We start from the raw sequence: 72,089 nt of genomic DNA on the forward strand, positions 1-72,089 counted from the left end.
CAACAAAGCCTCTTCCACCAAACCATAGAAAGCCTTGACTGTTCATTTCCATCTCATCCACATGTTCACTGAAAAGCTTAAAAATCATGCTTGCTTTGGTTATATCCACTTCTTGTTTTTTTCCTCCAAAAATAAAATACTGATGCATAAAGAATTTTCTAGAGAAAATGATATCCACTGGGTTTGGAGTGGGTTACCCTTTTCTGTTTGGAGGGGTTGTACTTTCTCCCTTGTGTTTCCCTCCTATTCAACGTCTCATTACATAAATTTTTCACCTCCTCTCTTACGTTCTCTAGCTTTTTAGAGAAGTAGGTACTCTGCTTGGAAAAAGAAATAGAAAAAGATAAATGCTCCTCAAGTTATGTTGTTTACAAGTGACTCAACAATTGTCAGTTAGTTGGATCTGATGGGCTACGGAGATTCAGGATCATAACTTCAAAACCACATGACTTCATATCTGAAGATGGGGCCCTGGGGTCTATAATCACATTAATATTTGGTAGTGGAATTACAGCCAGAATTTAATACTGAACTTTTGGGTTGCCAAATGAATTCGTTGGTAATATTATTCAATAAAATATGTAGAAGTCTCAACATAAAGAGAAGTGCTTATTCCTGGGAATTGGATAGTAATTGAAATTGAATTGCCTTTCTCAAAACATGGAAGGCAAGTTAAGACATGTCTTCTTTCTATCAAACAGAGAAAACCTGCCTGTTAGAGTTTCTCCTTTGTGCATATTTGGTACAAGTTGATGCAGTTGTTAAAATACCATAGCCCATTCTCTACCCGTGGAAACCAGGTTGGAAACCACCCAGCTCTTTTACTGAACTTATTAGGGAGAGGATCGTACTGATTTATCCAGGGAAACCGAACATGTCTCAGATCCAGGCTCTTTTGAAGTCTTAGGATGTGATTGCGACGCCGTTGGAGTTTCTGGAAACAAGTGAAACCATAGAACGTGTTTAGGGACTTAGTAGAGCATAGGTTCTTCTGTCTCGTTGCAGAAAGAATTCAGCAAGAGGCAGAGTAACAGGTAAGGAAAGAGTTTATTAGCATAGGACGCTTGTGAGATTTACAAGCAGGCAGGCAAGGGAGTGCCACCCCAAGAACTTAGTGGGTTACAGTTGTATAATCAAAGGAAGAATGGGGAGGGGGAGAAGACCCCCTTCTTCCTCATTCTTGGGTAGACGTCACACTTGCATCATCAGTCCCTCCTCCACATCAGGTGGGGGAGTTTCTTCTTGTCCCTACATGGTCAAGCTAGGACTACCATGGCACAATGGAAATGAGCAAAAAGTTACATATACTAAAATATTGTAAATCATCTCAGGTTTCAGTATAATGTCACCTTTTCCTTACATTTTTGTTTTTAGTGTGTGCAGAGGAGCATGTCCTAGGAATCATTAACTTACTGACCTCACTGGGCAAGATATGGGTCTCATTCCACCATTATTTTATTGTCTGGGGGCATGTCTCTTCCTTCTGTCACATGGTTTTGTTGCGAAGCAAGCCTGCTTGGCTTTGTGGTTAAGCAAACCTGTTTTCTTGAGTGATCATTAACTTACAGGGGTCTCCCATATTATTTTCTTTAAATAGTTCCCCAGTAGGGGATTATAAGTAATCTATTGATTAACTGTTCAGTCAACTGCTTTGTCCCTTTACTCTGTCCCTATCACAAGTGTCGCGTGGTTTTGCCATTCAGTCCACGTTCAGGGTTGTGGTGTCATTCTTATACCTCTGGCACCCCTGGAAACGTCTCAGGACAGTGGTGAAGCAATTAGACCCCTTGAAGGTGAACTGTGAGGGGGCATGAAAACTGCGGGGAGCAGCTTATTTGGGGGTGCTTTAGCTCAGTGGCTTCTTATGGCCTGAGCCACTAAAGAAGGCACAGCACCCTGGAAAGTGATGAGCTGTGTCTACAGAAGCTAACCATATTTGAAAGGGATGCTGAGCACAGAGTCTAGGAGTGGCCGCACATTCTTAGCATTTGCTAGAATTGCACTCCTCACGCTTGGTAGTGTTTCAGACAGCCTCATTGTTGGAACTTGATTGTTCGATATGCTTGTTTAATTCAGTGATGGTCCAAACAGGCTTTGGAGGGACTTTATAGACAGCCGCGAGTTCACCGCCTAGACTCACTGCATGAAAATGCAATTGAATTAGCCATTCAGAATTGGGTATTGGAGGAAACGAAGCAGTTGGGAGAAGTGGTGGAGCTGGTTACTGCTGCTGGGGGCTCTGACTTGGGTAAGACATAGCACTGCTGACTGTCTTCTGTGCTAGATGCTGGCTGCCTCCATTTTTTTTTTTTTTTTTTTTTTTTAGAAAACCATTTTTTTAAAATTATTTTTTTTATTTTGTTGGCTGCATTGGGTCTTCATTGCTGTGCACAGGCTTTCTCTAGTTGTGGCGAGCAGGGGCTACTCTTCATTGCAGTGCATGGGCTTCTCATTGCAGTGGCTTCTCTTGTTGCGGAGCACGGGCTCTAGGCGCGCGGGCTTCAGTAGTTGCAGCACGCAGGCTCAGTAGTTGCGGCGCGCAGGCCCTAGAGCACGCGGGCTTCAGTGGTTGCTGTGCGTGGGCTCAGTAGTTGTGGCTCGTGGGCTCTGGAGCGCAGGTTCAGTAGTTGTGGCCCACGGGCTTAGTTGCTCTACGGCATGTGGGATCTTCCCAGACCAGGGCTCAAACCTGTGTCTCCTGTGCTGGCAGGTGGATTCTTAACCACTGTGCCACCAGGGAAGTCCCCATTTTTTTTTTTCAAAACAAGAGTTCTCAGATGCTCACCAGGCTCCGTGTTGTCTAACTGCTGGTGTAGATGTGTTCCTTCCAGAAGGAACTTGGTGGTGCTCACGTAGTCTGTGTACCTGCAGAAACTCTGGGTTCCAGTCTGGCTCTACATCTAAACCACTAACTAACCTGGTGACCTTGGGAAAGTCACTTGGCTTCTCTGAGCATGGAGATTGGATGCATGAGTATTTTTCCACCCTTTTTCTTTTTATGAACCCATGAACCCTTTTAAAGTCATTAAAATTTCATGCCCTTGCTGTTCTTTAAAATCACAGAACGCCCGTGGTGCCTACAATCAAAACAGTATCGTACTGAATATGTTATTTTTGAAAGACGTTTCACAGACTTGATTCTGCTATGCCATTTCTTTCACTTCCCAAGTTTAAATTTGGGAGGTTTCTGAGGGCTCTGAAACCCTACATTCTACATCATGAGACCTACTGACACAAAAGTGCTTCTAAAAGAACCACCACGTGGTTTTTCTTATCTCTCTGGTTCATCGACAAAATCAGGAAAGCTCACTTCATTGTTCACTTTATTCTGGGTATGAACTTCCCATCAGAGGGTCAGAATGTGTCTGTCTCTCAATACATTTCGGGAGTTAATTTGTACCGGAAAGAAATGTTTACTGCCATCTTCTTTGATAATCTCTGATTGCTTACTTGATTTAGATGTAACGTTTTGCTGACTTGGTTACCTGCATTGGATTGCTGGGTGTCAGTATTGTCGTGAGTCCATGGGTTATTCTCAGAACTACCTTCATCAAATGTTCTGTTAGTTTTCCATATGGTAGCACATTCTTTATCACTTATTTTGCCGGCCTGGTTGCGTAGAACATCGGAGCTGAACGGGAACTCAGAGCATCAGACTCAACCCTCTAGCTTTCATAGAATAGAAAACTGAGTCTCCAGGTTCTCTACAATTGAGCCTCTTTGAGTGTCAGTCATTTTGATTTTGCTCAAGCCAAGGTCTCCCTCTTAATATGGTTATATGATACCTACAGTTTTTCATAGGATCTGTTGCCATCAGCTGTTCTTTACATACGGGCTTCTATACTTCATAAATGTAGAACTTGGGTGACCTAATTAAGCATGCTGATTTCTGCTTTGCTAAAAGCTTCTAAAGCTATAAATCAGTAATTGTGGGAAGATGCTTGATGGCCTTTCAGCTGAAATAATAATCTCTTGGATAGATAGTTTCTTTCTTAAAAGAGCCGAAAGCACCTCTTACATTTTAACACACTTACATTCAGCATCCTTGGGGAGCTACAGAAACAATCTGTTGATCATCCAAGGGATTCAACAAAACTTTGATCAAGGCTTTGTTGAATGACGCACTATGTGTCCTGCCTGCAAACTAAAATCTAAGTTATTGGGATTTAAAAAATTATAAGGCAAAATCCTGGCTTTTGACTCATGGTTACAATACGATAGACCATTAAGAGACAAGAAAGAGACCATCAGGGGGCTTTGCAGAGGTCACTAAATTATGAAAAGTGGAAGATGGTAATTACAACTGGAGTTAGCGGCTGCAGGAGCAAATGGGGCGGAACATAGACTTCTGCTAAAGCAAGGAGATGGGAGGAGAGAGAACTAAGGTTATGATCGATACTGAGGCATCAGTGATACAGCCAGAGTTTTACGGGCCGCAGGAAGCAAGAATAGACCAAGGGAGAAGGTGAGAGAATGTGGTGGGCTGCAAAGGTAAAAATACAAATCAACTGAAGAGGAAGAAAATCAGTTTAAAATTGGTATACATTTGCATACCACCTCAAGCTTTTTCAAGTGTTTTTAGCTCCCCGTATAATCTCTAAGGTTGGTTTTTAGTCCAACGAGAGTCCACTATTTTTTCCTCTCCACAGACCTGAAAGATAGGGTGATTAGTACTCTACCCATTTTAGATGGGAAAACTAAGGCTCAGGAAAGATAAGGAGCTTTCTCATAGTCATAAACCTAATATCTCCTGATTTTCTGGAAACTCACATTCATTGTTCTACTTCCTCTTCTTCCTCTTTTGTTATCTCTGAGCCTATTTGAGGTGATGGCCAAGACCCGGTCCTTTCTGGGGCATTTGCTGACTTCCCTCAGTCCTTCCCTTGCATGCCGGAGGGGCCGCCCTTAACTGCATTAATCTTTCATGAGCTGCTTACTGTATATATTTTAACCGAGGCAACAGCCTGCTTCAGGAACAAAAACTTAAATTCAGTATGACTCTCTCATTGGGATTGGCTGTTTATTTCAGCAAGGGCTTTGGCCAAGATGAAAGGCATGTGATGAAGAACAGTGTTGAACAAGCGTGGCTTCCAGAGGTGAAATGAAAGGCAGAACCTTTCCTACTTGCTAATAGCCATAGCTGCTGCAAGGAATCTGTAATTTAAACCCACAGGACTTGAAAATAGATGTGGGAGGGGAAACAATCACTGCATATTCCAATATGACTTCCCAATGCTTACTTTACGGTGTCACCAATAGCCTCCAAACTCTTTTGCCTGCCTGTGTTACTGTCCTCTGAACTCAAATCTGTCTTTCCAACACTGCCAGAGATAGTGGGGTACAACCTGTCTGTGTCATTTACCTACAAAAACCCTTTAGTAGCTCCTCATTGGCCTAAAGGAGCAAGCCAGCGTCCTCAGCTTGATATACAAAGACCCCAGCATTTGGCCTCCATGCAGCCCCCCAGCATCCCTTTCTGTCACTCACCTACTTTGAAATGTATCACCACATTGCTGGTATTTCCACAAGCTCCCTATGAAACACCACCTTCTCATATCTTTACTTCTTTTGTTCTGTCTACCTGGATAGCTTTCATCTCTCTTATTAACATGACTGACTATTCCTCATCCTTCAAGGTTCAGCTCTGCCTCTCCTCAGAGCTCAGCCCTGAACGGTACGTCTTTCCCATCCCTAGCTGGCCTAAGAGCCCCTAGTTAGGAGTTATCTGTGAGTGTGTACTGTTCAGTAATTGAAATAATACACTGAATACCTGAAATACTAATAATGCCTTTAAACTTCATTGCTTACCATGCACCACCACTGTGCCGATGTCTCTTTCCTCCCTGTCACTGCCTCATACTTGGCAAGAAGGAGGCAGTCAGGAAAGGCTTGTGGAATAGAATCAATGAACCTGTGAGAGAGATTGTCTAACCTTTCCTTTGATAAAACTCATTTTCAGAGTGATTCAGTGACTTTCCCGGTGTTCACAACTAGGAAGTGGGAGAGCTAACCACTCTACAACACTGCACATCAAAATTCTGCTTGAATTTCTACCCTACTGCACCAAATTGTATGGACAGAATTTAAGGTTCCCAAGTACACGAATGATAGCTTTTTTTCTCATTCCCTGCAGCCCAGCATATTAATTTAGTAGATGCCCAATAATGGTTATTGAGATTGACCTGAATTCTCTTCCTATACCCCTTTTGATTATTTTTATTCTAGAGAGAGAGGCCATCTTTACCTTTGAATACATACTGTATGTTCCAAGAGTGAATAGTCACTATTCAAACTATGTATAGTTTCCCCTAATATTAGTTTTCTAGATCCTTTTTTTGGTGACATTGTCATCTATCTCCCAGTGACTCTGAATATAATGAGGATGACTACATAATTGATCAAACTTTGAAGGATGAAAGGGAGTGCTATTAATAATGACATCAAGAGAACAGATGGGAATGGAACTTTCCTGGGCAAACCAGGATGTGTGGTCCCCCTAAGTATAATGAAATCACCGACAGGAGAGACTTCATACAAAGCTTTTGACCAAATCCTTAAATCACACTGTATTGTCTTCTGAGTTTCTCATATTGTAGAAAAGCTCTGGTCGTCTAGCACATATTCTCAAAATGTAAAATTCCTAGGGGAAATCAGAAATGGCCAAAGAAGTAATATGTACTTGCTAGTGTTAATATGCTTGTATGAACTTCAAACTTTGTTTTTCTTGAAAACCACCGTTGGAGGTAAATTTTATGAAAGGGTAGTAGGAGAGTTTTTCGTAGCCGGTGCTTTAGAACTGTAGTATTCCATAAGCCTTTCCTGGGAATACTGCCGAATTTGGATCATCGTGTAAAATGTATATCGTGGGTCTTCATGTCTTTACTAGAATGCCTGCGGCATGGCATCCTCACTGACGTAATGGGTCATGAGACGCAGTGGAGAGGCAGGACCAACTTGCTCTAAGAGAGGAAATGTTTGGCAACATGAAGCCGCTGGCAAAGAGAAGGTGTTTTTCCTGGAAGATGGAAGAACTATGCTTTGATGGTACGTAAGAGATACAGTCAAAGCAACTGTCCTCCAATAGTCACTCAGCATGAAGGGTCTCCGTATGAAGATTGGGACAACCTCAGATGCTGTCATAGACACTGTGAGCCAGTGTGTCGCTATGGTTACTAAAAATTCTGGTGATAAAATACTAGAGTGTGCTGTGCAAACAGAAAGGTTGGGAAGTGCTATTGCAGAGTAGGAATTTCGTCTTGCTCTACCCCACATTGTATTAAGATTTTTTTTTTTTTGACTGAGAGGCAGCTGTGGACGTGTTTGTTTTTCTCTCTCTCTCTTGTAAACCGACTTGGTCAGTAATAAAGGAAAGGTCATGTGCAGATACTTGAGCTGGAAATAGACCACAAGTTTTTCAGACTCAAGTTTATCTTCTTCTGTTCTCCTCTTGCCCTACAGAGGTATTTAGGACATGTACCTTTGGAGAATTTCACAGATTGGTTTTCATCTGGACTAATACTACCTCCCTAGAGGACTTTAGGAATTATTTAGGGGTGTTTTGATTGTCACAGTGACCAGAGTGATACCATTGACATTAGTGCGTGGAGGTCACAGGTAGTGAGCATCCTTCACTACACACAATTGTCCTGCACAATAAAAATCACCCTTCCCCAATGTCAGTGGTGCCCCGTTGTGAAATGCCTTGGAAAGCGTATACTGTTCTGATTTGGAGAGTATATATTCTGTTTTTCCTTATGTATGAGAGGTGAAACAAAGTCTTCAGGTTTTAAAGTCACTGAAGATCACTCCAGGGTAAGCTTTTTATATTCTGTTAGCCAGTGTGATTAATTGAGATTTTTTTTTTTAACGTTTGGCAAAGCTCTCTCTATTAGCTTGTGCAATATACCTACTGCCTATTTGCATTTTAAAAACTTCCCTTATTGCGACAGCTGTACAAAAGCCATTACGGATGAGGAGGGGAAAAAAATTATATTTATGAAGCAAATTAAGGAAAGGCGAAAGGAAAATGTTTTGCTCAAGCTTTGTGACTTAGAAATAGTAAAATAATCTGTTACTAAATTCAAAAGGAAGTGAAATACAAAAGATAAGAATCTTATAAAAAGATGTTCTATCTCTTGCCCCTAATCTTGGATTTTAAGCAGATATCTATGATTACTTCTACTCACTTGGATAGCATATAGGGTCTGGATCTCTTGGCAAATCACCCAAAGTTTAGAGCAGTCTTTCTCAGTTAAAATTCATATTGCTAATCACAGGTGAAAACAGAATAATTCTGTAGGTAGTAGATGGTCAACAGATAAGAAAGAGAGCGAACAAGAAAGAGAAAGTTCCTTGTGGCTTTTTAGTAGCCAGGCTTCTATGGCTCTAAACCATAGTCAAAAGTTATCAAAGGGAGAATTGTTGGGTGTGGGGGGGCTTTGGTAGAAGTTACTCAAAACGAAAAGCAAGACAGAGTCAACATTTAAAAAATATTCCAAGCAGTGATCAGAGCCTGAAAGTGGATGTCTTCTTCATCACCAAAACCCAGCCCATTTCCAAAACCCTGCTCCGTAATATCCACAGTGAATTTTTGTCCAAGCCCTTCTATATTTTCCTACTCTCTAGTTCTAACAATCCACTTTGGGATCTGGGCCCTCTAAACAAAAGCCACATTTCAACAAACTCTCCTTTTGGCACACCGGCCCCCTAAATTAATTGATGCTTGTGGGTTTTAAATATAGAGCTGACTGATGCAACTTGATTACAACAACCAAGTTTTAATTTCGGCACAGGTGCTATGTTTACAATGTGAGAGTGAGATTGGATTTTAACAATAAATTTTTTAAAGTCTCTTGGGATGACTTGTGCCTGTTTAGCATACTCCTTGAGTGTCTGCTCAGCATAAGCGACAGGGTTTCACTTAACTATCTCCTTAGAGTGAGGGCTTGAGGGGTGCTACCCGAGAGAAAGGTGAGGTCACAGGACCATGCCACTGTTGCATCTGCAGAGATTCCCACCCCCCTGGTATAACTGCACTTCCTCTGTCAGGGCGCCTCCTTACTGAATTTTCCCTCGAGAAATCAAGACCTGATTTCTCTAATCCCAACGGCCAGTAGGTGGCGCAAATGCCCCTCTTCGCTCTCCACCTGTGTCACTAAATCGCATGGAGTGCTGAGGTTTTAACCACGCCCCAACCCGCTTTGCCAGGCCCATATTATTAAAGAAGAGCCCCCCCCCGTTTTAAAACTTGTGATAAAATACATAAAACATAAAATTTGCCATTGTAACCTTAAGTGTACAATTCGATGGCATTAATTATATTCACAATGTTGTAAAAGTAATCCCACTGTCTGTTTCTAATTACATTACTCCAAACATAAACTCTGTACCCATCAAGCAATAATTCCCTATTGCCCTCTCTCTCTAGCCCCTGGTAACCTCTAATCTACTTTCTATCTTCATGAATCTGCCTATGTTAGATATTTCATGTAAGTGAAATCGTACTATGCTTATCTTTTTGAATGTGGCTTATGTCACTGAGCATAATGTTTTCAAGGTTCATCCGTATTGTAGCACGAACCAGAATTTCATTCCTTTTTATAGCAGAATAATATTCCATTGCATGTCTGTACCCCATTTTGTTTATCCATTTATCAGTTGATGGGCACTTGGGTTGTTTCCCCCTTTTGGCTATTGTGGATAATGCTGCAAGGAACATTTCACATACAAGCATCTGTTTGAATCCATGTTTTCACTTCTTTAGGGGTGAAATCCTAGTGGTGGAATTGCTGGGTCATATGGTAACTCTGTGTTTAACTTTTTGAGGAACCATCAAACTATAACCTTTTACTCCCTTTTGGGAAAGAGATCTTCTCCTTCTCTCACCAAGTCTGGAGATGACCAGGTACATTATTAAAGTTTTCTATAGTTTTATTTATACCTCAGTATCTCTGCCTTATGTGTAAATAACTGCTCATTTAGCGGGGGGAAGGAATGTCAGATTCAGATAACAGTTCCTTTTGATCCAGACTAATACAGGACCCAGTATTGTCCTGCAAAAGTTTTCCTCCTGGGTTTCCCTGGTGGCGCAGTGGCTGGGAGTCCGCCTGCCGATGCAGGGGACGCGGGTTCGTGCCCCGGTCCGGGAAGATCCCACATGCTGCGGAGCGGCTGGGTCCGTGAGCCATGGCCGCTGGGCCTGCGCGTCCGGAGCCTGTGCTCTGCAACGGGAGAGGCCACAGCAGTGAGAGGCCCGCGTACCGCAAAAAAAAAAAAAAGTTTTCCTCCTACGTGCTTACTTCACAGAACACCTGTTTCCTCTGCTCTGGGTGTTCACTGTATCCCTACAGTAGGCTGACCAGTAATTGTACTGCTAGCTTGTAACATCCACACTCGAAGAGGAAAGACAGTAGTAATAAGGCTGGGGTCATTTCCTCTCTTTTGATGCTTGTTCATAAAGTTTCTTCTCCCTCCGATGCTTTTCATCTTGAGGACAGATGCTCTCTGTGTTCCGGGCTCCTCGAACATGGTGTTTTCACAGTAAAATGCTGGTGAATATACCAGTGATTTGTATAGCATTTTATTCCGCCTTCACATAGCCTCATGTGGACATTTAATACGTTGGGTGATAAAATATGCCTCTGTGGTGTTTAGAGAATCAACCCACTTTGGGCGCCTTTCCGAGTCTGCTCGCTAGGTCTTCCCTGCGGTGTCTGAACAGAGCTGCCCTGGTCTGACATTCTGCTCAATGGTGTCAAGGTGGACATGTTAGTCAGAAACGGTCCAGGTAAGATGCTCAGTTTTGGTGGCGAGACGCCATTGAGTGATTTCCTGCAGCTGAGGCTGAAATCCTAATGGCAAAGCAGGGATAATGGCTGTTAGAAGATACATGCTAAGATGTATAGAGAAAAGCAAGGCTCAGAGAGGGGAGATGTAACAGAATGACCTTCACAGAAGAACACTGGGGTTATGATGTTGTATTCTGACATTGCGATTTTCCTGAGGCCTACCTCATTGCGAAAGTAGGCAAAGTACCTTCCCAGAGGGTAGGGGTTCCTTCCAGAAGTCTGTCTCTAAAAGGGGCAGGTGGCTGAACCAAAAATCTGAAATCAGAAAGTAGGCCGTGTTAGGCAGAAGGGACTCTGTTTCCCCCTGCATGGAACACACCAAGAGGGCACCCGCCATCTTGATGCAGACTCTGCTTCCAGTGGTCCCTTGTTTTCGGTGATGTCGTATCTGAAAAGTGCGACAAGCCCAAGAGGGAATGGCAGCTCAGTGATGTAAGGACTAGGGTGCGTGGAGACTTCCTGCCAGTCCTGGAGGGCAGGTGTACTTGATATATGAAAGTTTCCCAGCAGACTCAGGAGTAGCCCAGGTCTGCGGACTCACAGCCTGTGCTCATTCCTTCCTACCAGGTCTCATGGCATTGGCTTCCTCCAGTTATAGACTGGTAGAATTGGAGAAGGGGGCTTTTGGAATCATTTACAAATCCCTCTTCATTTCATAGATGGAGAGAATGGGTTACGTGCCATGCCCAAGTTCACATTTCAAGCTAATGACCGAGGTGAGCCTGTACTGAGACTTCCAAACTCCTGGCCCAGTACTTTTTCTATTAAATTCATCTCTTTTCAAAGGATGTGTTTTAGAGCTTGTGGGACATTGATAAATGTTTCCAAAACTTTAAACTTAGTTTGAGAACACAGATGTTTGTATTCAGTAGAAGATTGAATTCACACATTAGCTCTTTGAAATAATCAAATTGAGAATTTTAATTTTAATTTAAAATTAAATTACATAATAAATGATGTACTTTATTTTTCAGATTAAAAACACTTAGGAGAGGATTCTTTTCCCCTGATAGAGATTATAAATACAGCTCTAACATTTTTGCCTTTGAAAGACTTAATAAAAATGTGGATTTAGAGCATGGGTTTTGATCGGTTTAAGAGGATGGAACGTCATGAAACTCAGGGTACTTCATACTTCTGAAAAGCTCACCCTAAATAAAGAGCACTGAAATAATTTTTTCAGTTCTCTGAAAATTTCTATTTAGAGTTGCCATGTAAAATACAGAACACCCAGTTATATTTGAATTTCAGTTAAAACATAATATTCTCCAGTATAAGCATGTCCATGCATTATTTGGGACATACTTATACAAAATATTTATTTGTTGTTTATCTAATACTCAAATTTAACTGGGAGGCCCGTAAGTTATTTGCTAAATTTGGCAGCCTTGTTTTTATTATAATTTTTGACAATATTACTGTACTTTTAGATTTTTAAATTATATCTAGATCATCAGTAGTTTAGGTGCTAAGTACAAAATATATAAAATACGGGGCTTCCCTGGTGGCACAGTGGTTAGGAATCCTCCTGCCAATGCAGCGGACACGGGTTTGAGCCCTAGTCCGGGAAGATCGCACATGCCGCGGAGCAACTAAGTCCGTGCGCCACGACTAGTGAGTCTGTGCTCTAGAGCCCGCAAGCCACAGCTACTGAAGCCAGAGAGCCACAGCTACTGAAGCCCACGTGCCTAGAGCCCGTGCTCCGCAGCAAGAGAAGCCACCACAATGCGAAGCCTGTGCGCAGCAACGAAGACCCGATGCAGCCAAAAATAAATAAATAAATTTATTTTTTTTAATGGATAAAATACATTTTTCCTTTAAGAAGTTTAGAGCAGACCTAAACAGATCACGCTAATATTGCATTAAGTGCAGCTATGGGAGCAAAGAAAAAGGGTACCTGGCCAGCCTAGTGGTTCAGGGAAGGCTTCCCCAGGAAATGATATCTGGGCTCAGGTTTAACAGATGAGGGAAAGTTAGCCACAGGAAGAGACGTAGAAAGAGTGGTCCAGGCAGAAGCAATGGGAAGAGTAAAAGCTAAGAGGTGTGAATCAGCGGTGTGTGTGTGTGTGTTGAGGACCTGGTGAGGGTCCAAGGGTGGACAGAGCTTTAAGTGTGGTCAGAATCATGCTTCAGACAGGCTGCTCTGGTGTGATCTGGAAGCTGCATGTCAGGAGGGTGGGATTGGACACAAGAAGGTCAGCTTGGAGGCTACTGTCCACCTTGCAAATGTCCACCTTGCAAATGATGAGTCAGAACTAAGGCTGTGGTCATTGAAGGAGAAGGAACAGACCACACAAACACTCCAGAGAGAAAATCACCAGTCCTCGCTTGTTCCTTAGCTGTGGGCCTCACAAGTAGCAGCTGATAACTAGACAGGTGTTTTCACTTCAGGGCAACAGGATTGCAATGTGCCGTCAAAGTATCTACAAGTTTTACAAGACCCTTTCCACTGTAGTTAATAAATGCATGAGTTTTCTTTTGAGTGATTATCTTGATATACATACATGAATGCCTGTTTACCAGGCAGGTGCAAATGGTCTAAGGGTATTCAAGAAAAAGACACTGGTGCTCATTTTCTCAAAATTCCTTCCCCCAAAATTCTCTATAGGGAGTAGGATCTGATTTATTTCTGTTAGTTTTTGTTGTGGCATCATCCACTCGCCATATTGTCTGCCCAATGCCCCCTCCACCCCCCACCCCCCATAGTACCAGCAAGCTTTCCATGAAAACCACCGAAGTTCACGTAGGTTTTCATCACTCTTTCTGCAGGATGCTAACCACGTCATAGGTGGCACATCACCTTTTCACTTCCGCCTTTTTTCTGGATCCATTGGAGCCACAACCTCCTCCAAACAATGCCTGCCTAGACATCTGCTTTTGAGTTCAAAACAATTATTCAAAACACCAACCCTATCCAGAATGCTTGCGCTCCCAGGAATCAGGCCTGTACTGTTAAACTAGCTTGACAAACAGATCAACTTCTACAGGTGTTTTTGTTCCATGTTTCAGACCCTGGCTGTGTCGATGACTTTTTCTGTAACCCTTGAGGCACTCGGTTTTCTCTGCTGGCCCCAGGGAGGTTGCTCTCAAACCACCCAGATCTCAGCCTAGTGATTCATTTTTTCTTCAAGACACTTTTCCAGAACCTTTATGTCCAGCAGCTCTCTTCCAGGACCTACTTTTCCCCTGAATATGCGTATTCTCCAAAGGCATCTTCTAGGTCTCAGACTCCTCCTTGCCCGCTCACCTCTGTTCGGGGAATGACGTCGTTTTCAGTCTGCTGTATCCTGCAAAATGTCCTACACAAATCTTCCTGCCTTCTCAAAAGACCTTCCCTACCTTGTCAAAGACAGACATCCTTTCTGTAACTGCATCTACTTCCCTTCATAGTTACTCTGTCAGGGTCATTTTCTCTCAAAAAGTATCTTTAAGTTAACTTTATTACGGTATCATTAACACACACACACACATATATGTTAAAATATCCCATTTTAAGCGTTGAGTTTGGTGAGCTGTGACATATGAGACCCACACAACTGCCAGTGGAATCAAGGTGTACAATGTTGCTGCCCAGTTACACTTTCGGCAATGATAAAGAAGTTCTATTCTGTGTTTTCCAATACAGTAGCCCCTAGCCATGAGTCACTGCTGAGCATTTGAAGGGGAGACAGTGTGGCTGAGGCATTGAACTTTTAGTTAATTAAAATTTAAATAAATTTAAATTTTAATGAATTTAATTTTTAAAAAAATTAATACATTTAAAATATGGCTGTCTGATATGCAGCCCAGATAGAGAACTTTTCCATCACATCCAAATGTTCCTAATGCCTCTTTCCAGTCAATCCCCCATGCCTGGTCACTAAGCACCCCCGAGACGGAATTTTCTTGCTTTAGAACTTAGACTCATATATTGTTTGTCCTCTTTTATGTCCAGCTTTTACAAACAGCTTTTTTGAAATATGACTCACATACCACACAATGTACCCATTGAAAATGTACAATGCAGTGGTTTTCAGTGTATTCACAGACCTGCGTGCATCTGGCTTCTTTCACTTAACATAATATTTTGTAAGATTTACCTGTGTAATGGCACGCAAGGGTAGGTGGTCATTTTTATGTATTTTCTATCTTAAAAGAAAACCAAAATATAAATTATGATGACTGTAGCCCAAGCTACATGTGTGTACAGTATGTTTTCCGAAATTTGTTTATTTCTTTTACTGAAGTATTGTCGATTTACAAAGTTGTGTTAGTTTCTGCTGTATAGCATGGTGATTGCGTTTTATATATATATATATTCTTTTTAAATCTTTTCCATCATGGTTTATCATAGGACATTGTATATAGTTCCCTGTGCTATACACTAGGACCTTGTTGTTTATCCATTCTCTATATAAAAGTTGACATCTGCTAACCTCAACCTCCCACTTCATCCCTCCCCCAACCCCTCCCCCTTGGCAGTCACCAGTCTGTCCTCTATGTCCGTGAGTCTGTTTCTGTTTCGTAGATAGCTTCATTTGTGTCATATTTTAGATTCTACATATAAGTGATACCGTGTGCTATTTGTCTTTCTGACTTCCCTTAGTATGATAATCTCAGTTGCATTCGTGTTGCTGCAAATGACATTATTTCATTCCTTTTTATAGCTGAGTAGTATTCCGTTGTATATATGTACCACATCTTCTTTATCCATTCATCTGTCGATGGAGTATGGCCAGTATCTGAATGAGCAGGAATCATGAATCGGAAACGACTCTATTCAATGCCCCTACTTGCCCAGTGAAATCTTTTCTGAGGTGCTATTTCCTTTGCTGCTTGGGTAAAATATTAGGACAAACTCCATGACTTTTTTTGGGTCACTCTCTACCACAGGGATACTCCCATTTAGGAAATTAATAGGTTCATTCAAATACAGTAATAATTTAAAACCTTGGAGCTTCACTGGAAGTGAAAGCCCTTCCCTCCTTCTGGCTCCAGCCTGAATGGAAGCCTGCAGCACGGATGGGAGTGCGGGTTTGGTTCCCAGTTTCTCTAGCCTCCCCTTCCCAGCTCGCACATGGAAGGAGAAGAGGCATCACCCCTGATGAAATCTGGCAGTGGTTCCCTCTGGCTGTTTACAAGGAGTTTAAAGGTTCTTCTCTTTGAAAAGCTTTGCAGATGATCAGGGCTGCCTCTGTTTGGAGTATTAGGTAGTTTTCAACCCTTTGAAAACGTTCAACTGCACTTCCCATGCCCCGGGCTGGGCTCTCATTTTGCCTTCCTTCTCCTCTGGGACTACCGGAGGCCTGCAGGTTCTTCCAGGAGCCCTCTTGCACTGGATTTTCAGTAGCTCTGGGCTGAGTCTTTTCATCCCCATGGCCCACAACTCATCAGCAGAAACACCTGGGCTCTGCTGCAGGTGGGACAGGGGATTGTGGGCAGCGGCCAATGCAGCTTGGTTCTTTCCCTGCCTGCGTCCTCCATCCACAGTCACAGCCGCGTGCATGGAGACTCACCCGGCCCCTGATGCTTCAGACTTGCAAGGCAGTTCTGCTCTCCCGGTCATTGGGGGTGGGTGGGTCGGGAAACTCAGAGCATAGTGACCTCTCCAAAGGATCCCCTCTGATCTTCAACTGTCTCCTCTCAGCCTTTCTAGTCTCTTATGGTCTAGAGGCGAGAAGTAAACCAGGACGTCAGAACTGGCTCTCAGACACTCCCTTTACAAACGCTGCTTAGGTCTCTAACACCTCACTTCCAAGGGTGGACATGGTTGCCAGTGACGTTTTCTCCTGGCTGGGGGCATATCGAAGCAGTCTCATTCACCATCCTGTTGAACATACACAATTGTGACGCGTATGATTTCTACCAGCATTATCACACCATCGGTCTTTCCGCAGTGGTCCATTGCGTGTGGGAGAGAAGGTATATTAACATAAGCCCTACCCACCCTCCAAAGCCCATTCCTTCACGGTGGCTTCCTTCTCTGATCTTCAAAGGTGATCTCCCTTGTTTGTACCACCTTTTCTTTCTGTAATTACTTATGAGGTCTTGTCTTTTACTGTAGTTATTTGTGGACATGGCTTGTGTTTGTTAAATTGCACTGAAACTCAATCTCTATTAAATAAATAACCTTGTACACTTCTGAGAGATACTTGAGGATTTGTGGGTTCCCGTTACATTCTGGAGTCTACTCCCCGTGAGGGTGGGAAATGCATTCAGTGGCTGAACACAAAGAGCCTACAGTTCAGTGTGTCCCTGCCCAGCAGGAGGTACGTTTGGGGACTTGCTGAGAATAGGATTGAATCTACTCAGCAGAACACATCTCTTGTTGGCATGTTTTACATGATGAATATAAATGTTGCTAAGTTAAAATGACATATTTTCTGTGTTGTGAGAAGAATAGAAACCATCTTTTCTTTCTCAAAATACAAAGATTTTAAAAATTTGGGACAAAATAATAGTGCCGACATAAAGCCAATTTTTCCTTGGGTGCTCAATTTTCATTATGAATTATTAGCACTTGAGTATATCTTATTCCATTTATCAAATATTTATTAAATAGTCTGTCATTCTGAATAAAACATTTCAACTCCTTTTTTGGAAATAAAATTGCTTTTCTTCCATACTTTTGCAGAATCACGTACTTTATTTTATTTTGCAAGATCCCCTAGATTTCCCCAAAGTTAGGGTGGTATTTGCTGGTGAACGATGTTTTGGAATTCAAGTGATGAGTCTTACAGATTTCTATACTGTCTCCAAAGAAAAGGAGAGTTACTTAATAATGACCCAGGGAGCTAGATGAGAAGCTTGTCCATATAATAAAGATATTATCTATCATCTGTTCACAACGTGTTCTTTAGCGCTTAAGCTTAGGAACTTGGCATGGAAGTACTACAGATACAGACCTAAAGCAACATGGTAGCCACTACTTTCACGTATCATGAATTCATTACTTGTGTACTGTGTGGCATAACTTCAGAAGAGGAAATAGACTTCTTTTTTGAACTAGTATGCCTTCTAGTAAATTGGCTAAAATTAAGTTTTCATTCAAGGTCATAAAACTCTAGGGAGAAAGAAGTGGCTAGAATTGCCACAATCCCCTTAATAAAAGGGCTCAAGCTTGGTGTCATAGAAAGCGGTGATTATTTTGTACTTCGCCGTTCAGTTTTATAAACTCAGATTTTACAATTTCACAGATGGCAGAGGAAGACTATTAATGAGTTGACAATGGATGATCCATCGCTTTATTGATGCATTAATTCTTTCACATTGTATTTTGAGTCTCTATTATGTACCAGACATTGTGCTAAGTGAGAATGAAAAGATAGATGAGGTATGAAGTCACTGCATTCAAGTGACTTGAGAGAGAGATAAGGTGGGCACGTTAAAATAATCATAGTCCTAAATAGAAAGTTTTGATGTCATTAGAGAGACAAAACCAATCAGTTAAATATTTGTTACAGATCTTCTCTGTGGAGGTGCAATAGTCAGCACTGGGGGTACCATGGGGAAAATAAGAGACAGTATCAGCTCTCAGGGAGCTGGTATGGCTCAGTCTTCCCAATAGCTGGGTAATACTTGACGGTGAGAGTTTTAAACATTTGCATAGTTTATCTGCCTGGTGGCTATCAGCATCTCCCCAAATGCTTCCTAACTAGCAGTCAGTGAGGAATCCCCCTCTCTTGGTTCTTTTGTGGTACTCAGAAGCCTTTGAGAGATTCAAAAGTATTAGTTTCTCTTCCAGAAAAACTCTAGGACCCATTATAAGTAGATGGTACATAGTTGAGATTCATTGCCCCGCCTCTCAGTCTTTTTTTTTTTTTTTTTTTTATCTCACACGTACATAGCACTTACTGGGATAAGTGCTTTACAAATACTAACTCATTTTATCTCCGTAAAGACACTATGAGTAGTTTCTTCTATATCCTCATTTCCACGTTTTAGAGATGTGGAAACAGGCACAGAGAGGTGAAGTCATGTGTCTGAGGCCATTCTTCTAGTTAGTGGTAGCTCTGGGTTTCAAGCCCAGCAGCCTGGTTCTGGAATCTGGGCTCATCTCTAGTATGCTGTGGCTTCTACCCCCAACCCAAGTTTTGTTGAGATGTAATTGGCATATAACTTTGTGCCAGTTTAAGGTGTACTGAGTGATGATTTGATGTCTGCATATATTGCAGGGTGACTGCCACAATAAGTTATCATCGATCATCTCATATACTGTTGACCCTTGAACAATGTGGGTGTTAGGGGCACTGACCCTCCCCAAAGTCAAAAATCAGCTTGTAACTTATAGTCAGCCTTCTGTGTCTGTGGTTTTGCATCTGCAGATTGAACCAACCATGGATTGTGTAGTACTGTAGTATGTAATACTGAAAAAAAAAAAAAAGATCCATGTATAAGTGGACCCATGCAAAAACCCATGTTCAGGGGTCAAATGTAGTTACAATTGTTTTTTCCTGTGATGAAAACTTTTATGATCTACTCTCTGAACAACTTCCGCGTCTTCATTCACATTCAGATGTCGCAAGGTTGGTAAGACTTGCACACAGGTGCCTCACCCCCCAGCTAGGGTCCAGCTCCGTTCCAGTGTTCCCCATACCCACCCCTCCTGAGTATTAGAAGCAGACCACCTCTAAACTGGTCCCTTCTCCCCAAGATGGTTCTGTTAGAAGTGCTACTTTTGGAGTTGTTGTTCTCATCTCGTACACACAAAAGAACCAGCAAGAAAACAGAATGTCTTTATCCTTAATACCCAACTTTATCTGGCAGAGAGGATTCTAACATTTCTCTGTTTAGCTTGCCCTGACCAGAAAGTACAGTTATTGCTAACCAGTTGTATATTTCACATTGAAACATATTTACCTTCTGAGCCGTAAACTTAGCATAACTTTTCTCCAAGTGAGAAAAGCAAAATAGTCTACATAAGGAAATTCACAGACAGAGGGTGAGAACGGCTTTATCTTGTCTCTTCTGAACTCTATGAATTGGCATAGCCTCACGGCTAAACAAACCACCTGAAATCTAATACAGTAAGGGTCTCTTTCTGGTCCACTTCACAGTCCAGTGGGGCTTGGTGCAGGGGCTGTGCAGTTACTTGCAGAACAGCTTGGGATCCCATCACCCAGGCCCTTGGAGTCCATCAGTGGATCCTTGGTAGCTGGCCAACAGCCACCAGAAGAGAGGGAGGTAGGAGGGCAAGGACTGTGTGGGAAGTTGTAAAGGGCCAGGCCTGGAGGTGCCACATGTCACATCAGTCTTCATCCTTTTCCATTCTCAGTCACATGGCTTCACCCAGCTGCAAGGAGACAGGAAAGGTAGTCAAGATATGCACTCAGCAGGAAAATGGAAATTGTATGGACACCATCTAGGTGGTATCTGCTATACCAAGCAAAGTTTGATAAGCACAAATATTCTCATTGGTTTTTTTCCGTCCTTCCTCCCTCCCTGCCTTCCTTCCAACAGATGTTTAATGAGACGTTCCTAGTAAGTGTCAAGCCCTCTAAGCTCTACAGAATTACAACTTGAACAAAAAGAGACATTGTCCCTTCCCGCCTTGTTTGTGAAGCTAACAACCTGGTGTAAAGAATTCAGACATTAATCAAATACGCACAAAAAGGAAACGTGCATCTCTGACTCGTGCTTTGAAGGGAGGTGATACTATAAAACCTACGAGGAAAGGAGTTGGCTTGGTCAGGATATCAAGGATGTAGTATTTGAGCTGATACCTGAAGGAGGGCTGAGGAGTGAAGAGCGCGTGTGTGAGGTGAAGCTGAAAGCTGGGCGAGGGTTAGACCACATGGCCCAAGACCTAAGGGAGGTGGCAGAAGCTTCTGTCTTATGGATGATGGCGCCATTGTCTGAGCAAAGGAACAGTGGTAGACTTAGGGGAGGCACATCATGTGTTTACTCTTGTATGTTATTAGTTTGAGACATCCAAGGGAAGGTGTCAAATAGGCAGTTGAGTTTTGGGGGTTGGGAGCTCAGAGGAGGGGTCTGGGCTGGGCGTCATCTAATGTAGGTGATAGTTGAAGCAGTGGGTGTGGATGAGATGATCTAGAGTGGGACGAGGAGAAGGCTCAGGATGGAAGGACTCTGATATTCCATGGGAAAGCAGGCTGGGTCTGCAAAGGGGACAGAGAGGGGGCCAAACTCCTTTACAAAAGCTACTTCCTAAACTTCAGTTTCAATAGCTAACCAATGGAAAGTAACTCAGGCCAAAGCCTTTATATACTTAATCAGAAAAGAACTCACTTTTGTTTTGTTTTGAACAAGTAGCACACAAATAGACTGATATTCTCGGCGATGTGATATATGCGAGGATACCAGCTGATGAGAAAGGGGAAAATAATACTGTCATTTTCTTTTAGTCGTTCTGGAACTGGAGAAAGTGCCATTTGGGTTGGTGAGAAGCTTCATGAACCAAACTTTCAAGCAATGCAAAATGAGACTGCGTGGCTAGGGCAGTAAAGGGAGACTTTTTTAAATTTTAATTTTCTTATTGAGGTGTAATTGACCTAACATTGTATTAGTCTCACGTGCACAGCACAGTGATTTGATATTTGTATACATTGCATAAACAATCACCATAACAAGTCTAGTTACCATCGGACACTTCAGAAAAAATCCAACTAAAAGGAGAAATCATCTGCAACCCTCACTGCAGCAGTAGCTATGTCTGTCCTCTTTCATTTCAGGAAAGAGGAGTTTGAACCCAGCTGGTAACTTGCAGCACAAATTTTACTTGGCCTTCTTTCCTAGATATATTGACATTGCTGCTCGCTTAACGAGGACTGGAGTGTCAGGCAGAAGCCACATAATAATAGCATTGCTCCATGCGCGTGTTTGTTTTCTGAACCCCTTACTGTTGTTAATTAGTTCACGTTCCCGGTGTTATTACCTGATCTCAGAAGCACATCTGAGAAGGTGGAGTCTATACCCAGAAGGCTCTGAGTTGGTATAAAAGCCTGGCTAGGGGAAGAAAGCAAAGAAAGAAAGGGAAGAAACCTCAGGTCCAGGAGGAATGCTTCAGCAAGAGGCCGCAGGGACCAGTGTGTTTGGTACATATCCACTGGGAGGAAGTATCTCTTGAAATTGCACACTCTTTAAAGTTTATAGACTGATGTGTTCATTCCTTTTCACTCACTCTTGCAGTCATTCTTTGTTACAATGAGAAAACTTGAGCCGTGTAGTTGACTGTTCAAGTATCATGGGCCACGTTCAATGTGTTTAAAGTGTTTCAGAGGAGAGGGAGTCCCTGACTCTATTGCCTTCCACAGTTTAATTCTAGAGAAGCTGGGAATAAAATGAGAAAATATCAGGTGGGGCCCATGCTGGAAAGTGAGCTGAACAGATGGTGGTGGCGGATGAGGGTTAGCCTCACAGACGTTATTGACCTTGGGCTGCACACACAGCAGTGTGGGAGATTCGGAGGATGGGCATGGGAAGGGAGCCTCCTGGCCCAGTCCTTCACCGAGCTAATAAAGTGGCAGATACAGGACAGATAGATGTACGAGAAAAGGGCAAAGCAATTACAGAAACACGGGAAACAAGCGATATTAAATGCACATTTGCAGTAGTTACTACAAGTCTCCAGAATGTTCCATCTGTGCTAGACAGTGGCTCTCTCATGCCCAGCCATGGGACATTGGGAAAGTAATTTAATTACTTTTAGCCTCAGTTTACACAATTTGTAAGAAAGGAATCATAATACCTACCTTATAGAATTTGGGTATGGATGCATTAGATAGTTTATGTAAATCCTGGCACATAGTAGGTATTTCCTACATGTTGATGAAGGAATGAATGAATGGCAGAATGAAATGGTTAACAATGTGCCTGGCACATAGTAAATGCTCACTGAATAGATCTGTTATTGTTTTGATGGTATTACAATATTTTGTAAGCCATTTTAAAGAAGGCAGAAGATGGCTCTTCGCTTGTAACCTAATGCTTGGCTATACTCTTGCAGCTTTACCCATTGATATGCTAAATAATTAAGACATGGTTGGATAATTTGCACCTGCACAGTTCTGTAGACCGGAATACATTACAAGTATCACTAGCGTTTTGCTGCCTCAGTTGATTCAAGGTGTTTGGAGAGAGGCCAAAGATCAAAGAATGTAGAGGCACCAGGCGCTTCAGGAAAAACTTGATTTTCAGTGGGATTTTGGGTACAAATAACATAGCTGGGCAACAAGAAGTAAGTGAAATCAAGCAGGTTGGAGAAATGGCCTGAGAGAAACTCAACCAACTTAACTCACTCAAATATGGAGTGAGGGGTGGTAAGTGGGACTTCCATGTGTTTAAACAGAGCAGAAAACCTGAGGGGCTCTCAGTGCATTTTTGTGTGAAGGTTATGCTAGAAAATGCAGGGAAAATGATGCATTTCCATTGACAGTGCAACTGGTATAGATTTCCTAAATAAAAGGTCTACTATGCTTGATCAGTTCCGTGGAGCAACATTAAGCAGCTTGTTTTCTTATTATAATTTATCCAGGCCCTGAGGGGTAGTGGCAAAAATAATGAATGAGAAAAAGACAAGGTCATGAAAAAACCAACATTTATTGAACATGCACTACAAGACTGGCACTATGCTAGTTACTTCATAAGCGTTTTCTAATTTAATTGTTATAATAATCCCATGTAATAGTAGAACACAGGTCAGTCTGGCTTTAAAATCAATCCTTTTATCTATACCCTCTGTAATGAGAAAACTTGAACTATCCTAGGGATCAGCAAACTATAACTTATGGGCCAAATCTGGCCTCTGCCTATTTTTGTAAATAAAGTTTTATTGGAACACAGCCATGTCTTTTTATTTCAAAATTGTCCATGGCTGCTTTCATGCTACAAAAGCAGAGTTCATTAGTTGTGACAGTGACTGTATGGCCTAAGATATTTCCTATCTGACCCTTTACAAAAATATTTGACATCCTCTAAACTACTACTTTTCTATTTACTGCCCTGAAACTTTAAACAGGTCCTTTATGAGACAGTTTTTTCAGCTGTAAAACAGAATTAATGATGCCAGCCTTGTGTATCTTACAGGATTGTAAGAAAGTAACCTCTTGCATGTGAAAATTGTATGGAAACAAAAGTTGTCTACTGTGTAGCATCAGTTACTTTTTCTCCAACATGCTATTAAGACAATTTTCAAATATATAAAAAAGTTGAAACATTGTACAGTGAACACCTATTTACCCACCATCTAGACTCAACAATTAACGTTTTGCTGTATTTGTCTTATTACCTATATATCCATCTACCACTTTCTCTATCCACCCATCAATCCATCTTATTTTTTATTTATGCATTTCAAAGTAAGGTGTTGACATCAGTATGACTAACTGGAGATCAGTGTTTACTTTTTTTAGGTAAGATGTACACGCAGTGGAGTGCGAAAATGCACATGTACCATTTGATGAATTTTTACAAGTGAGCCTTGTTGAGATGTCAACCATTACTGTCACCCCAGAAAATTCCCTTGTGCCCCTTCTCAGCCACTCCCAGAGGCAACTACTGTTCTGATCTTTTTCACTCAGCACTGTATGTCAGAGACTCAGTGTGGTGTTGTGATGTTGTGTATAACAGTAGTTTGTTGCTCTTTGTTGCTGAGGAATATTAACTTTATGAACGCACCGTAGTTTATCCAGTCACCTGTTGATGGACACCTGGGCTGTCTCCATTTTTAAGTTATTGTGAGTAAATCTACTTTGAACATTCTTACACAGGTCTTGGGTGAACACGTGCTTTTTTGTCTCTTGTGTAAACATCTGGGAGTAGAGTTGTTAGGTCATAAGGTCAGAACCTGGGAAATCTTTGTTTCCAAAGTGGTTGTACAATTTCACACCCCTACTAACAATGTATTAGAGGTCTGGTTGTTGCACGTTCTTGCCAACATTTGATGGTGTCAGTCTTTTTAATTTTAGCCTTTCTGGTAGATGATAGTGGTATCTCATGGTGGATTTAATGTATTTCCCTGATGACTAACAGTGATGAGCAACGTTCTGTCGGTTGGACCTTTGTAAGTGTCTGGTGAAGTTGAATTCCTTTTAGTGTATGGTGTGAAGCGGGGGTAGAAGTTATTATCCATATGAGTACGTGGTTGTTTTACTCAGTTTGTTTAAAAGACATTGTTTCCCTGTTGAATTGCTTTGTGCCTTTATTATAAATAAATCAGAGGTATCAGTGCAGGTCTATTTCTGTTCCAATGATCTATTTGTCTCTCTTAACACCAGTACCATAATCTCTTGATCACTGTGGGTTTACAGTAAGTCTTACATTCAGGTAGTGTAAGTCTTCCAACTTTGTTTTTATTTTTCGAGATGACTTTAGATATTCTAAAGGTCCTTTACATTCTGATACAAATTTTTGAAGAAGCCTGTCTATTTAAAAAAACCTGGTGGAGGTATGACTGGAATTTCATTGACTCTATAGATCTGAGGAAAATTGATATTTTACAATGTTGGGACTTCCAGTCCATGAATGGGGGGTATCTCTATGTTTATTTAGATCTTTAAGTTCTCTCAGCAATGATTTCAGTGTAGTTTCAATGTGGAGGTCTTGCCTGTCTTTCATTAGATTTATTCCTAAGTATTTTATGGATTCTGGTGCTTTCAAAAGTGGGTTTCTTGGGACTTCCCTGGTGGTGCAGTGGTTAAGAATCCACCTGTCAGTGAAGGGGACATGGGTTCGAGCCCTGGTCCGGGAAGATCCCACATGCCGCGGAGCAGCTAAGCCCGTGCACCACAACTACTGAGCCTGCGCTCTAGAGCCCACGAGACACAACTACTGAGCCCACGTGCCACAACTACTGAAGCCCGTGCGCCTAGAGCCCGTGCTCTGCAACAAGAGAAGCCACCACAGTAAGAAGTCTGCGCACCACAACAAAGAGTAGCCCCCGCTCACCGCAACTAGAGAAAGCCTGCGCGCAGCAACCAAGACCCAACACAGCCAAAAATAGATAAATAAATAAATTCATTTTTTTAAGTACATTTCTTTTTTTAAATTTCATTTTCCAATTGTTTACAGCCAGCGTATGTGATTTTTGTGTGTTGATCTTGTATTCTGAAACCAAACTAAATTCACTTATTGGTTTTAGAAATTGTTTTGTAAATTCCTTAGCATTTTTCTATGTAAATAATCATGTCATCTGTGAAGAGTCAGGTTTACTCTGCCTTTCCAATCTTTAAGACTTGATTTCTTTTCTTTGCCTCATTCTTACACTGCTAAGATCTCCTGTATAATATTGAATAGAAGTGGTGAGAGTGGACAGACTTACCTTGTTCTTACCCTTAGTAGGAAAGTATTCGATATATCACTATTATGTATAATAATAGCTTTTGTAGGTCTTTGACAGACTTTTATAAAAATCACACTGAGGAAATTTTCTTCTGTTTCTATCTTGGTGAGGTTTGTTTTAATATCGTAAGTGGTTGGAATTTTGTTAAAAGAATCATCTGTACCTGTTGAAATGATCATATAGATTTTTTTCCTTTATTAGTTATCGTGATACATTGTCTTCCTTGATGTTTTTTGACTTGTTAAATCAAGTTTGCATTCTTGGAATAAACCCCAATTCACGGCTAAATTCAATTTTGCTAATATTTTCTAAGGCATTTTTGCATTTATCTTCATGAGAGTGATAATTCTGTATTATTTTTTGTTGTTAATTTCTTTGTTAGGTTTTGGTATTAAGGTTATGCAAGCCTTGTAAAATGAGTTGAGTCTCTACCTCCACTATTTTCTCAAAGAGTTGGTATAATATTGATATTTCTTCCCTAAATGTTAGGTGGAACTCACTAGAGAAACCATATGTGTGTGGAGTTCCCCTTGTGGGATGATTTTATGTGATTTCAGTTTCTTTACAACAACAACAACAAAAAAAAAAGCCCATTAAGATTTTCCTCTTCATCTTGTGTAAGTTTTTAAAAAAATTTTATTGAAGTACAGTTGATTTACAATGTTGTATTAATTTCTGCTGTACAGCAAAGTGACTCAGTTATACATATATATTATTTTCCATTATGGTTTATCACAGGATATTGAATATAGTTATGTGTGCTATACAGTAGGACCTTGTTTTTTATCCATTCTATATATACTAGTTTGCATCTGCTAATCCCAAGCTCCTAATCCTTCCCTCCCCTACCCCCCTTCACCCCCTTGGAAACCACAAGTCTATTCTCTATGTCTGTGAGTCTGTTTCTGTTTCGTATATATATTCATTTGTGCCATGTTTTAGATTCCACATATAAGTGGTATCATAATGGCATTTCTCTTTCTGACTTATTTCACTTAGTGTGATAATCTCTAGGTCCATCCATGTTGCTGCAAATGGCATTATTTCATTCTCTTTATGGCTGAGTAGTATTCCATTGTGTATATATGTGCCACATCTTCTTTATCCATTCATCTGTCGATGGACATTTAGGTTATTTCCATATCTTGGTTATTGTAAATAGTGCTGTTATGAATACAGAGGTGCATGTATCTTTTCGAATTATAGTTTTGTCTGGTATATGCCCAGGAGTGGAATTGCTGGATCATATGGCAACTCTGCTTTTCGTTTTTAATCTTGTGTACATTTTGATGAGTTGTATTTTTTTGAGAAATTTTTCCATTTCATCTAAATTTTCAATTTATTGGCATAAAGTCATTTATAATATTCTTATCTTTTTAATGTCTGTAGGCTTTGTAGTGATAATCCCTCTTTGATTCTTAGTATTTGTATTCTCTGACTTTGAAGGCATCAGTTATGCTGTGTAGCAAACCACCTCAAACTTAATGAGTTAAAAGAGTAACCATTTATTTCACTGTGGGTAGGCCATTTGGGCTAGGATCAGCTAGTAAGTTCTTAGGGTCCAGCAGGTTCACGCAGGAGTCTTTGGACAGCTGCTTGTCAGTTAGGTGCCTCCGCTTCTGGGGCTTGGGTGGCTTTGGCGGGGGCAATGAGGGTGGCAGGCCCATGTGTCACCTCATCGTTTAGGCTGACCCATTCTTGCTGGCATGATGAGTCAGCAGTGTCCCTGGAGAGAATGGAGGTATGAAAGTCCTCTTAAGGTTTAGGTGTAGGACTGTAATTGCTCTTTTTGCACATTCTTTTGACCAAAGTAAGTCACAAGAACAACTCAGATTTATAAGGTGGAGAAACAGACCTACCACCAATTCCAAACAACTGTGAGTGTGGGGAGGGGAGAATTAACACCATTTTGGCAATCTTTCATGTATTCAGGTACATTGTTATAGAACAACTGTTATCAATTCAGCAATTTTGTGTAAATACTCTGGTCTTACCAATATTGTGATACAACAGTCTTCCTGCGTCTTTCTGGATTATACAGAACATTAAGTTCTTTGGTGTTACATCAAAAGAAACCCCATTTTTCCTATTAATACTTAGGAAGATTTTGATTGTTTACAGGTTTTTGTTTTATAAGTCAGTATATATTTTGGTTGTCTACACAGCCTCAAACCGTTAGAGATTCAAGCTGTTTTGTGGTCCATAATACTTTCGGAATTCAAAATCTGGCATTGGTAAAAATGATCATAGATGTGTTGACTTTGGGCTTAAGAAACAATCTGGGTCTTAAGTAATTCTCATCTGTGGGTAAATTATAAGTAAAAAGAAAGCATAGCTTTTTTAGGTGGCATAGGTAATATATTTCTCTAGGTTTCTCAGCGTGTCAATAGAGAAATTCTTGGACACAGAAAATAAAAGTCGAGCTGGGAATGGGATGATAGAATTAAACTGAATTTTTATCAGTCTCTAAAGTATACAGTTAAGCCTATCCATTAAGTCAAATTTGTTTTACCTTTCCAGAAATCTACCTCTAGAAATTTATCCTAAGTTACCTATGGTTGTGTGAACTCATCTGGTGATGAGTAAGGTCACTTACAGCATTGTTTCTCTCATGGAAAAATTAAAGGCAATCTAAATGTCTAATAAAAGGGGATTGATTTTTTTTAAAATATGGCATATTCATCACGTGGAATATACACAACCATTTAAAAGTTATAGAAGAGTATTTAGTGAGCTGCATGGATGTTCATTATATATATTTGACATATACACTTAAAAGCAGATTTTGTTTCTACTTGTATGATTACATTTTGGGTAGATAATTATATATAAATACATGTATGCTAAAAGAAAGGCTTGGAAGAATATACAAGAAAATTTTAATGGTGGTTATTTCTGAATGATAGCAATATGATTTTTTATAGTTTTATTGAGATATAATTGACATATAACATTGTATGAGTTTTAGGTGTACAACATGATGATTGGATATATGTGTATATAGCAAAATGATCACCACAGTAAGTTTAGTTAACATCATTACCTCACATAGTTGCAAATTCTTTTTCTTGTGATGAGCATTTTTAAGGTCTATTCTCTTAGCGACTTTCAAATATATGATACACTGTTATTAACATTAGCTACCATGCTGTATATTAGATTTCCAGAACTTATTTGTCTTATAAATGGAAGTTTGTACCTTTTGACCACCTTCATCCATTTCACCCACCCTCCACCCACTACCTGTGGCAACCACCAGTCTGCTTTCTGTATCTATAAGTTTGATTTCTTTTTCTTAGATTCCATATATAAGTGAGATCATACAGTATTTGTCTTTCTCTGACTTATTTTATTTAGCGTAATACCCTCAAGATCTACCCCTTGTTGTCACAAACGGCAGAATTTCCTTTTTTAATGGCTGAATAATATTCCATTTGTGTGTGTGTGTGGGTGTGTAAGTATAAAATTTTCTTTATCCATTCATCTGTTGATAGACACTTAGGTTGTTTCCATGTCTTCACTGTTGTAAATAATGCTGCAGTGAACGTGGGGGTGCAGATATCTTTCTGAGATAGTGATTTCGTTTCCTTCAGCTATATACCCAGAAATAGAAGTGCTGGATCATATGGTAGTTCTATTTTTAGTTTTTTGAAGAACTTCCATACTGTTCTCTAATTTACATTCCAATCAACAGTGCACGAGGTTCCCCCTTTTCCGCATCCTTGCCAACACTTATTATATATACACAGAAGTAGAATTGTGGTTTTGGTAGTAGCCATTCTAACAGGTGAAAAGCCATGATGGCAAAGTGGTTTTTATTTTCCTGTTTATAAATCCATGATATGAAATTTTTAGAATGAATATGTATGAAAGATATGGGAAAAGTAAATAAAAATTACTTTTTGTAAAGCCCTACAGAGCCACAATTTCAGGATTATTTGTATTTTTAGTTGCTACTCTCTATGTAATAAGAGCTTTTGAGCTTTTAAAATCTACAGAACTGGGACTTCCCCGGTGGCCTAGTGGTTAGGATTCGGTGCTTTCAGTGTCACGGCCCAGGTTCAATCCCTGGCCCGGAAACTGAGATCCTGCAAGCGACGTGATACGGCCAAAGACTGGTTTTATTGCCACCCTAATAGAACATGGCATCGTGAAATGCAGTAGTTCCTTTAGGATGTTTGTTTTGCTGTTAACATTTGCAATAACTCATAAAGACCAGGGAAATTTTTCTCTAGTAAGCGTCATGTTTTTATTTTAAAACATCACCATTGTAAAAAAGTCTTGTAAAAGTTTGGGTTGGAAGCAGAATCAGCATTCTTATTTCTTTCTTATAACTTGAATAATTGTAGGATCCAGAGTCTTTAAAAAAAAAATCTGTTGGCTAGAAAATTACTGTTAAAAGTAGACACAGGTATTGCTTCTGTGTTAAAATGCCAGGCATGATTCTGTGCTTCTCTTGCCAGTCTAATTGATAAGCTCCCTGACAGGGTGGCATACGTTACACATCTGTAGTACAGTGGTGTTTCTATTTAGTAAATTCCACCATTATCACTATTATCACTGGTGGAATATAGACTTTGGCCAAATTCTACTAGATTTTACCATGGCTACAAAACAAAACAAAACCCTGTATTAGAGGTTTTGATGTCTGTTTCATTGTCGCTGAATAGACTGTTTAGGCCAGTTTCCATCTAAGACATGGTTAATATAGTGTGTCATCTGTAATGAACAAGCACATCTTCAAGGGCGTGTTGAAACTTTCTGGGACCCAAATGAAATTGGATTGTGCTGGAGAGGATTTTTAGAAGTGGGGTAAAGTGTTGTGAAATCACCACATGTGCAGAATAGTCAACACTTTAAAACGTTTGATTGATTTATTTTATTGGGTTTGCTGCCAGAAGGAACAGAACGTGGCTTGGTGTGCAGAGTTGGGTGCACGGTTTCCTGGGGCGGGAGGAGGTCTTGGGGAGGATGGGGCGACACCCAGGTAACACCCAGGAACCCGCAGCGCTCCGTGCCTGCAGCGTCGATGTACAGGCAGCCTTTTCCGTGTCAACACCTGTTCATTAGGAACGGGACCAAGACTCCCAAAGAGCTCTCAGATGGCCCAAATTGTGTATCTCTGCCAATCCGCACTAGAATTTAATAACCTTGAGGTGAAATTTGGGCCTTTCCTCACTGCTAATCCCCAAAACCATCTCGCTTTCCCTTTCTCTGAATAACAGTTTAGTTTATGTGGGGAGGGAGGGAGGAAGCTGGGGGCAGAGGAAGAGGAGCAAACCGATCTTATATTTCTTAAAGGACGGTCCACTTTCCTTCAGAGCAGATAGAGTTTCTTGTAGGTCCGAGACTTAAGCTTGTTCTTTCCATAGCTTCCCCATCTTCAATTGTCAGATCGTTGTTGGAGATTCGCACCGTTCATTAACTATTGACAAACCTCCAAGTTTCGTTCTTGTAATGAAATAATGCAAAAATAAGCATGTAAGCCTGTAATCGTGATTCTGCTATATTTTTTAAAAGGTTATGTGTTTTCCCTTTAATTTTCCACTAGGTTTAGCGCACTGTTAGAAATATGGGAGATACTCCATAAATATTAGTTTATTCCCACGCCTTGCTCTGCAAAGGAACTGAAGTAATTTAGTAGGAAATACATAGACTATAATAGTAAGTGCCTAATAAAATAGAAGGCTTCAGAGCTCCTTCTGCCCTGCCCCCACCCCAGGGGAGGAAACAGAACATAGTGAACCGCGTGTCTGTCCCGTGCATTGCACAGAGAATAGCATGGCTGTGGACCTTTTGGAGGCTCACTCCAGGGCAGATGGCCATTGAATGGAATGGCAGATGGGATCAGCTGTACTACTGCAAGTTGCTCTCACTCATTCTCACTCTCCTGAGTGCTTGTTAACTTTTTGGGTGTCTTAAATACACGTGTAGGATTTTGCTACTTCAATAAAGGAGGTGCCCAATAAATATTCATAAATGAGGGAATTCATAAAGAAAGTTTGTGTGTATACAGTATAGAAAATGCCCATACTCTGTCTTTCCATCACTCCAATGACAGTTACTATGTTCAAATGAAAAGGATAGATTTCCATGGGTATTACGTAAATTCACACTCATTCACACCTGTGTGTACTTACATGTATGCACACATACATGTATATACACATAAACATTCTTCGCATCCGGTTTTGACCCTACTGTCTGTTCACCCTCTTTCTCAGAGCCCCTCACCATGGTACGTCCCCAGCATTGTGAGACCCTAGAAGAGGAGACAGCCTCATTTTATACAGCCGGCCAGCTGAGAATGGTATTTACTTTTTAAAATGGTTGAAAACAAATCAAAAGAATACTATTGGGTGACACACGAACATGACCTCAAGTTCCAATTTCAGCATGTGCAAATAAAGCTTTATTGGATCCCAACCATATTCGTTCATTTACCTACGGTCTCTGGCTGCTTTTTCACTATGGCAGGGAAGTCGAGCAGGTGTGAGAGAGGCTAGCTGGACTGCAGAAATGCAAATACTTGCTATCTGGCCCTCTACAAAATGGTTTGCTGATCCCTACCTTAGAAGATACAAAAAATGAGTAGGATGGGCTTCCCTGGTGGCGCAGTGGTTGAGAGTCCGCCTGCCGATGCAGGGGACACGGGTTTGTGCCCCGGTCCGGTAGGATCCCACATGCCACGGAGCGGCTGGGCCCGTGAGCCATGGCCGCTGAGCCTGCACGTCTGGAGCCTGTGCTCCGTAACGGGAGAGGCCGCAACAGTGAGAGGCCCCTAACGCAAAAAAAAAAAAAAAAAATGAGTAGGATGAAATCTACCTGGCTGAAGCCACACCTCACAATATTTGAGAAAATATTTCCCCAATTCGCCCTTTCTTTTAGGAGAAATTAGAAAAGAATAAGAGAATTGTTGTCAACTTTTATTGTTTTCAAAAGGGCCTCATAACTTTTTCTTTACCAAACATAACTTTATGTCCCAGTAGTTACTCTTGTGATTATATCCTGTCGTGATATAATGGAAGGGCAAGTCAAAAGGTGCCAAGTGGTGGAACATATAACAGAAAGTTTAGTCTGATTTACAATTTGCCTTAAGAATCAACATGGAAGAGAAAACCTACCAAGACTTACCAAGTTTGTAGGACAGGAAGGAAGAGGGGGAATCACAGATGCATTTCGGGACCCTGAGTATCTGTCTGTATTACAGTCTGCCCCGACCTGATAATGCCTTGTGTGTGTGTGCACTGTTTTTGACTTTTGTGACCATGTTGTTTCATAAACATTAGCTATTGGAACATACTGGTAAGAAGCACATACTGTTATTTCCATTCCAGAAGGAAGTGGCGGTAAACTCTGCATGTAGCTCTTTCTATGGCAGCAAATCAGTGCCAGATACAAGGAAATGCAGGGTTTTTTTTCCTTTTTTGCCACACACAAATCTCTGCATGGTGGATATGGTCCGCAGTATGATAAAGAATTATTACCTGAGTTTTCATGTGAATACTTGACTGTTTAGTGTGACTTCCTCTGTGGCATCTGGCATAGTGTTTAGTTGTTATCCTGCCCGTGGCCACTATAATGTGACCTCATGAATCAACTAATTAGATACTTCATTCTCTAAAACTAAGAGTCTTTGCTTTCTTTTGTGTACCACTCTCTCATATTTGGGGTCAGCAAATGGTCACTGAGTAGGCCAGAAGTTTCCTGCATCTTCAAATCCCACCTCCTTCTTCATACCTTTGCCTTTTTAGTTGTCTTTTAAAAGAAATGTGTTGAAAGTGAACTCACTCTCCTTGTATCTCAATCAGAATACACCAGCAGAGGAAGCATACATAAGTCGATCATTGCGTCCTACCGTAATGGTATTTCAGCATCACAGAACGTGTATGCCGGCAGAGAGACTGTAGAATTCCTTTCCGTCCCTACAGATATGGAACCAGGGACTCAGGAAGGATGAGGGACTTCTCTAAGGTCTTACAGTTACTTGTAGCAAACTTGGGAGAAGAGCTTTTTTGCCTTCCTTGTTTGTTTGCGTTATCTTCCTTTTGGGCCACCTTAAGTATGATTCTGATATAAACATTAAATTACAAGGGTTCAGTGAAATGTCACAAGAATATCTGTTCCTAGAATATGTTCTGTTTGGCTATGAAACAGTGAGACTTGATTCCATGGATGCATAGGAAAATTACTTGGTGGATATATTACGTCAACTTTTTTGGAATAGTTATTAAACTATAAGATAACAGAAGGTGACAGAAGCTATAATTATCCAGACAGTTTAGGAGAAAAGTAATACAAAAGCATATTTATTCTTTATCTTCAGTAATAAATATATTTGAACTGAGCCTATTACTTGAGAAACCATTCCCATTCATTATCAGTCAGTTTGTTGGTTGAGAGGGCTATTTGGGGGGGAATTACTACCCTAATAGAGTGGAAGACTCAACTCAACTGGCTCTTCACTATCTTGATTTATTTTTCCTAGAGAATCTAAAAATGGAAAGAAGTAGGGGTGAACAATTGTTCCTTATCTTGACATGTTCATTCCAGTCATATGCTTTATTTTCTTCCTGACACTTGTGACTATCTGAAATTTTCTTCTTCGTTGATTTGTTGACCGGTTTACTCCCCTGTCCCATAATGCCAAGAATGGAAGCTGCAGAAAGGTGGCCTCGTCTGTCTTATTCACCATTGTATCACCAGCACCTATGACAGTGCCTGGGCTCTGAAAGGAATTCCATATTACCTGCTCAAGCAGGAGCAGTTGGCCATGTTGACTAGAGTGTGAAGTGTTGAACTGTGAGGTTGTAAAGTCTATGGATGGGGAAGAGAGTCTTCATAACTGACCTCAAAAGCGTCATTCTGCATGCTGACCTCTTGGGTCTTTATCAAATGTCCCCACCCCTGCTTCCACAGTACCTGTACGTGTGTTGTAATTGTCGGTTTCCTTGTCTCTCTCTCTCTCTCCCATTGATGACTTGAGGGATAGGACCAAGTCCCATTCACCTATATGTCCCAGATGCTAAATGCAGTGACCAGCAGAGTGAGTGAGTGAGTCCGTGAGTACGCACATGCTGCTTTTAGCACAAGTGCCTGAGAACATACTGTATCTTTGTGCTTTACCTTTTCACGTAGAAAGCATAATGACTGACTGCTAAGTGTCTTTTAATACTTGTTTGGAGAAATACCTGCCTTCAGGAAAATACTTGCTTGCAAGTTGGGCTCCTTTTGTTAAGATAAGCTCTTTATATAGACTGTCACTGTCCAGTAGGAATGTAGTGTGAGCCACACCTGTAATTTTAAATTTCAAATCACCACATTTAAAAAGCTTCTTAGGGACTTCCCTGGTGGCACAGTGGTTAAGAATCTGCCTGCCAATGAAGGGGACATGGATTTGATCCCTGGTCCGGGAAGATCCCACATGCCGCGGAGCAACTAAGCCCATGTGCCACAACTACTGAGCCTGTGCCCTAGAGCCCGCATGCCGTAACTACTGAGCCTATGTGCTCCAACTACTGAAGCCCGCGCACCTAGAGCCTGTGCTCCGCAGCAAGAGAAGTCACCGCGATGGGAAGTCCGCGCACTGCATCGAAGAGTAACCCCTGCTCGCTGCAACTAGAGAAAGCCCGTGCGCAGCAACGAAGACCCAAGCAGCCAAAAATAAATAAATAATTTTTTAAAAAAAATAAACCTTTTTAAAAAGTGAAGTTAATTTTAATATATTTTATTTAACTGAACATATCCAAATATTCTCACTTCAGCACGAATCAATATATAAAATTATTACTGAGATATTTTACATGGCTTTTTTTCATACCGTCTTGAAATCCAGTGTGTATTTTATATCTCAATGTGGGTCCTAAATTATCATCAGGAATACTTGATCTGTATTTTATTTCATGAAATTGAAAGTTGAAATAGTAGATTCACATATCCAAATTGTTCCAACACTTAAATTTGTTCCAGTATCTGAATGGAGAATGTTTTTAAATTTAAATTTCTTAATTAAATAAAACTTAGAAACTCAGTTCTATAGTCACACTAGTACTATTTTATTGCCAGTCACTAAATGTGGCTGGTGGCTACTGTTTTGGCCAGCCCAGATTGTAAACTCTTTCCCTTTTTAAAAATTTTATTGAAGTATAGCTGATTTATAACATGTTAATTTCTGCTGTACAGCAAAGTGATTCAGTTATATATATGCATCCTTTTTCATATTCTTTTCCATTACGGTGTATCACAAGATATTGACTATATAGTTCCCTGTGCTATACAGTGGGACCTCATTATTTATCCTGTACATATAATAGTGTAAGCACTTCTTAAATAAACCTTTTCTATATATATTCCTTTATTTTCAAACACCCACCACCTTCTACCACTTCAGATCGCTGCATGTTGCGTTCCGGAGTGGGTGTCTTTGTGGTCATCTGGTCCCACTTGCTCCTCCTATAGGACCAGGGGCGCAGAGAGGAAGTGGCTTGTCCAGTACGATTGTCCACAGCTCTCAGTGCCGGCTTTTCGCTCACTCCTCCACCAGGCAGTGCCAGCTCCCTCCTTTGGGAGGGATAGAGTCCGGGGCCTGTGCCTGCAGGGGATCTTCCGTGCACAGCCAGGGATTCCCTTCTCTCTGCCAGCCAGTGGACCCCAGGGGAGCCGTCCCCGGCCGCCTACCCCTGCCGCCCATGGGAGGTGGCAGAGGCAGCTGGCAGCTTGGACCAGCTGGCAGGCTCCAGGCTGAGGTCATGCTGGTGAGTTGGACAGACAGCCTGCTCCAGGGACGGAGGGCAGACCGAGTGCAAAGACAGATGGAACCAAGGCCAGCGCTCATTTATCCAAAGGTGCTGCTCCTACAAGGACTGTGGAAAGGACCACCAATCCCTCAGTGTGATTTAGTCACCGCCTTTTTTCTTTTTTCATGTGTCTCATCTGAAAATGAAGAATCGTCTGTGACTACGAGTTAAGCATTTCCTAGGGTGGCTTTTTGTCATTTATAACCACTGACAGGTTTAGTACTTTTCTTTCTTGTTCCCCACATTGTTCAGAACCCGCTCAAGATCTCTTGACATCATCTTTATCTAGGGTGCCAAAATTAATGCAATGACAATGGATCCATTTTTCTTTCCGAAGGAAAAATATTTTGACTCTCTTATGGTGAGGCTGGTCTGCTTCTAAGAAAACTGAAGTGGGTGCAGCACGAAATAGTTCTCAGCCTATCAAAACATGCACTTTCCTCATTATCAAGAGCCGGGGGCAGGGTTGGGATGCTGCAGCCTCCCTGGTGACTGGAAGAATCGCTCTTTTTCATTTTTTTCCTGCTCGCATTTCCCATTCTTCTATATACTCCCCACCCTCCACTTCTCCACCTCGCTATGTCATATTTTTTTTCAAAGTGCACTTTGAAACTATTGGAACTTCAAGATCACCAAGTGACAGTATCACCTCCACAGAAATCAAATACATTGTTGTTTGTGTGTCAGCTCAGCCCAGCCATGTGGAGACACAGTATAAAATGACAACCAAGAGTAGTTTAATTGACTGAAGAATAGTCAAAGCTTGTCTTGGAATCCTGGCAAGGAGTTTGCCAGAACTAAGGGGAAAACAGTTCCCTGGCAGTGGGAAAACGTCTAGTGTATTGATTTGGTTTTATTTTCATTGGCATATTTAGTCACAGTGTTTTGATTCCTGGATTAGAATTTATTTGAGGTGGGGTATAACCATTACTCGAGATGCCAAACTGGAAAGTGATTTTTACTTTTTTGTGCTAGTTTTATGCTCTAATAACGCATGGACAAGAAGAACGCTCGATGAAACATGTCAGTGCTGGTAAGAAATCAGGAATTATTTTGAACAAGATGATGAGGAAACCTTTTTTTTTTTTTTTTTTTTAATGTGGGATCTTCCCGGACCGGGGCACGAACCCGTGTCCCCAGCATCGGCAGGCAGACTCTCAACCACTGCGCCACCAGGGAAGCCCCAGCTGCACAGTTTTACTTTGAAGATTCATACTAATTTGCTCATCACCCAGAAGACAACAGTCTCTTGAGACTGAAGTGGAAACGTTTTATAAAACTTCAGCCAAAGAATGAAGTTTTCTTCTTTTCTTGTTTGTTTCAGCTATCATAAGGTCTTGCTTTCTATAATTATTGACAGAACTGTCAATTCAGTTTGGGAGGAATAAAAGCTAATATTTGTGACAATCTTGGGTAAGTGCCTTTGCGTTGAGAGTAAGTACACCAGGAGCATGAGAGTTACCTGCCAGGGTGTGTGCTGGGTAGGGAGAAGGTGACTAAGGTTTTAGTAATATTACCATCAAATCTAGGACTCACAGGGCTGCCCTCCTTGGCAGTGATGCTGTTTAAAGTTCGTCTAGTTTAGAAATGGCAGACAAAAGCCCATATTTTCTTTAAGGAAGCAAATCTAAACAAGCTATGTCTTAGAATTTATTTTTGGTGGGTCAGTCCCTTACCACAAACTCCAATGTAACAAAAAATTCATATTATGGTAGCATAAAAGTTGTGACAGATTCTCAACTTCTGAACATTTGGGGAAAGCAAGGAATTATTCCAGTTGAAAAATACCTGAGCCTGTTTTCCTAATTTCCAGCTATGCTTTTGCTGGTAGAGATCAATGCGAAAGTATAGCTTTGCCAGCCTTAGATGGAGAAGGTCAAGGGTGCTTATAAATATATTTTAAAGTATCATTAGTGTCTATAAAGGAAGAAAAAAAGGAAGGTCCTGGAGCCAGTAGGAAATCAGCCAGTTTTTAAGCTGCCTGTCCACTTCAGCTTACTGAAAATAAGGAAAGGAAATTGTACAAATGCTCTTCACAAGTCCAGAATGATTTCTATCAGGAGAAAGCATACAAAAGTTTTACTTTTTATTCTTTTCTCCGCCTCGCCTGTTGCTATTACAATAAAAATTCTTCTGACAAAAAACACACTTATTTTTTATTATGAAGATCCAAATAGAGTTTATCACTTTTGGATCTGAGTCACATTTCGTCCCCCACCTTCCTCCCCCTCCCCCTTTTGTCAGATGTTGGGTTTGTAGGCAGTGGAGGACCTTTCCAGAATTCTTCCCTCATGTAGATAGTTTCTGTGGGAAGGCAAGCGCGTGAGTGTCAGTGCACGCAGTAGGCCCTCGGGAATGTTGGACCAGAGTGGTTTTCATGTGGTTTGCAGTGAGGCCCGAGAGGAGCATGCAGTCCCCTGGTAGTGGAAGGTCATGGCCGTGGTCCTCCTTTCCCTTCCATTTTCTGTCACTGCCCAGCGGAAAGTAAGACCCCCTGCAAGGGAGGAAGGAGGAAGGTCCTTGATCTCCAAATCAGACATACAGTGAGTAGTCGTTGGCAGGAATTCACACTTGGGGCCCTTAATGAAGTAGGCGGGCAGCAGCTCCAGAGACCCCCAGCCACATCCTTGCACAACACCTCTGCGCTTGTGCTTCAGTCTCCACACCTTTTGACAGTCAGTCCTGCAAAGTCAAATGCACTGATCTCCAAAATCAAGGGCTTTGAGTGTTAGAAGCACACACACGAAATCTTTTCAATGAAGCATCATCTTTTTTCTTCCTGCTTATCTTCTGGGCGGATTTAGGTTTTCTCACCAGGACCCGAAAGGTTTTAGGTCCAGTCTGACATTTCAGCCATTTCTTGCTAAAGCTGCGTGGGTACCATGTGTGTGTGTGTGGGAATGGTTCCTGACTGAGTAAATTTCTTCCAGTGTGTGTGTCCATCCTAGCAGAAGATAGCCCAGCAGGCCTTGAGCACTGCTGCTACTTTATTTCACATCATGAATATTCAGAGGCTGCAGTCACTGAGGACTCAGGTGGCAAAAATAGTAAGGTGATGGAAGCACACCCTGACATGAACGCCAAGTCCACATTTCAGCGACTCAGAACCCCTGACTACAGCACAGATTTCCCATTCTCTGACCCTCGGACCTCAGGAGAGGAGAGTCCTGGGGACTCCTCTGAATCAGGCATCTGTTCCATACACCAACATGCTCACGGCTTGCTGTATGATGTGTTGTAATCAGCATGTTGTTTTTAAAAGACAACAGGCCCTTCTGTGCATCCTCCCCCATAAGATGCATTTAGGCTGGTAGTTGAGCATAAAGGACACCCTGTGGAGACGGGCAATGCATGCATTGTTTTCCCCATCATGCAGTCAGTATCACCATAGCAAAATCGAGTGTCTTGTGTAAAATCTTATTTTATATATTTTGTCACCATCAGCAGTTACACTAAAGTAGGAACTGCTCCATTCTATTATGGGTTAAATTCTGCTCTGTGCAGACCTAGTGGTGATGTATAAATTGCAGCCCTGTCTTTTTTTCGAAGGATTCTAAAATAGGTTTTCAGAATTAGTGCTGGATTTTTGCTCCTGCATGTGTGGTGACTCTTGATTTTTTCCTTTCGGAGAAGCCTCCTTTGCAGCATTCCCCCTTCCGAGGAATCACTTAGACACTTCCAGCTGGTGGCAGGGGATACAGCCATAATACAGCTTCCTCTGTCCCAGCTGTCTTTTTCACTACGCTAAATGCATTACGATGGCTGCACTCTCGTGTAAAGGTTCAGGTAGAGGGAGGTGTAGGATTAAGTCTGGAGACCGCCGTTGGGGTTTTTAAGGCTTCAGCTTCCCCAGCATCTTGGCATTTTGAATGTCTTCCTGCTTCGGGTCCAAGGTTTCTCTCCACTGATTGAAATGCTGCTGGAAGGCTGATTAAAGGTGCCTGAAGATATCACCTTCTACCAGGAAGCCGTGCGTGCTTGAGAGGATCTTTTTCAATGCATTATGGCTCATGCAGCCTCACAATTAAAGAAAAACAGGGATTTAGAAATCAATGCTGAAGAAGAGACTGAGAAAAAAAGGAAACACCGCAAACGGTCCCGGGATCGGAAGAAAAAGGTAGCTATGTATGCCAGCGCCTAGATCTTGCCTGGATCCTTTTTGTTTTAATCTCCTCTTGGCATCCGTTAGAAGCATTCGGGGCTATTTTTACATGCTGTGTGGAGTGTAAATTGGGTGTGTAAGTTGGGTGTGTAAGTCGGGGACAGACGATAGAAACCCTATGGTGGACAACCGGTGTAGGGTGGGCAAGACAAGGGAAGATTTTATCCTGTGTGGGGATGATTGCAGTGCTCATGCGGAAGCCTTGCACTTTACATAGGCATGGGCACGCTTCCATGACACAGAAAGGAGTTGCAAGGGAGTTAAAAGGAGCTTCTTTTCAGCCTGGTCAAGGTGAAATGCACTGCGGTGGCTTAGGATTGAGGGAGAGGCTGGAGAACCAGCCTTTTTACTTCTTACAGTTCTGTCTCGTGGAAAAGGAGCTTTTGTGCTAGAACTGTGTCACATGTGTGCATTTCTCAGGCAGATCTGTGACCTTAAAGATGTAGCAGAAAAGTCACTTCCCGCTTTGTTTTTGTTTTTTTGGTTGGTTTGTTTGTTTCTTCTCTCCTTCTGCCTCTCGTTTCTATAAGGTACTTTTAGGTAGGTTGTGCAATGGACATAAACTGCTGGAAATAACTTTCTTTTGTTAAGTGCAGCTAAAACCAGAGAGGCTGGTCTTTCTGTGCTGGCTGAGAGTGATTATCCTGAATGCAGGAATTCCCGTGACAGGGCAGGGACTTGCAGCCTTCAACACTGATTGCTTTAGATCAAAGCATGGGCATCGATCCTCCTCTACTGATGTTCCAACGCAAGGGAGCAAATAGGAGGACTATTCTAGGTCAGTTGTGTTTTATTACAGCCTGGGAGTACTTACTGTTTGGTGGCTGTGCCCTTAAATATGACTCCTAGAAAGCGACCGGGGGGAGTGAGGCCCCAAAGCACTTGTCTTCCTTGACAATTAATAAAAATTGACTAAAACTCTGTGACCTGAATAGGTCCTAAAGCATTCTTATGTCTCTTTGTGAGAGTTCCCAAAGGAAAGATCATCTTCATTTGCTTTGAGCAGTGATGCCTGTGCTTTGCAAATGACATGCAGATTTCATCCACCACATGCCCCTTTTCTCAGGAGGGAGGCATGAATATTTTCGGTGCCTTTGCCATTTTCTTCCAAGTGTGGATCTACCCTCTGCCTTTTGTTACCTGGCAGACTTTCTGAGACTGAGTTTGGAGGGCTGCAGTGGTTTTGCTGCAAGATGTTAAATATAGATGGTTCCTGCTTCGGGATTCTTGTAGATAAACTTCCTGAACGTATTTTCATGGAAGTACAAGCTTAAGTGAGGAAATTCTCCGCAAGTGTCTATCAAAGCCTCGCACAGCAGAGCTGTTGTGAGATCGCCATGGTTTGCTAGGTTCTGGTCTAATTTTACTGAAGTTAGGTTTGTCTGTGGGTCGGTCACTGTAGTTCTGACCCCTCTCTGCACATCTCCCCCCCACCCCAACTCCATGGTAAGCTAGCTTCTGAGAAACACGAGGCCAGGAACATACATCTGTATAAAGATATAGTTTCATCGTTGATGTCGATACTGTACTTAAGAGTTATTAGCCAAGCCAGGCTTATGGATAGCAGTTTCCTGTGGGAGCAATGCCAGGTCCGTTGCTTGTGCCTGGTCCCCTAATTTGACTTAGAAGCAAAAGAGGGAAGGGGTGAGGCAAAGGGAGTTTCTGGGGTCACTGAGCTGAAGCAAATGCTTTGTGGACCAAAATGCTTTGTTATGAGTACAACAGAGTCTGTCCAATGTAAATCTCTTAGCAACCAGAAGGGAGCATGGAGAAATATCAATATCTCTATTGTCAACGTGCAGGCGGATTTAAATGTTTTGTTCTCGGGGCACTCACAGAGGAGATCCAGAAAGGGGCTGGTGGATAACACTTTCATTGCTGTTGCGCTTGTTAATTCATAACACAATATAGTGTGTATATTCCCTATCAAAGGTACCTGTATTACAGAAGATTTAATTCATAGTCAAATGATCGCATGGACTGCTTCTAATTTGCAAAGTTAAGATTAAACGACTTTGAAGACACAATCTAGATCTCCTTCCGTGACACAGCATATGTAACACTTACTCTCTCCAGAGTGAATTGTTTCAACTTTGAGTTTCTTTTTCCTACCTTTTCCTAAAATCCTAATTCAGGCTTCTGGGCTACTTTGTTGCATGTTGTCAGCCCCATGTCAATTGGAAAAGCTGCTTTTAAATACGTTGTGGGTTGCTATGGGAATCACTGCTCTTCCTCATATGCAGAAATATCCTCTAGGATCTTTTAATTACGTAAGGGAAGAGTGAGCGCTCTCATAAAATCACCAAACACAGAAGAAAAACTTAAGAGTATCTAGTTTATAAAATAAGGAATTGGACTCATGGTACCCCTGCAGTTCAGGTTTGAGCAAGCCGAAGGCGAACCTTTCTTGATTATATCTCTGTGACACAGAATCCTACAGTACGGGACGCTACTAAGCGTTATAATTAAATCATAATACACGTGTCAAATGAACATAGGATTCAGGTTTCATCAGTGTTTTTAAACCCAGTGAGTTGCACATTTGGATATTTTGAATATTGAGAACCATGAATAAGTGATTAGCTGTCAAAAAGTAGGAAACTTCTAGGAATTTATAATTAGTTGAATTTTAATAATGATATATTTTCTTCTTGGCATCACAACTTTCGTGTCAAGAAAAAGAAAATCTTCCTGTTTGTTGAAAGGAAATTCGTCTAGATAGATGAACCCTTAATCATTTATCATCAAGTTTTCTGACTTTAAGCAGAAGAAAAAAGTTTCAATGCGTATCTAGTGTAAAAGTTCCTTACCCACACTTCCCACTGCCCTTCCCTGATATATGTTCCCCTTCATCCTCCTTCTCTCCTGAGGGACTTAGTTTGGCAGCAAGTGGGAGGCATGACAAAGGTAGATAGCACCTTTGGGCGGGTCCGTATTGGATCTATGCCCTCACTAAGCAACTTGCAGGGAGGAACTCTGTATCTCCTGCACCCAGCAGGTCCCTGGCGCACAGGTGGTGGTCAGTAGAGGGTCCAAGCCACCATGAACCCACAAGGGTTAGACTCACAAACGCTCTTCAGCCCCATACTTTCCTTGTTGCTTTTGGCTTCTGGTGCCATATTACCTACATGGTTTGCCCTCTCTCCACATGAGCTATAACATACATTTCAATACTGAGGAGTATTAGGAGAATCGACCTTTATTTATTCAGTATTTTTTATGTAGGCTTGTATGTACTTAATACATCCCGTCAAAAAAAAAAAAAAAGAAAGCAACAACTTTGAGGTGACCCATGAAAATTTATACTAAAAAAAAGAAACATTTATGGAATTCCCTTCTCTCTCTGTATGACTGACACAGGAATATACCAGGATAAAGTAGCAGTTAATTGTATGATTAATATCCTTTCTGATATTGGTGTCAGACTCATACAGCTGTTCAGTGGCAACGCAGGAGTGACTATTTCACGGCTTCATTTCTGCATTCGTGCATTCATTCAGTAAATATTTATTGAGTGATTTCTGGCATCAGGCGTTGCGTTCCCCATTGGAGACAAAGCTAAACAAGGCAGAGTGGCAATGGTATGTAGCTCCCTGCAGAGCGGGGAGGAAGAGAAGAGCACCGTGAGATACCCTACAGACAAGGAGCCACAGTAAGACCCCCCGTTCAACTCGAATGGGCTCACAGAAGGTTCTCAGCATAGCTGAACCTTGGAGGAGGAGTGAGCGAGATAGACAAGCAGAAGGACAGGAATCCCAGGCCCGCAGCTGTTCAAGTATGAGAGAACATTCAGGTGTGTGAGAAACAAACGGTATTTTGGAGAAAAGGGGACATGAGTATATGGCAGGAAAAATGGCTGGAAAAGTAGTCAGGGGCCAGATCAGGAAAGTCTTTGTTTGCCATCTTACGGGATTGGAAATTAACCTGCTCAAAGGAGAGACGGACTTAAATCACCTTTGGTGGTGATGGTAGGGAGAGGAGACGGAAGAATTTTCTGAGTTTAGAACCATCCCTCAGGCGTCAGTGTTGTAGACAGCAGCTGGGAAAGCCGTCAGGAAGCACCGACGGTGATGCAGGCATGAGAGATGCTGAGGGTCTGAACCAGGGCAGAGATGATGCCAATGGAGAAGCGGGTGTTGCATACGAGAGATATTTAGAGGAAGACTCAGTAGAACTTGGCAGTGGATTGTGTGTAGGATGTGAGAGGGAGAGATCGGATTCTAGGGTAACTGCCAAGTTTCTGGCTTGAAGCGGAAGATGAAGAATTAAATTTCCCAGATTCATTTCTTTTCTCCCAGGACATTTCTTGACCTCTTAAAAAATGCACCGGGTAGGGTGTTATTAAATTGCTTTTTTAGGTGGAGGCTCATTTAATCTTCACAACAACCCTGCGAAGAAAGTATTTCTATTATCCCCATTTTACAGATGAGAAAACTGAGGCATGAGCCTTTAAGCTGTTCCCTCAAAGTCTCCACACTAATTCATGACAGAGCTGAGATTGCAATTTCGGTAGCCTAACTCTCCAGCTTGTGTTCTTAACTACTACACTATACAGTGTATGTAGTTAATATTTCACAGCTACACATCAAAGTGGGCTCGAGTCAGAGAATCTTCTAAAAGATAAGCTATTTTCTAAACATCTGGAACCTTGAATAACAGGCTTTATATCTCTAAGTAATCCAGTATCATAGTGAACCTCTTTTTCTTACCCTCTGAAATAGATTTTAATGTTCTACCTCAGGAATTTCTTTTTTTTTAATTTTGAAAAATAAAGTGAAAAATTACCAACACCAGGATATCAAATCCTCAAAGACATGTTGCTGTAAAAACATAACAGTGTCTCAGGTGCTTGCTGTATACCAGGCAGTGTGCAGAGTGAGTCCCATGGATTATCCAGTATTTTCCTCACAACTTTTCTGTGAGGCAGGTATTATTTTCATCCCCATTTTTCATAGCTAAAACCACGGCTTAAAGAGACTAAGTAACTTGCCTGAGGTCATCTGGCTAGTAACTGGAGGGCCTAGACTTAAACTTGGGTCATAGGACTTTGGAATCTGTCAGTCTGGGTTTATTGTAATGAAACTCTCTCAGTCTCTTTAAGAGTTAAAGCCACTGAAGGATTTGAGAACAGATTTCGGGAGACCGGAACTACTGAGTGTGATCTCTTGCCACAGAAGCTTGGTGCTTCCTGACATTTTACAGGCTCTCCCATGCCTGGTTACCTAGGTACCTGTGGCACCCATGATGTGAGATGCCACGCGAGGTGAGGCATTTACTGCAGCACCTGGACTTTGGGGAAGAGGATTGTATGGACCTTTTTGGGACAAAGGGAACCTAGTCTGTTTCCTGCTTTGCTGAGTCCATAGACTCCAGATATCTAGGGAGCCCGGTTTCTCTCTCAACACACTTGACACTCTGCGCTGTAATTATGTGTTTACATGTGTGTCCTACCCAGGAAACTACGAGCTCCTTGAGGGCAGAGGTGGTATCGTACTCACCTACTGCCAGACTGAGGCTTGCAGAGCAGGTGGTTCAGTGAGAGGGTGGGGGGAAGGGAAGGGAGGGAGGGAGAAAGGTGGCTGGGTGGCTGGCAGGACGGATGGGTGGATGAGAGGTGGTATCATGCTTCGGAACATGGACCGTAGGGTCAGACTGAGTTCAGGTGCTGGTGCTATCACTTAGCTGCTGTGTTCTTGGGGGATTTATTTAACCTTTCGATGCCTTAGTCTCTTCACCTGCAAAATGAAAACAATAATAGTATGTACTTAGCCACAGGGTTGTAATAAGATGTCAGTGAATTAGTATTGGAACAGCGCTTGGCACAAAGTAAGAGTCACAGAGTGGTAGTTGTTGTGTCTGTTCATAATGAACAGACACATAAACAGAAGAATGAATGGACTGTTTCCAACCTGAGGCTTCAAGAAGGATTGTGCCAACAAGTCAGCTCACTGAAGCGGGGCAGGTAAGCTCCCTATAGGAGCACATCGGGCTGCTGCTGCCCTGTCTTCACTCTTCCCCATTTGGAAAGGGATGGGTGGAAGAAGGCTTAGCTCTCTCGTAGGCAAGGCTGTAAACCTTTGTCCTTTGGTGTGCCAGAGATTTAGGCGTCGGGAGGCGGTGCAGTAAGACTTGTCAGCCGACTGGTTCTCTGTACTCTGTTACCATCACGGTACAATTTTTTTCCTCAGTAAAGTCATCTGTTCGTTAAAAAAAAAAACTTAATGCTATTAGATTAGAGCCAAAATAACTCGTACCTTTATGCTGAACATAGATCAGGAATGATTTTATAGCAGTGTATCATAATGTGATTAATTATGGCTTCGAAATGATTGCTTATAACCTAGTACTACAAAATAAATGTATATAATACTCCTCCCCAGTAAAGCCCAAGACTTAAGACACTGGCTTGCTCTTGATCGATTACCTTTATAACCAGTACAGGATCACGTTAGGGATAAATTCTACATTTATTAATGACCAAGTATGTTATTTTAAAGTTCTTTTCGTTAGTTAGTCGCCGACATACTGCAGCGATTGAACTGTTCCTTCCTCACTCTCCAGGCCCTTGACCTTTTCTGTCTTTTAATTTTCCTTTGGCATGATGGTATATTATTGTGTGTGTGTGTGTGTGTGTTTTATTGAATTTCAATATGGAAATTTCAATATGGAAATACCTTTTCATAGGTATGCTTGAGGAAAATGAGGATTTGGCAGTGTTTTAAGTTCTTTACAGTTATAAGAAAAGTTTGCATCAATCATTATCACATTTTACCTGCATCTGTTCATTTAATACAAATGTATTGTGTACCTCCATTGTGCCTGTCCCTGTACGGGGAACTGGTAAGATAAAGGATGGAAGCTGTAGGTCCATCTGCTTGCTCTCTTTGGGATTCTGCTTGTATTACTCTACACAGGTCGGGGTGAAGGACTGAAGTAGAAAATGAGTATTTTTTAGTGGGCCTCCAATGTGCTGAGTGCCTCTTGCATTCCTCATCTTATCTGAATTTATGTCAACGCTATTCCATAATGTCATCCACATGTACAGAGGTATTAGCCTAAGCTCAAGTTTGTTATGTAACTTGCCTCAGTTACAGAAATAGCTGGGCTTAAGGCCAGGGTCTCTGTGGTTGTAAGTCCCTTGCTTGGGCCATCAGAACCTCTACAGAAGAGATTACTTTAAGGGAGGTTCTTATTAATAGACATCTATGGTGAATTCTTATGTCAAGAGAAGAGTCATCACCTTTGAAATGTTAAAAGTTACTTAGTAAAAAAAAAAAAAAAAAAAAAAGTTATTTAGTAATTGGGAGTTTTATAAATTAATCATTTAAATTTAACTGCAAAGTCTAAATGTTGTGTAAACCATTACACTTAAGTTAGTGTAATTCTACATTTAAAAGAATTTTTAAGGGAAATTCAGTCACTGGAAATAGAAAGAGTCATTAGCTTATGCCTATTGACTAAATATATAGGTTAAATATATAGGTTAAATATAGGTTAAATATTGAAAGAGAAGGTCTAAATACAATGTTACACTGTCAGTTACGTAATCCAAACTTTATTCTAGAGATATTTCTATAGAAAGGTAACATTTGGAAACAAGCAGTCTGCTCTAATTTTACCCAAATTGTTGTTTCTAGTTTGTACAAATGAAAAGCAGAAGAGTTGAAAGCAAAGCAATGGAAATCAAGCTTGAATCTTTTACATGTAAATCACATCTTTCTGGCGCTTATCCCATTCACTCAAGATTATGCTTTCCTGGACCCAAAGTGGTGTCATGAACTAGAAAAGTCCATCATTGCCAAATATAGGAGCTGCCTATAAAATGTGTAGATTTCAATTTAGATTTAGTTGGTTCCAGTGAATTATTTCTCAGTCTTAGGTGGCCTTCCACTAATGAGGATCATATCGCCAGTTCCGTTTGAATTTAGATGAAGCCCATGAGAATGGGTAGAGACTAATGTTCATATCTGCCAGCTCTGGGGCTTGCCTTTAGGCAGAACAAAAGGCAACTCGCACCATCACCATATGAGAAGGATATGCGGATTGCGTGGAAAAGGACTGGGAGAGAGGGGTTGGCTAGAGAGGGTTGGATGGAAAGAAGCTCAAGATTTTCTAGTGACTGGAAGTCAGTGACGTGGAAACATTTATAATTTACATGTAGATGCCCAAGACCCTTGTGATGTTAATATAAACAGCATTCTTTTATCCTAATGAAAGATAATTTTGTAAGAACCCTAGACAGTGGAAGAGGTAAATGGTCAATTTTGTTTAGTAGAGGATTAAAAACAAAGTAGGCAAGCAATAAGGAGAAAGATGTGGGGAGAGAGCTAAGTACTACAGTTCATGGTTCTGGAAAGAATGCGCTTTGGGGCTAGATGTGAGTTCACATGGCAGCCGCTTCTGATTAGCTGTGTGGCCTTAAACTAAATTTCTTTGGGCTTCAGTTTCTACCTTGGTCAAATGGGGCTATTAATCCTTTACTTGCATACATATCATTAAGAGTAGAAATACCGTAAAGGCGTTTTGCCAAGTTCCTGGCATAAAGGGAGCCCTTACAAGGTCTCCTAGCTTCCCTTATAGTGTGGGCTCTCAAATGTAATCAAGTGACTGTAGCCAAGAAGGGGGCAGAGGAACTGAGAAAAAAAAAGGGGGGGGGAATGTTTTGAAGAAGCTTTACACCCAGGAAGTACTCAAATTACTTGATGAATGAAATTTTACTCATAGACTTGTATCCTCAAACAGTCATTTGAGTCCTGCAGTTCAGCTCTTTGCAAACTTTTCTGTAGCCCTCAGGGAGTTGACATCTGTCATTTTGAGAAATCCTCCCAAAGACTCATATGTTAAATACATTTGCCATTCATTAACACTATTATTAATTAGCTTCTCTCAGTAGTTAAATGATAGCCTAGGTAGATGTTAAAGAAAGCTTAAGAACCATATGTACAGATAGAGGTATCAGATAATTCTTTTAGCAAATGAACTTTATTTTGCAGATTTGGGCATGAAGGTTGAAATACTTATAGAGGGAAAGTACTTAATTGGGCTGAATGAAACAATCTTCACTGGAGAGTTTATACATTATAATTAATGAGAAGAAACAAAACGTTACCTGTACAATATGTCTGTAAGATACATATACTGTATTTCACTACCAAGTAAATTATCACCCCTTCTAGGGAGCACGGCCATTAAAGAGAGTTGCAGGGTAGCTGGGGACCGAAGGAAGAGTGGATAATCTGGCCAGTATAAAGTCATCACCTTTTATACCTGGTTTCAGAACCCAAAGTGGCCTGTGGACCGTCTTCCTTTTCCAGCACATTCTCTTCTCGCTGCTTTCGCACACTGCCACCGGGAAGGGCCTCTACCATTTTCAGTCAGACACAGCATGTTACCCTGCCTTGGACCAGATTGGCCCAGTTCAGTATCTGCCACTAAGAATTACCTGTGTGTTTAAACTCTCTCCTTCACCCTAAACCAAATAGAAAAACCGAACCTGAAACCTGGACTTCTCTCCTAAGACATTTTTATTAAAGACTCTATGTGATTTTTTTTCACTTTTTGAAGAGGACTGTACAGTGAGATACTGAACAGCAAAAGTATATGGAATATAATTTACCCTTTCATTTATCGAGCTATAATTCATTGAGGAACTACCGTGGGCCGGGCAGTCTATCCAGTGCTTTGAGTATCGTATTGAATCCTCATGCATGGGTGGTATTATCCTCATTCTCTGTATTAGGGGACTTACACTCTGAAAGTTTCAGCAAGCCCAGGCTTGCACAACTGGCAAGTATAAAGCTCGAGTTCAGACCCAGATCAGCCTGATCATAATTTTCCCGGAATACTGAAATCAGTCTTTCCTGGACTATGGGATGCCTTGCTGGGGTTTCTGCTCCCTAGAAAATTCCTAATAGGATGCCTCTTGTGATTTATCTCTTCCCCCACCAAAAGAAAAGTACAAAATGGGGCATGGAGCATGGGAGGCTGGTAATATGGAAGGTGCTAAATCAATTTACATAACTTCAAGCCACTTTCACTTCACACATTTACTTGAACTGCATCCTACCTTAACAAAATCATAATCGTGCTAATGGTACAATAAAGTAATGTAAATATAATTAATTCCCAAATGTTGGTATTTTCCAAGATAAGCGGTGAAATCATTTTGTGTTGGCTGATTTCTTGGGTTTTGAAATGAGTATATTCCCATGTGTTTGCCGATGCCCTCCATCTCATGCTTATCATTTTTTTAATAAGAAAACTGTGGAAGAAGCTGGCTTTAAATAACCCACTCAGGGCCTCAAAACAGATGAAATTTCAGAGATTAAAAATTAAAAGACGGTTTGTAGGATGGTAAGAAATTAACACCAACATCAAAAATCTACTTCAGCCGATGACATAGACAAAATGTTAGAATTTGAGTCACCATTGCTTTGCCAGATTCTTTTGTCATCGTCAGAAGAGGAAAGATCTCTTAGGCCTTATGAAGTGATAACTCCTTTTTGTCCTGGACAATAAGAACAATGGGTAAAAAACTTGAATTTGGGGAGGGGAGTTGGTAAAAATCGGAGTCTCCAAAAATTGTATTAGTTAGAATAGATGATTTTAGGCTTTACTAGCGAGCCGCAGAGTGAATCAACAGGAAACTCACTAGCAAAAGTTAGGTTCCAACAAGGTCCTGAGGTATAGCACAGGGAACTCTGCTCAGTGTTTTGTGGCAGCCTGGATGGGAGGGGAGTCTGGGGGAGAATGGATACATGCATATGTATGGCTGAGTCACTTTGCTGTGTGTCTGACACTATCACAACATCGTTAATCGGCCATGCTCCCATATAAAATAAAAAGTTAGGTGCCATTTACAGTAAAATAATTGGTAGGTGCCAAAGGCTGTTATCTCTGTTAATACTTACATGAACCCCCTGAGTTAGGTGGCTTTATTCTCGTTTTGCAGATCAGGAGAATGAGGCTCAGACATTGAATTTATAAGCAACAGAGAGCAAAAAGGAGAGGCAGAACTTGAACCATGGCTGTCAGACTCGAAGGCCGTCCCCCACCCCTATTTCACTGTTCTGCCTACAGATTACTCACCAGTCATACAATCTTCTCGCATTTGGAGACGTCTTTTACTTTCATTTTTCGTTATTTTACTTTCTAATCAGTTTCTAAATCATTTTTATGCCTCCCTGTCGCCAATGTTATCATTCATTTGTTTTATGTGGTAAGTACTAGATAAGAAGTGCTTTTTAAATAATGACGCATGACTTAAGCTCTATGTTTTTACCTTCCAGTGTTACACGGGGACTTTAAGTATTATTGCAAAGCACAGCAATTTTGAATCAGGTATAAAAAGATCATAACTGACGTTCGCACCATGGATTTCCATTAGTCCAGGGAAGCAACATTTGTCCAAGCCATGACCTTGAACAATGCATTTTGTTTTCTATTAGTAAATCTTCAACATGTCCAGTCTCATAATTCCCGGCTACATTCCTGCTACCTGGCTGCTGAGAGGTGAAGGAGAGAGGATGTGCTGGAAGGTTCTGAGGTCACTGACCACTGCTCCCTCCCTCTCCTGTGAAGACCTGCTGTCCCTGTGTGCAAGCGGCTTGGTCACGGCCGCCTAATTCAGCAACATCATGAGTATATTTACTTAGCTCTGTCAACACTCAAAATATATTTGCCCGCCCTAAAGTAACAGGAGGATAACCATACTGATGTTTAAAAATGCTGAATGCAGGGCTTCTGTGGTGGCGCAGTGGTTGAGGGTCCGCCTGCCGATGCGGAGGGCACGGGTTCGTGCCCCGGTCCGGGGAGATCCCACGTGCCGCGGAGTGGCTGGGCCCGTGAGCCATGGCCGCTGAGCCTGCACATCCGGAGCCTGTGCTCCGCAACAGGAGAGGCCACAGCAGTGAGAGGCCCGCGTACCGCAAAAAAAAAAAAAAAAAAAAAAATGCTGAATGCAGTTAATTTCTTCCCTTTGAAGAATGGCCATTGTTAACGATCCCCGCTCTACTAGGGCTCTTCGGCTGGCGTCGTTGTTTGCCATCTAAAAATAAATGGTTTCGTTATGCACATTGATTCCATCCACATTCATTCCAAATGGAATTAATGCATTAATACTGGTAATTCAGGCATGTGAAATGCACATATTCGCTTGTCTTCATTAGTGATCATCATCATCCTTCTCATTTCCAGTCTGTGATTCGTTTCAAAAGGTTTTGATTGTGCCTTGTCTTAGCTGAAATTGGATCTTTGAGGGTGACCATGAATACATTGAAAATAGGTATTTTCCCTGGTGACTGTGTTATGACCTGGTTAATGTGAGCCCTGGCGGAGATTCTCTGCAGACATTTGGTGTGGTTAACACAGCCGGGCTTTCTCTTGTTGCTCTGTGTGTGTGGGTCCAGATCCTGGTCTTTTTCCGAGCTTTCCATGGAGGAGCCTTGTCTTCACTGGCTGGTTGTCATTTGATTTTACATAACACGTTTTAGTGGATTTTCTGTGGGATAAGATTAAAATAATTATGTAGCCATCCATTTAGCATTTGATGATCTTTTATTTTCTGGTGGATTAGTTGGGATTTGGTTTGCAGTGTCAGGAAGGGAGAGTGTTCTTAGGTGCATTCGGCATTCTGGGCTTTGACCTGCTTTCCTAGAGCTTCATTTCAGCTTTAGTGGAACCTAAATTATTAATACGATCTGTGCTGTGTCTGCCTATAGTGCCTAATCCAGCCTCTTTTTTTTTTTTTTATTTTTTAAGTGCTGTTGGGGATCTCTGAAATCATAGGAAAACTGATTTTCTGTGGAAAGAGCGAATGGTCTGGTTGTGAGCTGTGGAGTCACACAGGCTTGGATTTGAATCTCACCACTGTCACTTCTTTGCTGAGTAGTCTCAAGGTGGTTACTTAACCTCTCTGAGCCTCCGTGCCCTCTTCCTTAATAACACCTAGTGCAAAGAGAGGTTATGAAGACAAAATTAAATTGATCGTGAAGTATCTGGTACAGAGCAGTGATTCAACGAATGTTAATTCCTCCCACTTCCCTACTCCTTTCCTCTTTCCCTGGTCCACTTGGAAGAAATGAGAGTCTTGTTCTAGCCTGAGCATATTTAGTGAGAGTTGTCAGTTAAAATGGGGAACTTAAGTTTGCTGAAGTTAATCATAAAGCAGGGGGTAAAAAGTAAAGAGTATATGTGTAGGGCTTCCCTGATGGCGCAGTGGTTGAGAGTCCGCCTGCCGATGCAGGGGACACGGGTTCGTGCCCCGGTCCGGGAAGCCAGATTTCATTAGTTTCCATTAGGAAGAAATGTGGTTTGTGGCTAGAGCATTGAAGGTGGTCACTGAAGGTGGTGTGGGACACTAGGGTCCTTGGGAGGTGCAGGGCTTTCCCAAGATCACTCAGCACGGGGCACCCAACATCCAACGCAGGTGTCTCCATCTGCTTGGTGGACTTGCCAGGCTGAGTGAGAATCCAGTCCTTTTCCCTGGGTCGGCCTTCATGGGTTTACCTTTGCCTTCCCGTTAAAGGTCTCGCACTGGTAGCTGCTCCTTGGCTCCCGGAGTGAAATCCACCTGGAGGAAAGCAGCCAGCGCAAGTTCAGTTTTAGCGACTCTCCTCTAAGTGTGTCAGAGCCTGTCTCTGATACACGTTTCCCAGGGACAAAGAAAGAGACGTAGGCAAACCACGGACAGACAGGGTGTCTTGCTAAATATTACTGTCCAATCACAGAAGACTTGTTTGAGAGCCTTTGACAGTATTTAATGCCCGTTGTGCCACTTTTACCCCCTGCTGTATTACTTGTCATCTCCTAGGATGTTCTCTGAGTCCTTTTAGTTATTCTTACCGTGTAAATCATTGCTGTCCATTGTAAACACGACATTCCACACAGGGAGGCCAAGATCGCCCTGAGAGCATTACTGTGACCTTTTTGAAATATGTCTTCCCAGTCTTTTTCTATGCGTGGATATACTTAGTGTCTTCTTTCCTCTCTTTCCCTTTTCTTCCTTTCCTTCTCTTGCCCTTTTTCCCCAGAATTAATAGAAAGGAGGCAATAGCGGTATCTCCTATTCTGTGACCTCATTTTTTTCTCACTGAACAATACAATATAAACGTATGTTCATGTCAATAAAGATATTTCTGTAAGGCTTTCAGTGGATCTATACAGTATCCTACTTAATGGATGTACCACATTGTATCCAACTGATCCCTTTTTTTAATATATTGAGTTCGTTTCAATTTCTGTTATTATGAAACATGGCACAAAGGACGGTGCAGCTTCGTCTTTTCCTGAAACCAAAGTGTTCTCATTTTCAGCTCTTCTTATTTCTGGTGGTTCCTTAGCATCACATTCAGGGTCCTCCGTTCTCAAACCAGAGCCAGCGTCTGCAACGTCATTTTCCACGGATCCACTAGTTAAGCCTAGTTCTAGCTGGAATGACTCTCTTTCCCGCATCCCAGAGCATGTTCCTATTTCCCACCATGGATCTCCATGTCGCTCTACCTGCAATATCTCCTTCCCCCCCTTCCCCTTCCAAGTGCCAGGGCTCATCTCCAAACCCGCCTTCTTCCTGGGACACTGGTTCACCAGCTGGAAGTCGTCTCTTTCCTCTTAACTATTACAACTCTTTGTACCTCTTAGGAAACTTAAGGTACTCTCCATGAAATTACATTCTTTTGTAAATGAATAGCTCTCCATGAAAAGTTACAAGTCTTGATTTTGAATCTTGGCAAGGCCCATAAGTTTGCAACTTCAGCTGCTTTTTCCTTGCGTTTTATATTGAGGCCCGTGGCACAGTGCTATGGAGAGGCCTTCCCAGCTCCCAGCCTTCTCTCATGCCCCTGCTGGACTACAAATTCCTTGGATCCAGATCATTACTGATGGATAGCACGTCCTCCCCAGGCCCCCTTGGCCCTGTCCTGTTAAATGAATAAATGGCAGTGACCACACAGCTCTCTGCCCAGGGCTCTGTGCCCTTCCTCCAGCCTTCAGTCGAAAGTTCTTAGGCCCATGGGTCTTAACTGGCCAGAGAAGAGGCCATGTCACATTTCACCTTGGGATAGTGTGACCAACCAGCCTGTTTTGTCTAGGACCAAGGGGTTCCCCAGCGTGTAGGACTTTCAGTGCTGAAATTGGGATAGCCCTGCCTGTCTCCCCAAGGGTGTATTAGAATTGATAGAACATGGCTGGGGAGGGGGTGGGGGTCTAATAGTAGAGCAAAGGGGGAGGTCCTCAGTGGCCCCTGTCTCTAAAACCCTCTCAGCCTTGCTTCCTCTGAGGGTCTTGCCTTCCATCTATAATTATGATGTCACTTTCTCCTCTGGAGTCACATTCCCATTTTTTAATTTCCAGTGTCTTCAGTGGGCATTATTTCTACCTGAATTTTCTACCATTTCCTGATTGTCTAAGCACAGTGGACCATTCCACATGCTATGTATGCCAGAGCAAGTATAGGAAAGTACATAAAATTGAGCTTTGGGAAACAACTCGTGCTTTCATCATATAGCGTCTCATCTAGGACCCAATCGCTTGTGCTTGGCTTTTCTCCCTCTGCCTCTTTAACTCCCTGGATCGTGTATTGCACTCACCTTCTTGTTCTGAGCGTTCCCAACTCTGACTTGCCGAAGCTGTCTCCTCCCCCGCCCACCTGAGCCCAGGGAAGGACACCCCAACCTGCCAGCAGTCTCATCCCTGGAGAAGCCCTGGCCTGGTTGCCACTTTCCACCATGTAATGGGGCATTGACACAGACAGAAAGAACTTTACTACTTTTCAATTTAACTCCGGTTTAGAGTTTCACATCCTAGTCAGAGGGAAGCCACCATTGCTTTTTTAGGAAATGTTTAGATGGGGGCCGCTATGGATCGACGTAACTAAAATGTTACACATGTAGGAGGCTCACACTGTACCGTGATTTACATGATTAAGATAACACACGTGATTGTTTACAACAAGTTGAAGTACTGAGTTTAAAAATTCATTTATCATGCCTCCATTTTCATACCAACCCCTCAAATCATATATAATGGATTAGAAGTGACTCTTTTGGACTGTAGATTAAAATATATGATTCAGTTACTTCACTTCATTAGAAGGAGTGAATGACCGATTTCATTTCAATTCAATGAAGAGCTACTGTGGAAATCTACATTTGAACCTATAGGACTTACGTCAAGGGCACATGCATGGGTTTTGAAGGGTGCAGGAGTATGCAAAGTCCCCGCAGAGTGTCTAGAGCTGTGCAACGTTAGAGGTGAGAGGAGCCTCTGAGGTCGCTGAGCTGCCCTCTGCAGAGCTTGCCTCTCCTCGACACGGTCTACAAATTGCCTGTCAGTCTCAGTGTGTGAGTCGCCTGTGAGTCCAAGCGTCCTGCCTCTAAACGTAGCCCGCACTGTTTCGGGACGGTTCTAAATGTTAGAGTATACTCTCATTTTGAGATGAAATCTAGCACCCTGTTATGTCCACCCATATGCCAGCTCTTTACAGAGACGGAGAGAGTGGTGTGCCCATGTTGCTTCTTCCCTCCAAGCTCAGTGTTCTCTGTTCCTTTAGCCGGCGCTCATGAGACGGTTGCAAGACCCGTTAATTCCCCATTTAGGAATTAGGTGCGTGAATTAATCGAGGAATCCTAAGGATCCCCACTTAGGAATCATGTGGTACCCTGAATTGACATAGTAGTTGGCATGTGGACGTTGATATAGCACAGCCTCAGCTGTTGCCACTAATTTGTAAAAGGGGCCAAGGTCACAGTCGTTTTAGGGAGAAGACAGTTGAGAGCCTGTTCAGTCCCTTTTCATGGGAACTTTGTTTCCGTTTTGCATATGGATTTTATCCTTCCTTCTTAACTTTCAGTTTGGCCTTCTGGTTGGCATTGAAATGCAGTGTATACGTTTGGCTGATTGGTGAATATGTTGGAACACTTATAAACAGTACCTAAAAATAGATTTATAAAGATGGAAAAGCTTTGTTCCTTCTAATACTTTATCTTCTGTATCTTCCATTGTAATATCTCCCATTACATTATCCCTCATACTTAGTCATTATTTTCTAAGTGATTATTAAGTACCAACCATATGTCCTGCGTGGTACTTTCTCTCCTTTTTCCTGCTTGGCTTCTGCCCTTCCATTTTGTTTTTTCTTATCTTCTTTATCGTAAAAACATTTACTAGAATGCACTAGAACAGATGGAAATACTTCATTTATCAGTTGGATACCAGAGAGGAACAAATTCTGTAATGTGGTAAACTTTATCAAAGGTTGATTTTTCATATATTTCAGATTAACCAATTTAATAGGTAAACACTTGGCTTCTTAGAGACTAACTTTTATGAACTGATTCTTTAGAAACTAAGGCATGTGGAATTATTCTGACAGAAAAATTAGCCACTAATAAGGGCATAAAAAGAATAAAATTCTGAAGTAATTTGTTATGGTCCAGTGACTGTGAAATATACATATTGTTTTGATTCAGAAACGTTTCAGTTCAACAAATATGTATATGCCTTCAGAATGCAAAGAGAAACAAGACGTGCTTCCAGTTCTTTGGGAACTCGTAGTTTCGTAAAGGAGACAAGTTTCAAAGACTTGAAATAGTCTCCTAGTTGATATAGAAAATGTAGAAAGTGAATGGAGGTCGTAGAAAGGGGCAGGTCTCTCAGGACAGAGGGCAGAGAGGTGCAGCCGTTGAAGTGGCTCCTGAAGACTGAGAAGTGTGGGCAGATGACGTAGAGAGAGCACAGCTAGAAAAACTCTCAGAAGTAGGATGGATCGGACGTGATGGCTTAATTGGGTTGGAAAAGAAAGGAGCCAAGAAGGATGGGTTGGAGATGTCAGATGTGGGCATCTGAGAGGCTGGTACACCTTGTATTAAGAAAGGCATGCAGGGACTTTCCTGGTGGCGCAGTGGTTAGGACTCTGCTTTCACTGCTGAGGGCCCGAGTTCAATCCCCTGGTCGGGGAACTAAGATTCCCGCAGGCTGTGTGGGAATGCAGAGGGTTTGGCTTACATTTATGCAAGATGTGCCCCCTCCCATCTTCCTGCTTTCCCTTGCTCCTGTCAACTGTTACTATTTTTGCAAAGTAAAAAATGTTATTGTATGGTGACTTTTAACTTGGGTTTTCAGTATTAGCTCAGAGATATTGAAGTTCTGTACTTGGACCACGCGAGAGCAGAGAAATCCACTCAGCTGATCAATTAGAAACCTAGAGAATAATTACTGAATTATTTTGAGACATGTTGAAGCCATTGCTTTTGGTCTAGGCTGTTATTCATCGGACATGATGAATTTAGAAATGCCAGTGGAAAGGCTTCTTAACTTTAGATTGTGACAACCCTCACGGTGAGAACTGTGAAGTTATATTCGTGTCCAGCCATATACTGTAAGCATTTGTTATATTCACAATCAACTCTTTATAACTGTGACACGCTTTAATGTATCCTTCCTCTTTGCGAACAATGTATTTATAGTGATTTTTTAAAAAGAAGTAGAAAAATCGAAGAAAGTCGCCCACAATAAACTACATGATCAATCCATTTCTTTCACAAAGCATCTTTAAATGTTTAATTTTCAGAAATTTAGAGAAATGAAAAAGAAAAGATCCCGAAAAACAATTTAATAGGAGATCAGTTGTTTCCATAAATACCTTCATTAACAAAAATGGGCTTGATTTCGCTTGAAAAATAAAAGCGCTCTGAAAGTTTGCCAAACTGATTCTAGTAACATGCACTAGATTTCACTTTTCTGAAATGTGCTACTTTTACTGAAAGAATAGTTCAAGTTTGAAGCTGCATTTTAAAGACTTCTGCAAAAAAACAAAAATCAAGTGTGCTCGGCTGACCTTTTATAAACCACTTCTGGGAAATGTACATAGTATTCCGATGAAAAATGTTGCTTAAGTATTAAAGCCCAAATACCCGTAAGGAATGTCGTTACCCCCAAATTCATGCGATTAATTTTTTCCTAATTCTTGTGTGGTTGTGTTTGTGTCTGTTTGTATATCTGTATTTTTAAATTGATTAGCTTGACAACTGCATATCAGTATTTGCAGTTATTAGTTCTAGCAGGAATGAACAGACGTCTAATCTGAGTTCAGCTTAGTTGAGAGTCAACACAGATAAAATTAGAGAAAACAGTGCACGGTTTGTTTTTCTAAAGATAAAACAGATATCTATGGCTCAATGTAATAGATAGTTATGTTAAACAGGAAGTTCCCCTGGATAGAATGTTGCAAAATACATGTTGGCCCTTGACAATTTAAAGGAGTCCTTTTATATTAGGATAATCGTGTCTTGATGTATCTGTCTTTGAGGTTCACTATCCAATTATCATAAATGAGGCACACAGTTTATGAAGAGAGGCCTTCCTAGCCTCAGTGTTTTGTGCTCTAGACCACAGCTGGGAAATTTACTTCAGATATGGCTGGGGAGTCCCGAGGTCCCTCATGTCCTAGTGGGGAATGTGGCAGGAATGCCTAGCCCAGAATTCTAGCTTGAACTTGCAATTTAATGTAACACTTTTAATTGCATTCTCAGCAATGTTTACTTTCATCATAACAGCAAACCGTTCATGGTAATGTCTTAGTAAATTGTAGCACCAACGCAGAGACGTGTGGCACCAGGAATGCCTCGGCTTTTATGGGAACTTACAGCAAAAGGCGTTCTTTCTGATTTGCCTTGCAACTGTATGTCTGGAAAATTCTGAAAGGAACTCTGTGCATAGAATCTTATTGTTTTTTAATGTTTCCAGGAGAATTTTTTTAAATCAAGTTATAATTCACTTTAGTCAAATGCAGTGATGCTAAATATATATTTACTCAGTTTTGACAAATGCATAGCTGTTTAAGCCATTCATCCAACAAGGTGTTACATTTCATCGCCTCTGAAAGTTCCTCTGTGCCATTTCCCAGTCAGCATCCTTCATCCACTTGAAGCAGCCAGTGTTAGGATTTCCAGGACCATTGCTGATCAAAGATCAAAGAAGGATCTTTAAAATTATGTTTTCTTTTTAAGGAATACTTCCCCCTTAGGGAATCATCCAAAAGTACACGCATTGACCAAGAATAAGGATCAAAAACTTAGCTACATAGAATTTCAATGGATTGCTTCTAAAACACATGCAAGCATCCTAAGTGTTCAGTTGTTACTAGAAGAGGAACAGGTCCATTTCCAGACTGTCAAAAAGATTTCAAGGCGTTTTATTTCTCATTGCATTTTAAAATCTGGTTCTGTTTTAATTCCCAGACTGTTAAAGATTGCCAGCAATGCTTTGTGGTTGTCACCTTAACCTTGTGTGGTGTGTACACCCTTGTGTGGGGTGGGATAAATGATCCATCAATGGGAATTTAGTACGAATGATCGGTAAGTGTCATGGATGAAGCTGACAAGCTCAGTTAACGCCCCCCAAATGTAGAGAAGCAGTGTTTGCCTGGTATCCTCTCAGCCTCTGTGGGGTAATAGGAGAATAAGTAAAATATTCTTCACATCTATTTCTTTTCCATGAGTATGTACCATTGCTTCAAAGGTGAGGCTTTATCATTTGGTTCTCATAGTGACCAGACAAAGAGTACTTCTGTTCTCTCCCCTGGGGTACGGGAATGGGGGGAGAGAGAGAGAGAGAGAGCGTTCCATATTGCCCCTAGAGATTTTCTTTTCTCTCCTTTTAGCTAATGTGCTCTTCTTGATAAATAAATTTCAGGGACAGGGTTAGAATAGACTGAACAACGCAGAGAGAGAAAAGATTCCAGGATGGAGGGCTACTTTCACTTCAGTATTGCAACCCATGGCATATAGAATGAAATTGCACTGCCATCGTAATTCTCTTTATTAAAATAGACAAGCATTAGACAAGCACTAAAATGGCCATCTGCATTCACAGCAGGCTGCCACCCTCTGAAATAACCCCTTCTCTCTAAAACACCCAGGACTGAAACATGTTAATATTGGAGACCAACAGAATTATAATATTTAATTTACGGAAGCAGTGGATCTCCTCATCTGCCCTTTGGATTACTGCATCCGTTTCAAAGGGGGTCACTGAGGACATGGGAGTTGGGTCGAAAAGAATCTGCAGTGCCGCAGAGGGAAATGAATGGGCTCCCGGCTTGGTGGTTCTGCTGTACTTCTGCTTTCATCACGTCACCAGCCTAATCACCTTGAGAAGGAAAACAAAAGGCATTTTGACACATTTGATGCCTAGTCCGGAAGTGAAGCGCGCACGGTCATTTTAGCACATTTTTTGCCATTGCCTGAAGGACGAAGGCTTCTGATAATGGGAACTTGCCATTATTTAAAAGCCTAGCAAAGTGAAAACCTCCTTCTTGGGCTACTGGGAAAATTCACTATTACTCTTGCTAATTTCAAAGCCAAACACTTGCTTGACACTTCAGGCCTAGAAAGCAGAGAGTCCTGAAAAGGTGGTTCAAAAGGTAATTGTAAATTTTAATCTTCTTTTTAGCAAACTGTTCCCTCACTTGGAGAATATTCTGTTTCAATTTTTTATAAAGGCAGTCTGATGAAAATTTTAAATACACTCTTTTAGGAGCAAGCCTCTGTCAGGTGTCACGCCAAGCTCCGCTTCGGTAGGAACGGTTACGTAAGGTGCTCTGTGCCATCTCTCTAAATAATAGACCTCTCTCGTGAGTCCAAGGCTCTCGTGCTGGTTTGTCTCTCCCTGAAGACTTCATGTTCATGGGCATTCTGCCTTGGGTAACTTACATGTAATAGAACATTTTAATGTTACTCTGCTGGAATAGCATTGGCCAGGGTGGGGTTTGGGTTTGCGGGTATCCTTATCCCAGAGGGTAAAATTCAGTGTAACTGGTACAATCATGGAAATTTAGTAAGAATAAAAAACATGTCAGAGGAGGTTTGCCCACTGGCTGAAGTGATAGGGTACTGCAGTGCTTTGAGAGGGACTTCTAAGGACACTGAACAGAGAAGCTGTGAAAAATCAAAGTTTTGGAATCTCAAAACATGTGTATTGACTTGTTATTGACAAAGGACTTTCACCTCCCTTATCACATTTGATCCTTGTAACTCTGTGAAAAGGATATTCTCATACTCAAGAAGTTCTTTTACTAGCTCAAGGTCCATTAGCTACCAGGTTACTTAGAATCCTGAATGATTTTCTCCCTCCCTCCCTCCCTCCCTCCTTCCTTCTTTCCTCCTTTCAACATGTGAGAGCATAAAATGTTCTCTTCTGAATATGGGCGTCCTGGGCCAGGCGTCCTTAGGCTCCAGTGTTTCTCTTGAGAATAGTTTAAGCCTTGAGACACAGGAGTGGTATTTGAGCTCAAATTTAAAATGTAAATATTGTGTGTGTGTGTGTGTGTGTGTGTGTGTGTGTGTGTGTGTGTGTGTTTATCTCCTACGTGGGACTAAAACTGGAGATTCAGGGAGAGTTTTATGCTCGGTGATAAAGCAAGCCATCAGATTGTTTTGTATACCAGTTAAACTAGTTTACTCTTCTGCCATGTGTTGACCTCACTACATCCTCTCCAGCATTAACTGTTTTCTCCTTTGCCAGCTCCGTAGCTGAACATTGCTCCTGTCATTGTTGTTTCAGTTTGTAATACTTCATTCTTAGTGCAAATGAGTATCGTTCCATAGGTTTGCTAGCCGTTTGCATTTCTCGTTTGCAGGCTGCCTCTCACATAACTCACGTTTCCTGCAGTTGTTCGTTTTTACTTTTTATGTTAATCCCTGTCTTTCCATTCAGAAGTAACTAGGAAGGCCAGTTCATGAGGTCCTAAGATGACTGTGACATGCCATAAACATGTAGAGATTGAGTTGGTATCAACCTAAAACATTAAAGCGGAGGTCTATTTTTAAATAGCGAATACCCTGATCAAGGAACTAGAAATACAGAAACTCAGAAGGTACTGATTTTTGATATTTCAGATAGGATAAACAAGGCCAAGTTAGGACCATGGCATAACCTGCTATGAATAGCAGTTCCCAGAATTTGTTTAAGCCAAGTGAACGAACACATCTAGTTTGTTGTTTCCATGTACTTTATAATATTAGAAAACCAAGATGCTATCTCTTAAGTATGCACTCACAGTACAGTTAGGATAGCTATTCATTTTCTGTCTGGCACCAAAGAACTGAAGAATCTAGTACCTACTCTCTTTCTCTGCCAGAGCAGCCGCTTCAGGCGTGTGACAACTTCAGGCTTGTAACCACAGGAGGAGCAGTGAAGAAAGGTCTGCCCCTGTCTAGATAGTATCCTAGAGGCCTGGAGGAGATGTTAGAAGTGTCTCCTCTCCTGGCAAGGTCAATAGCACCAAGGTTAAAAGGAAGACAGAACAGTTCGTTTTTGATCAAGAATTTTCAAGTAGAGTGATTTAATACTTTAGTCCTAAAAAATAAGTATCTTGCCCTCGGCAGCAGAGGGATAACTGAGGTTTGATATATCTTACAAAGATGAAGTATGGGGCTTCCCTGGTGACGCAGTGGTTGAGAGTTCGCCTGCCGATGCGGGGGACACGGGATCGTGCCCCGGTCCGGGAGGATCCCACATGCCACGGAGCGGCTGGGCCCGTGAGCCATGGCCGCTGAGCCTGCGCGTCCGGAGCCTGTGCTCCGCAACGGGAGAGGCCACAACAGTGAGAGGCCCGCGTACTGCAAAAAAAAAAAAAAAAAGGATTAAGTATGCATGAAGTTGCTCCAGCGACTGTTGTGTACGGTAATTAGTAGTATTATTACCAATTATTATTATCACTGTCACTATCACTGACACCATTGTAGTTGATCACGGTGATGAGAAGTCAGCTATGTAGTCAGATTCCCAGATTCTCTGCGTGTTACTCCTGTCTCCATTGCTTTAGCTAACCGTGTGGACTTGGATTTGTTCCTTAACCTCACAAAGTCTGTCTGCTCATCAATAAAATGAAGACAGCAGTAATCTCTGTCTTGAGGGGATGGTTGGAAAAATTTCCTAAAATGGTCAGCATAACCTTAGCATGACTTTTGGAAGGGCTAAATAAATCTCTGATGCTTTCTTATTGTCCCAGGAAAGAACGTACTTCAGATTAAATCTTGTTTGAGAATCTTACAGATAAGTTTCTCGTCAGGCAACAGGATGTATTTCTTCAACATTAGGCAACCAAGAGAGAAATGCTTCTGACAAGTGAGAAATACTTGTAACCTCATTCGATATAATTCGATCTTCCCCTCTCAGAGCAGATTGCCCTTTGTTGTTTTAGAGATTGCTTGAGAATCATTCGGTGGAAATGATGATAGATATTATCTATCAGGTTGTGATTAATAGAATTGAGAACGGAACTTGAGAGTGATCTTCAAAACATGTTCATCCATAATCTACTTCATAAGAATGTATCCACTGTTGGTTTTGATTTCATTAATACCATTTTGCAACTTATGTATATTTTATACTGAATGATATTTCTGTGACTTGAAAAAACCAAGTCCTTTATAAAGAACTTTTTGTTCATGTGGGAAGTTTTCCATTTTCCTCTTCTCTCCTTTCCTTCTATTTTGCCCTTTTTTTCAACAAATATTTTAGCACCTGTTTGTCAGGCTCTGTACAAGATGCTGGGAAATAGTGGTCAGTGCCTTACTCTCTTAGATTTTAAAGTCTATGTTTTTTCACACCTACAAGTTCATTGCACATCTTCTATTTCACACTCAAATGTGTGGTGATTTTTGGTTATTTGGTTATTTCTCAGAGAAACAGAGCCACAGAATAGCACCTGTTAGGATATTATCTCTCATTCTTTGAGAATGTAGGAAACGTCTCTATGTTTAGGTTTCATTGTTTTTGTTGTTATTGTTTTCTTTAAAATATGTGTTTCCTCTTAGTTATTTATGATTGTATAAATTGTCCATATTAAAAATAATTGCTGTGTTTTCCCATTACCTTGGGAAACAGTTTACTAGGACATACGATTTGTTATGACAACAGTCTGCATATTCTTTGTCTTTTTTTTGTGTGTGTGTGATACGCGGGCCTCTCACTGTTGTGGCCTCTCCCGTTGCGGAGCACAGGCTCCGGACGCGCAGGCTCAGCGGCCATGGCTCACGGGCCCAGCCTTTCTGCGGCATGTGGGATCCTCCCGGACGGGGGCACGAACCCGTGTCCCCTGCATCGGCAGGCGGACTCTCAACCACTGCACCACCAGGGAAGCCCCCATCGTCTTATTTTTCTAACAGCTTATATACATGTTTATCATTAGTTCTTTCTTCTCCTGAGATGCCTCTTTACATCATGTCTAGATCCCTTGAGCAGCCTTGAATAATCTTACTTTTTGACCGTTCAGGTGACCAAGATACATGATAGTCTAGAGGCTGTTGTTTGCTTTTCTCTTAAAGTTAAAAAACAATCACTTTCTCTCATTTAACTCCAGTGGGCTGGTAGCACTTGGTTGTTAGCTTTAAAAAGAAAAACAAAAAAAAAACTGGCCTTATATTTTCATTTAAACATTTAATGTTTCTGCCAGAAGAAGACAGGATATAGAAAGGACGCTGTACACATACATTCCTTTTGCCTGGTTCCACTGCCTTTTTCACTCTCACTTGTTTTATTAATGTATTTTATTGAAGTATAGTTGATTTCACTCTCACTTTTGATTCTTACATTATATTTACCCTTTGGTTCTATAATTCACGTTTGGGTTGTCTGTTTTGTTTTTGGTACTTTTTTAATATAAATTTATTTATTTAATTTATTTATTTTTGGCTGTATTGAGTGTTCATTGCCGTGTGTGGGCTTTCTCAAGTTGCGGTGAGCAGGGGCTACTCTTCATTGTGGTGCGCGGGCTTCTAGCTGCAAGGGAGGCTGGCAAAGGGAGTAGTTAGCCTTTCTACTGTGGAGGTAGCAAACAAAGAGGGTGGGGCGAGTCATCCAATAAAAGACCAGAGAACAAGTCTACCACTGTCCAAGGTAATCCAACCCATTCACCCTCCCAAGACCAGCTCTAATGTCCCTTGTGTGGAGACTTCAGTGAATTGCTCAAGCAGAGGTTTTCCCTATGAACCTACTGGTCCTGCACTTGTCATCAGCTAGACAGAGAATGCTCCCTGAACAAGGACCACATGACCATACACGGTGCCCAGTGAGGGCTGCTGGAAGAATGAATTAATGTGTAGGTGTACAGATCCCCTGGATGTTGCCCAAAGCCAGCTGCTGGAGGTAATCAGAGAGTGCTGAATGAGGAAATCTCCCTTCCACCTGACATGCCATCCTGGTCCAGGGGATATTCCCCTGATGAAATGCGAAACCACAACCCTGACCACTTGTATTCATTAAGGTACTATGGGGAGCTTTTTGCCAAAGCACTGCTGGCTCACGTGTGATAGAATTATTCTTGTTTGGGACAGTAGACTTTCTGCTTTCCTAGAATTTTTATACACAGGTTTAAGTATTGATGGTCATTTGGGCTCTTGATGGTACAGATTTGAACTCAGCATAGCAATCAGTGTACAGTTCTCCAAAATGACAAAATATACAAAATAATCTATTCATAGGAAATATTCTTGGTTGTACCTGAATAGGCATGTAATGTAAAATATAGTTTATACTTTCGGAATTTGTCCTAAACAGATAATTAAACAAGTGTGCAAAGATATATGTGCAAAGTTTGGGGGATTTTTATAGCAGTGCTTTATAATAAAATTTGGAAACATTCCAACTCATCACTAGGATTTGGGTTAAGTAGATAATGGAACACTATGGAAGGATTAAAAATGATCATGTAGGTTATCCTAATAGCACAGAAATGTTGCTGATTGTATCAAGTAGGCTATGTGGATGTGAGGCATGATTCCATATGGGTTTACAAAGCTGAGATTATGCATTTTCACCAGAAAAGGTAGACAATGACTGTCTCTAGGGCATGATATTTTTTTTACTTTAAGTTCTTCTGCATTGTTTAATTTTTAAAACAATGTGTGTGCCTATGTTTTACAATCAGGCAATATGATTTTCGTAAATAATTTTCACAAAAATATACTTCAGTTTAAAAGTAGTATGAGGTAACCATACGTGAAACTTCTACTGACTAGAACCAAAATGACAATAAACTCGAATGAACAGATCTTTTTATCTTTACTTTATGTTCACAAAAGTGGGAAACGAGAACAAAATGATCTGTAGCCAGGAATGTATTGTAAATAATGGTTTTCAGACTATGTCTTGGAATGTATCTCTTCCGTTCCCCTCAATAACTTATTCTCCTACAGTGAGTAATATCCATGACTGTGAACTCCTGCAGGTTCCTTTCTTACTCAATAAAGTAGCTGAACTCTATGAAACACAAGTGGACTAGGGCATTTATGAAACATTTTCAACCTCAAGGGCTAAACAGAAAAGTATTTTCTGAAAAGTTTTTAATTGAACAAAAATTAAATTCACAATTCCATTCCCCCAACATTCCAATTAATAAACCATTCACCAGAAGTGGTTTAAAATTCCTCTTTGGAATTCCAATATGTCAATATTACTAAAGACCACAAGGATAAGTGAAAACTTCCAAGAGCAGATCACTTATATTCTACTGTTTTGTTTTTTTCTATGTAGCATAATTATTAGTGGCAAAAACTCTGATTGACTCAAATGCAAAATGTGTTAGAAAAGATGAGGATACACGTCAGCACTGTGGAAGACTGAGTAGATTCCTTAGGTGGTTGAGAATGAAAAGAAGGCCCCAGAAGAAAGATTTCAAAAAACAGAATTGATCTAATGTCTTGATTCTAGACCCTGTTTGATATCACTCATCATCTTGTTGATATAAGCTTGCATACAAATGTAGAGTTTTCAGGCTAAAGACTAAAGATTTAATGTCGTATTACTTAATAAAATAGATCCATCTGGACTTGTGTTTTTCATTAATAGTTTAAGCAGGTGTATTATTTTTTATTTTCATCCATCTTTCTTAGAAAGAAACTCTTACAAAGAATCCTCCTTTGTAATGTCAACTTCCTTTTTCTTTTATGAATAGATCATAGGTAGAAACCAAGAAAAATAATTCCGAGTTTCCATATTTAGGTAAAGGTTTTGCAGTATTAGATTCAAAAGTTAAAAGTGATTTTTCATCCAAAATATCTTTTGCCTTCAATAAATCCAGTTACCTGTCTCCTTAAATCTCCTGTCACTAGAAAGGAAAAGAGAGTATTTTAGGTGGTACCCTTCATTTGCTCCTTTTGTGGTGAGAAATATTTCATTTCTACTTTATTTAAACAAAATGAAACAAATATCACACTCCAAGTTTCTTGACTTTTTTAAAATTGATTATTTTTAATTTTTTGGCTGCGTTGGGTCTTCACTGCTGCACGCAGGCTTTCTCTAGTTGCAGCGAGCAGGGGCTACTCTTCGTTGCAGTGCACGGGCTTCTCATTGCGGTGGCTTCTCTTGCTGCGGAGCATGGGCTTAGTTGTTCCACGGCATGTGGGATCTTCCCGGACCAGGACTCAAACCCGTGTCCTCTGCGTTGGCAGGTGGAGTCTTAACCACTGTGCCACCAGGGAAGCCCCGAAGCGTCTTGACTTTTTAGCTGAGTAGTCTTGTTCATTTGGCTCCCTGGAATAAAACAAGTTTTATTAATAAAAACCAATTAATAAAATTAAAATTAATAAAATGGAAATAAAGTTAGATCTGCACTTAATTCCTTAAAGTCTTGGTTAAAACAGGTGAATGCAGGAAGGCTGAAGGTGCAGTTGTCACTTGCCTTTCCATGTGCGCGCACACACACACATACACACACACACACGGAAACATGCACATACACAGTACCAAACACGTTGAAATGTAAACCTGTGGTTAAAAACTATAACTATCAGAACTGTTGCTTGGATTCTGGGGGAAAAAAGGGTGTTTTAAAGTTTTTTCAGAGTCAGGTCATTTTTTTGTCCCTTTGTTATAGTTGCGAGGTGTGGAGAGAATTAATGATACCAAACGCTAGAAATCTTAGAAATGACTAGTAGAGCTGTGCTTAACCTTCTAAATTTGGTCAAAATTAGACTTCCTGGTGTTACGGTCGTGAATTTTAAAGTTTCAGGTAGCACGTCTGAACGCTTTCAATTCAAACTGGCACGTGATTTAAATTAGCTTTGTTTTAAAAGGAATCTTCAACGGGCCAATTGATAAGGACTTCGATTGAACTACTCTAAGGAAAGTGCAAAGCACACAAATGGAATAAACCTGGGGGTTAAGAATACACGTGACAGATGTTTCAGAGAACGTCAAACTGACATGACCGGGTGCTTTAATAAAATGTAGTAGCTCCTTTGAATATGATTTGAAGAGATTATCTATTAGCTCTTTACTACATTAAAGCTTGGTATGTATTTGCAGAGAGAAATTATTCTAAGGACACTGTTCTGATCAGCACTTTCAATCAAGGTGGTACATAGGCTCAAGCTAGAGAGAGTGCCATTGAGGCCACTGATATCACTGAGTGTCAACCCGGTTGTGAAAGTGAGGATAACAGGTGCTTATATAAAGAGTATATAGTCAGAACAGTTTACTGACTGATATTAATCCTTGTTACCATTTATGTAGACACAACAAGAAGTCAAACGTCAGATATGCCCTGAGCACTTCCCTTGTGGCAGACGCCTTTCTAAGTACGAGGGATACATCACTGACTGAGGCAGCCTCCAAGCCCTCCAAGGATAGAGCTTGTATCTAGTGGAGGGAGTTAATAAACATGCAGACAAATAGGCCAATAAGACAATTGCAGGTCCAAATACATGCCACAAAGAAGGCAAATTTAACCCAGGGAGTGACTAGGAGAACTGCTTTATTTAGAATGGTCAGAGGAGGCCACTCAGGAAATGTCGCTTGAGTTCTGCTTTGAATTATTAAAAGGCCCTGGGGATGGATCATAGCTGAATGTCCTAAGCTCCAAAAGGTGGCCAAAGTTCCAAGAGTAAAGCATACAAAAGAAGAGTGGTAGAAAGTCTGGTTGAATTGAACCCTGATATGCCTGCTCTGTAGCCGACTGTAGCTCCATCAGCAAGACAGTCAGATATGTAAGTCTGGATGATGGATGACAGTCAGGGGTCCAAACCTGAAATATGAGACAGTCATCTGTGAATGTGTTGGGTGATTTTAAACCAATGGAACTTGATGAGGGGGTAACTAAAGAACAGAGGGTGACAGAGCACAGAGCTCTGGGGCACCGTAATATTTAGAAGAGGAGGAACCAAAAAAGAGACTGAGAAGGACCACCCAGTGAGGTGGGAAGAAGACCAGGTAAGCCTGCCTGATTGTCTACGGAGGAAAGTAACTTATGAAGGAGGGTGTTAAACAGAGTTGGCAACTGACTTCGTAAGGTGTAAGCTACTGGTGATCTTACTAAGGGAGTTCAAGAGAAGGGAGAAAAAGAAGTGAGAGGACCTTATATTGAGACATTTTATGGTGAAGGAGAGGAGAGAAATGGGGTGGTAGATAGAGGAGAAGTGGGGCCATGGGAGAGGTTTGGTTGGTTTGGTGTTTAAGCTTGGGGAGGATGAGAAAAGCATCTCAATGATGGGAAGGAGATTGTAGAGGTGAAGAAACTGACGGTACAAAAGAGAGAGGATAATGGCAGGAGCTAAGTGCTTAAGCCAAGAGGAGCCCTGGATGATGTGAGGGAGCCACTGTCCACGTGGAAGGGTTGGCCTGAGGAAAAAGCGGGGGCACTTCTGTTGCAGAGAGGAGGAAAGCAGAGGACCTAGAACAGATTTGGGAAGGCTGGTGGGATTGCCGGTCAGAAGATGACGTCGTGCTCACCCTAATGTGTCTGTTTCCTCCCTAAAGTATGAGGCAGCAGGAAGTGGGGGTGGGGTGGGGGAAGGAGGTTTTGGAGAATGAAGAGAGAAGACTAGGGGTGAAATCATTGCTTTGTTTGGTTGGGAAATCGTGTGCTAGGGAAGTTTTATAAGACCATCTGGCACTATGGAGTGTTCATTCACGATTTATGGCAACAGATTTGAAGTCAGTCCAGTCTGTGAGCTCAGATGATTTTCTCTGGAATTGTTCAAGCAGTCAGATCCAGGTGCAACTGGATTTGC

This window comes from Neophocaena asiaeorientalis, unplaced genomic scaffold (assembly GCF_003031525.2).
Source record: "Neophocaena asiaeorientalis asiaeorientalis breed wild unplaced genomic scaffold, Neophocaena_asiaeorientalis_V1.1 scaffold183, whole genome shotgun sequence".
Taxonomy (NCBI): Eukaryota; Metazoa; Chordata; class Mammalia; order Artiodactyla; family Phocoenidae; genus Neophocaena; species Neophocaena asiaeorientalis.